The 70433-nt window shown below is 46.5% G+C and overlaps 2 protein-coding genes and 2 long non-coding RNA genes across 23 annotated transcripts in view; 2 read left to right on the top strand and 2 right to left on the bottom strand.

The window, feature by feature from the left end:
- The first annotated feature begins 437 nt into the window (after window positions 1–437).
- MECR (mitochondrial trans-2-enoyl-CoA reductase) lies at window positions 438–37570 on the top strand. Of its 19 annotated transcripts, XM_063783781.1 has the most exons (13): window positions 8143–8263; window positions 10494–10577; window positions 11928–11982; window positions 14724–14821; window positions 15273–15404; window positions 24507–24650; window positions 28163–28265; window positions 29333–29435; window positions 29863–30007; window positions 30793–30866; window positions 35130–35190; window positions 35346–35447; window positions 37208–37570. In XM_063783781.1, the coding sequence occupies exons 4-13, from the start codon at window positions 14776–14778 to the stop codon at window positions 37363–37365; spliced, it is 1068 nt and encodes a 355-aa protein (XP_063639851.1). In that variant the 5' UTR covers window positions 8143–8263; window positions 10494–10577; window positions 11928–11982; window positions 14724–14775; the 3' UTR covers window positions 37366–37570. The 19 variants fall into 19 exon arrangements, 16 of the variants coding, with proteins under 16 accessions (XP_001156115.3, XP_063639865.1, XP_063639863.1 ...); XR_001719355.4 differs by lacking the exons at window positions 8143–8263; window positions 11928–11982 and adding an exon at window positions 477–680 and having other exon boundaries at window positions 35375–35447; XM_063783760.1 differs by lacking the exons at window positions 8143–8263; window positions 11928–11982 and adding an exon at window positions 477–680.
- On the bottom strand, window positions 2570–8128 carry LOC107975865 (uncharacterized). Its single transcript, XR_001719368.3, has 2 exons — window positions 7141–8128; window positions 2570–2719 (listed from the first exon to the last, which is right to left on the bottom strand). It is a non-coding gene; the product is annotated as an uncharacterized LOC107975865 (long non-coding RNA).
- Window positions 5721–6940, bottom strand: LOC107975866 (uncharacterized). Its single transcript, XR_001719369.3, has 2 exons — window positions 6794–6940; window positions 5721–6682 (listed from the first exon to the last, which is right to left on the bottom strand). It is a non-coding gene; the product is annotated as an uncharacterized LOC107975866 (long non-coding RNA).
- Window positions 37571–49642: 12072 nt separating the features above from the next.
- The window catches only part of SRSF4 (serine and arginine rich splicing factor 4), a 34000-nt gene continuing 13209 nt past the window's right edge, over window positions 49643–70433 (top strand). Inside the window, exon 1 of one of the 2 annotated variants that reach the window (XM_001155042.6) lies at window positions 49643–50079. In XM_001155042.6, coding sequence (XP_001155042.1) covers window positions 49973–50079 — 107 coding nt within the window. In that variant the 5' untranslated portion in view covers window positions 49643–49972. The remainder of the gene's footprint in view (window positions 50080–70433) is intronic. The other variant, XM_054664887.2, reaches the window with a different exon arrangement.

Consider the following 70433-nt stretch of genomic DNA (forward strand, 5'->3'; position numbering starts at 1 on the left):
TGAACCTAAGTTTTCTAACTCCAAGCCCCATACTCCTGCCTCCACAGCAGCTTTCGTGTACTCTCCTCAGTGTAGGGAAGTAAGCTTTGCCTCCCTATGCCGTTACATGGTAGTGGAGATTAAATGAGATAATACCTTAAAGAGCCTGGCTCGGTGAGCACTCAATATATTATGTGAAGGGTAAACTGAGGCCAGGGAGAGTAAATATTTCCTCCAAATCAAACACCAAACTGCAGGCTGTAGACACGACTTTGGACTAGCCCCAGACTCTCCTTGTTGAGACAACAGCTTTGGCGGCCTCGCAAGCTCCGCATCCCCGGGTCCTCCCGGGGCCCACACGCAGTCTAGCCAGGCGCCACCACTTGGGCAGCGAAGGAAGGAAACGCCCTTCAAAGGGAGCAAGGGGGAGTGGTCACCCGGCGGGGCAGGGGCGGGGCGCAGGCGCGCGGTCGCTGGAAGATGACGTAGCCGGGGGCGTCAGGCTCTGTGTTGGTTGGAGCGAGCATGTGGGTCTGCAGTACCCTGTGGCGGGTGCGAACCCCCGCCCGGCAGTGGCGGGGGCTGCTCCCAGCTTCTGGCTGTCACGGACCTGCCGCCTCCTCCTACTCCGCATCCGCCGAGCCTGCCCGGGTCCGGGCGCTTGTCTATGGGCACCACGGGGATCCAGCCAAGGTCGTCGAGTAAGAGACGGCGCCGAAACCGGGGAAGGGGACTGGGGTTTCTGGAGGGCTTTAACACGAGCTGCGGACTGGGAAGAGAGGGACAGGGTCCGAGGAAGGGGGCAGAGAATAGCAAACCGAAGCCGAAGCCCAGGGCGCTTTGGGTAGCTCAGAAAGACCGTACTTGAAGGTAGCTGAAGACCCGAGAGGCAATTATCAGGGTATTAATGGCTGATGTTTATTGATCGAATATTGTGTCAGGCAATCCCTTGTTTAAATTGATGCTCTCATTTAATTGTCACAACAATGTTTTGGGGTAGTTATTGATTTATCCCCATTTTGCAGATGAAAACTGAGGCAGAAGAGGTAAAATCACTCGTCCAAGGTCACACAGCCAGTAAGTGACAGGGTCAGAATTCCAACCTATGTCTGACTGACCTGCGTGAGTTCTTACTATTATTATTATTTTTTGGAAGAAGTTTTCAGAATACTTTTACATCCATTTGGATCTTCATTTGTCAGTAAAGAGTAGGTCATAGATCATTGTTTCCAGAGGGCAAGGGACTTGCCCAGAGTGATACCGCTAATAAGTGATTGGAACGGGAGACTGGAATCCATGGCTTCTGATTCCAAACTCATGTTTCTCTCCACTGCACCGTATATGCATCTTGGCTTGGTTAAAAAGAGCTGCTTTGGTGCCATACAGACCCAAGTATCTATATTTGGTCGAATACAGGCTCAACCTCTTAGTAGCTGTTTGGTCTTAGAGAAGTCATTCAACTTCTCGTTACTTTTATGACTTTGTCCTCCTCCTAAAATTCTGTTGGATCTTAATTCATGCTTTTTGCATGTGGTTGATAAAAACAGTATGTCAGTTGCCAACCGCTGTAAATCTGCGCATAAATAGCCATTCAGAAGGGCTATCGGGGCCACTGAAGTGGAGCTAAAGCAAAAGCACAGCTCTGGGAATCAAAATACTTGGGGTCAAATCCTTGTCCTAGCTTTGCATTTGGCAAGTTACTGAGGTTCTCTGAGCCTCGGTTTCATCATCTTAAAAAATGGGGACAGTACAGACAAAGTTCATAGTGGTAATCACCTAAGATCTATGTAGTGCTCTCCACCAAAAAACACCTGCATACTCTTGTGCAGTACCTTCCTTTTAACTCTTTGATTCCCAGCAAATAGTTTGATTATTTTCCAAAGGATAGGCAAATGTGGTATTACTTTAATGGTTAAAATTCAGGCTAGAGCTGGGCACGGTGGCTCATGCCTGTAATCCCAGCACTTAGGGAGACTGAGGCGGGTGGATCACCTGAGGTCACGAGTTCTAGACCAGCCTGGCCAACGTGGCGAAACCCCATCTCTACTAAAAATACAAAAAAATTAGCCGGGCTTGGTGGTGGGCACCTGTAATCCCTGCTACTCAGGAGGCTGAGGCAGGAGAACTGCTTGAACCCAGGAGGCGGAGGTTGCAGTGAGCCGAGATTGCGCCACTGCACTCCAACCTGGGCAACAGAGCGAGACTCTGTCTCAAAAAAAAAAAAAAAAAATCAAGCTAGATGTTTTGACAGGTGGTGAGGATAAGCCTCAGATAAATTCAAGGTCATGCAATCAGCCTAGCCACATCCAGCATTACAGAAATGAAAAGAATGTCAAGAAGACACATCAGTCAGTAAACTCCAAATTGTATGTTGATCGTAGGTAATAAAGCATTGTGTCAGGGAAGACATCTCACTAAGGACTGCATTGTAAGGAACTGGTACAGCTCTGATGAACACTCCTCCATTTCCAGGAATGTACCCCAAATGAGAACCATGGAGTGTCTCTCCCACGGACTTGTAGTTTGTGTCTGCAGCAGGACCTGCCACAAAACAGGTGCTCCTAAAATGTTAGTTCAATCTAAATCTAAATTTCCGAAAAAAGTGAACCTTTTATTAAGTTCTGCTGTGGTGATGAGGAAGGCCTGGGAAAGTTCAGCTGAATGCAGTTGCCTCCTAATTGATTCCCTCCTCTTGGAGAGCCAGAGAAGCTGGAACAGATCGGTCTGTTTGCAGATGCCACTTAGGAAAAAAAAAAAGACAGCTTCTATTATGTCCTTCTGTGGAACTTCAGTAATTTCCCTCTAGTTCAAAACATGATACTTCCAACCGGGCGCGATGGCTCATGCCTGTAATCCCTGCACTTTGGGAGGCTAACATGGGCAGATCATGGCGAAACCCTGTCTCTACTAAAAATACAAAAATTAGCTGGGCATGGGGGTGCAAGCCTGTAGTCCCAGCTACTCGGGAGGCTGAGGCAGGAGAATTGCCTGAACTGGGAGGCAGAGGTTGCAGTGAGCCGAGATCGCGCCATTGAACTTTAGCCTGGGTAACAGCAAGACTTCCTCTCAAAAAAAAAAAAAAAAGATACTTCCACAAAGCATTATATTCAACTTTGGCTTCACAGCACAGTCACCATTTGTAGTGCTTTTATTTTTTGTATTTGCCCACATAAAATATCAGACAGCTTTTATTTTATATATATATATTTATTTATTTATTTTGAGATGAGATCATGCCATGTTGCCCAGGCTGGTCTTGAACTCCTGGGCTCAAGGGATCCTCCCACCTCAGCCTCCTGAATAGCAGGGATTGCAGGTGTGTACCACCACACCCAGCTTGACCTGTAGTACTTTTAGAAACTACCGTATGTATTCCTAGGCCCCACTCCTGAGGTACTTAGTAGGTCTAGGATGGCTTGGAGCATCTGTTTTTTTCAAAGCTCTCCAGGTGACTCTGCTGCCCAGGCCAGGCTTGAGAACCACTGCCCTGTGGATACAGATTGTCAGACAAGCAGTAATTCTCCCCGTGCTCCAGAAGGGCAACTTTACTTTCTGACCCAGATTCAGGCGGCTTTACTTGTTCTCGTATGGACTGAAGCCAGAGACTGGGATTCTCTCTGTAGACATGTCTTACAAGGTTTAGGGTAACCACACTGTCACAGAAAGAATCAGGTGTCCTTTACACATCCTGGTAACTGGGTGTCTGGGTCAGGTTACACCAGGTAGGGGTCATGGGACTACCTAGAGTCTGAACAGAGCATTCTCAGAACTAGTGTGGTTTGTGATGCTTGTGCTGTGGGCCACACCTCTGCAAGCAGGAGGGAAGGAATGAGGAACAGCCTTCTCAGGTCTGAATCCTCAAAAGGGGGCCTCCAGGTTTCTCCTGTTCTCACTTCCCTGTTTTCATTCCTGTTGGCCTCCAAACATTGCAGCTGTTCTCTCCTAAGCCATTTTCCCCTGTTGCTTAGTTTCTTTCCCTTTCTTCCAAAATGGGATTCCCTAAATAAGTATTTGGGCCTTTTTTATTTAAAAGATTAAACTGTAGATCTAAGTAAAGTAAGACTGTGCAGAAGAATGATAAACATTTGAGAAATTTCAGAGTTCTCCATAGCCACTGTCCCTTGTGCAGAGTTCTAGATTCCCTATCAGATAGTTCCCAGAAACCCAGGGGCCAGGCATGGTGGCTCATGCCTGTAATCCCAGCACTTTGGGAGGCCGAGGCGGGCAGATCACCGGAGGTCAGGTGCTCGAGACCAGCCTGGCCACATGTCGAAACCCTGTCTCTACTAAAAATACAAAAATTAGCCGGGCACAGTGGTGCATGCCTGTAATCCTAGCTACTCGGGAGACCGAGGCAGGAGAATCGCTTGAACCCAGGAGGCAGAGGTTGCAGTGAGCTGAGATTGCACCACACCACTGCACTCCAGCCTCAGCGACAGGGTGAGGCTGTGTCTCAAAAAAAAAAAAAAAAAAAAAAAAAAAGATAGTTCCCAGAAACCCTTAGTTCTTCTCTTGCCTTCTTTTTTTCCTGAAAGTCCCCTCAGAACTTTGCCATTCTCTGGATCTTCTGGTGAAAACAGCTTTCATTTATTGTATACCTGCTGTATAGCAAGCATTGGACTAAATGCTCCCTGTATATTACGGGGTTTTAAAATCACAACAATCCAGTTTGGTTATTATTACTTCTACTTTACAGATAAGGAAATTGAAGCTCAAGTAGATTGAAAGGCACTTATCCGAGATCATACAGCTAGGATGCCCCTTCTTTATTAAAAGTCCTTGATATAGACATAGGCCTGAGGAAACAACAGCAGTCACCTCAAATGATTTCTTCAAATAAACTTTTTTAAATATTTTAAATAAAAAATATAGATGGGGTTTCACCATGTTGCCCAAGATGATCTCAAACACCTCAGCTCAAGCGATCCTTCTGCCTCAACCTCCCAAAGTCTCAAATGATTTTTGAGAATGAGATGGACTATAAAATTGGGGAAAAGGTCAGAAGAGAAGGTGAAATTGTAGGTCATTCAGGTAACCCCAAATTTCTACGCTATAGAAAGGGCAGCCCCAATCCTGGGAAAGTTTAGAAATACCATTCTCTGTCTCCTCCCCTTTTCAGGATCCCGAGGCTTTTGTAAAACAGCATCCTGATCATCTTGGCTTTCTCACCTGCCTGCTGCTAGTACAACAATGAAACTAAGCTGGAAACCCGTGGACATATACCCGTTCTGTCTTTTTTTTTTTTTTTTTTTTTTTTGGAGATAGAGCTTGGCTCTGTCCCCCAGGCTGGAGTGCAGTGGTGCGATCTCGGCTCACTGCAACCTCCACCTCCCAGGTTCAAGTGATTCTCCTGCCTCAGCCTCCTGAGTAGCTGGGATTACAGGCGCGTGCCACCACACCCAGCTAATTTTTGTATTTTTAGTGGAGACGGGGTTTCGCCATGTTGGCCAGGCTGGTCTTGAACTCTTGACCTCAGGTGATCCACCTGCCTCAGCCTCCCAAATTGCTGGGATTACAGGCATGAGCCACGGCACCCAGCCTACCCATTCTGTCTTAAGCCAGATGGACTTTGGAGGAGCAGGTGGTGGGGCCCCAGCCTGTCCATTCTCACTATAGGGCACTGTTTACTCTCAGGAATTTCTTCTTTTTACAGTTAATATAAAGCAAAACTGCAGGTGACTTGATTTTTAAACCCACATTTTAGTACTTTGGGGAAAAAAATAGCATTTTGGGTTTGGTGCTCTGTTTAGAGCTCTTTATTGTGGTCATGAATGGAGTGGGAACAGAAGGCATTGATATAGTAAGTTGGCCAGCATGTATTCTTTGAGAGTTTACTGAGTGCAAGGCACTGAGGGTACAGAGTTGAATCTGTTGTGGTCGTTGCCCTCAGAGCCTCACAGCCTAATCCAGGAGAAAGGCCGCCATAGTCCAGTGGGGTAAATGCTGTGATGGGATATGTTCAGAGTGCTGTGGACACCCAGAAGGGGGGTACCTAACCCCCTCGGGTTAGTCAGAGTGTTCTCTGAAGACACGGTGTAAACTGAGTGCTCCAGAGATCCGGTGAGCAGTGTATGAGGAGAGAAAGTGGAGAAATGTCCCAAGCAGAGGAACCTGCATGTGCAAAGACCCCGAGGGAAGAGAAAACATGGTGTGTGTGATCAGTCCATATTTGTTGACTGCCTACTGTGCACTCATATGTAATCCTGTGAGAAAGGTGTCTGCTGAAACCAGCTCAGAGGGGACTACCCTTAGATCACAGGGCTCAAGCTTAAGCGGATTCCACATCCTATAACTCGTACATTACCTTCCATCTGGCCTTTAGACTACGCTGTGGAGTTTAGGGCCAAGCCCTGCTACCCTGGTTTTCTCATTGTTGCCTCTGAAGGTGAAAGCTGCAGGCACACCCCCCAGGAATCACACAAAAGACTGGGGTTTTCTCTCCGTCCAGAGAGTCCGGGAGGAAAGCTGCCCCTCGGAGCCACTCCAAGTTGTCTTGCCCTCTCCTAGCAGCTCTCTGGGATGAACTGGCCTTTCCCACCCTGGGTGAGGTGGGAGGGGTCCTCATTTTAGAGAAGGAAAAGCAAAGATGACACAAGGTGAACCTGTGACTTGGGACGTTTCTTGCCTGTGTTCCAGTCCCACCTCTGCCACTAATTATGGCAGTGAGGAAATCACGTTAGTCTCCAATTATCTTCAGTTACTCCTTGATAAAATGAAGAGAGTGACCAAGGTCAGCAGTGGTAAATATGGGTATGTGTGCTGTCCCCAGGCAGACCTTCACAGTCCCTTTCTATAGACCTCAAAACCTACACACCTCTTTATCACATTCTCCCCAGACAACGCTCTTCCTGCCAAGACAAGATGGGCCCTCAACATCCTTCTCAGCATAACACTGCAGCCATGGAAATTATCATGAGATGTGAATCCTCTTTGCTCCAACAGTTGTCTGGCTGTGACAATTCTATGAAAGTAACGCAGGCATTGACTGCCTGCTCACCAATGGTTGTTCCAGCAGCCTCCAGGGAGCAATGATTTGGTTTGAAATCTGGGATCCTGGGCACAAGATGTTACCAAGGACCCCCTCTTGGCCCTTGGTTCATTACACAATCAATAGCCCTCCCAGCCTCCAGCCAGACAGGAGCTGCGTGGTTGTGTTTTTACCTGTCAAAGAGATCCAAGCAGCTTGCAGGTAGGGACTGTGCCCCCGAGAGTTGGTCCTCAGCAAGTTGAGTGACAGACTGCAACTCCCTTGTAGTGGAGTTTCCCTGGTGTCAGCAGATGTAGAATATCATGGGGCCTGCAGACTTTCTGGTCCTCTTAGTTTAGGGAAAGTAGGGGATTGAGAAGATTTCTTTGCCAACTGGGTAGAAACTTCCAGAAGTTGCCCTAAGTCTCTGATTCCTTCAGTTCAAAACAATTGTGCTAGAGCCAAAAAATGAGTCCTGAATGGTGGGAGTCCTGGAAGCCATAAGAGGCGCAGGGAGGGTGTGGTTGTGCCCAGCACACCAAACCACCTGGAACAAAGGAGCTTTGCTCAGGGAAAGGAGCTCTCCCCGAGAGCCCAGGACTCCCTTAGTTCCCTGGGAGCCAGGCCCTTACAAGCTGCGAGCTGAGGAACTTCATTCCTTCACAATTGCCTAGTTGTGCCCTGCTTATTAATTATTAGTCAAATCCCAGAACAATGTACCTAGCACACCAGGCATTTCACTGAATCACAGAAGGCAGTTTGGTGACCAGGGGACCACAGACAGACTGGGGAGGACCACATGAGAGTCAGTTACATTCACCTGGTGCCCTGTGATGACACAAACATTCTTGGTTCTGTACTAAGTCGGTGCCCTGTGATGACACAAACATTCTTGGTTCTGTACTAAGTAGACGAGAAAGTCTCTGGCCAGTGACAATTTCTCCCTACCTCTTCTTCCTGCTCAAGATGATATTGACCGTTTGATGTGATTGAGTAAAAGATGAAAGATAAGTACAAATGATTGCTAATTAAATGTGGAACGCAGGAAAGATATCTCAGCAGAGCTAGCTAATGCCCACCTTACACAGCAAGTATAACTGTGCCAGTCCCCAGGGTACTGGCCTCTTTTCCCCCCTCTCAAAAGGCTCTTTCTTCTGCCTGCTTTTGTCTCCCTTGTACTTCATATGGCATCACAGGTGTACAGCCTTGGCCTCAAAGGAGCCATTGTGACCTTATCCAGGCTGGGATCTGTTGATTGAGGACAGTGGCATCCCCTCGAGTTGCATGGCGCCATTACACTCACGGAGGACGTGAACGGTATGGGGGAAGCAATTTGAGATCTAGCCAGGCTGGGTTGGGTGCCTCATTTGTACTCCAAAACATAGCCACTGTTTCCTTTGGTGAGTTTTTTTTGTTTTGTTTTGTTTTTTTAAAAGAACAGGGAAGAAATTGCTATCATTACACTAGAGGTTTAACTCTTGGAATTCAGACTTGGTCCCTGTTTTCCCTCCTGTCTCAGCAGAATGGTATCCTTGACGACGTGGTTAGCACTGTCTGCAGGAACAGCAGTGTCTGTGGTATTGATGGCATTCCCTGGGGCAGGCCAAGGCTGGCCTCCCTGGTGAGAGGCAGCTGGACCCCCCCCCACCCCCAGGCTTGCAGCAAATGTGGGGCCAGCCCCCGCCACCATCCACTTGTGTTTGCAGCTTCAACTTAACTTCCCATCTCCTAAACCCTCACCCCTGCTTGGCCCTCTTCACTCTCCTTCCCTCCCACTTCGGTGAATCTCAAATGGCAGAGCTGCTGGGCTTCCCAGAAGACAAAGAAGAGAACGAGGGGCCCAGAGCATCGTTTCTCAAACTGCTGTTTGGGGCAGGCTGTGCTGTGAAAATACTGTAATGTTCCCAGCCCGCATTAAATCTGGAAAGCTCCGGATGACACAGGCCACATGGGTTTCTTTATTCCGGGACTTCTCAGAGCCTTTATGACTAACGTGTAGTCAGAATCTTAGGAAAGGGGCTTAGTAGGCAGCATTTCCCAAACGAATTGGATCGCAGGAAATACCTAACAGCCAGGTGCAGTGGCTCACACCTGTAATCCCAGCATTTTGGGAGGCCCAGGCGGGTGGATCATGAGGTCAGGAGTTTGAGACCAGCCTGACCAACATGGTAAAACCCTGTCTCTACTAAAAATACAAAAAAAAAAAATTAGCCGGGCGTGGTGGCACGCACCTGTAATCCCAGCTACTCAGGAGGCTGAGGCAGGAGAATTCCTTGAACCCGGGAGGCGGAGCTTGCAGTGAGCCGAGATTGCGCCACAGCCCTCCAGCCTGGGCGACAAAGCGAGACTCTGTCTCAAAAAAAAGAAAGAAATACCTAACAGTATCTCCAAGAAAAATTCAGCACACACAGCGTAGTGAATACTGGTATAGGGTTCAACAGCCTGCATTTTGGAGTCTAGCTTAAGATCAAGACTCTTGAGCAAATTATTTCTCTGAGCCTCAGTTTCCTTTCCATTAAATTTGGGTGATACCACCCTCCACATAGGCATTTTGAGGACTGAACGGCAGTCAGTCCTCATGTATATAAAATGTTAAGCATACTTGGAGCTCAGTAAGCCATCGACATAAGTTGTCATTTCATTGTTCAGTGAAATCACCCAGAATAAGTTTTTCAACTCTCCTAGACTCCACCCACCCAGCCAACTCACAGTTCTGTATGTCTAGCCCTGAGCACTCTCTGCTCTGTATCCATACTGCAGGTCACCTGTGTCCCCTCTCCAAATCTACTCTTCCTTCCTCCCTAGCTCAGCATTCAGTTGTCCAAGCCAAAGGCCTGGGAGCCATCAAAGACTTCTCTTCCCTCCCGCCACATGGAACTGATCACCAAGTGACATTAGTGTCGCTTATTTAAGAGATTTTACATTATTGAATCCTCTCCATTCTCCTGGCTCTTATGCAGATTACACCTGTTGCCTGGTCTACTCCTGGGTCAGATTCTTTGTCATTCCCTCTGGCAGGAAAACCTTTTGTCTTTTCTCCATCTGCCCTGTAAATGCCTATTTATCCTTCAAACTATGGTATCCTTTCTTCCAAAGACCCTTTTCTAATCCTCTGTTTTCTTCCTCCCACCAGGCTAGACACTGTCAGCCAACCTCAGCACCACAAGCCTCCCTCTATTATAGCCCTTCTCCCAGTGTTTCCACGGATGGGTTCCCAGTCCATCAAGGCCCTGAGAAGGGGATTTTTTTTTTTTTTTTTTCCCTGAGACAGGGTCTCCTGTTGCCCAGGCTAGAGTGCAGTGGTCATTCACAGGTGTGATGATGGTACACAATAGCCTTGAACTGAGCACAAGCAACTCTCCTTCCTCAGCCTCCCAAGTAGCTGGGACTACACGTGCGTGCTACCATGCCCACCTTTATTCATCATGAAACCCCTTGGCACAGTATCTGGTTCTTCGACTGTCCATAAATATTTGTTGAATTACGTTTACTTGAATTTTCCAAAACGTTGCTGTCTTCCTTTCAGTGACTCAGTGATTCTTTTCAGAGGTATAACCAGGGAATTGTTTCAGAGGTTTCCTTGGATATTCCTACAACTGATAACAGCTGTCATTTCTTCAGCATCTACTGTGTAGGTACTACCATAAATGCTTTACATACATTAACTCATTTAATCCCGTGAACTGAGTTCTCGTGTTATCCCATTTTACGGAGGAATATTCTGAGGTTTATCTAGCTGATAAATGACCAAGGTAGGATTCAAACCCAGGGCTGCCTGCTTCACTCCAGATCTGCGCTCTACCCATCATCTATGAACTGAGATCTACCTGTATTCTCATCTTGACCACGGTCATCTAGATTTTTAAGAAGTGCAGTCTCACTGCACGTGAGATGTGTATGCCTAGAATGAATGCTCTTAAGGATAATCTCCATCTTTATTTGAGCCCATCTTGCAGGAGTATTTTCCTAAACAGCCTAAAACGAGGAAGAGCAAGTTCAAATAGCTAAGTCCCTTTGGTTTGGGCCCTGCGCCTGATTTCCTAAATGACTGGCACTTTTTTTTCTTTTGAGACGGAGTCCCACTTTGTCGCCCAGGTTGGAGTACAGTGGCATGATCTCCACTTGTTGCAACCTCCACCTCCCAGGTTCAAGCAGTTCTCCTGCCTCAGCCTCCCAAATAGCTGGAACTACAGGAGCACACCACCACACCTGGCTAATTTTTGTATTTTTTTTTTTTTTTTTAGTAGAGACGGGGTTTCGCCATGTTGATCAGGCTGGTCTCCAACTCCTGACCTCAATTGATCCACCCACCTTGGCCTCCCAAAGTGCCAGGATTACAGGCGTGAGCCACCGCGCCCGGCCATGACTGGCAGTTATGCCACATTTTCTCACTAGTGAGAAAAGTTCGATCCCAGACATTTGCTCAACAGTGAGTTAAGACTGAAAGTTCTCTGCCCTCTGGGAGCTCACAGTCTAACAAGGAGATAGCACATATACACACATTCCGACTACAAAACTAGGTGATAAGTAAAAAGAGCTCTGAACTCGGAGTCTGAAAGACCTGAATCCAAGTTTAAATTTGTATCTGCAGTTCCAAAATCCTGAAAGCGCTGGAAACTGACAGGTTTTTTCTATAACTCATTTGAAGGAAACCTGATCTAACATGAGGTTTTTATGTGGTCTTTATTCATCCCACTTAGCCTGAGTATTCCTACATTTTGCTGCAGAAACATTCATGTATCTGATCACAGGGTGCTACAACAGCCCCCACTGGGTATGTAGATAATACATGGCCCCAAGAGTTTTGGAAAAGGGACTGTGAACCTATGTCTTGTCCTGATCAATTGACAAAAAATGTATGAAATGGCTTCACAAACTAAACATTAGTAAACTCATATGAGATAGTCTTAAATAGCATGATGTATAATTCTGTACAATGGGAACACCGAGCAAGTGACTTTTTTTTTTTTTTTTGGACTAGGAAGAGGATCAAAAGATGTCTTAAGGGAAGTAAACTTTGAACTGGGCCTTGAAGGGTGAGTTGAATTCCTCACTTCATAGAGAAGCTGTGGAAGAAAACATTATGGGCTATAGGAAGAACGTATAGAAAATGTGCAGAAAAAATGTCTTTAAACAGCTTGAGCACATGAATTTTGTCAGCTTACAGAAAAACTCTGATGATCTGTGAAAATACAGGAGAGAAGCACTGTGGATAATATAAAGGGGCAGCTAGTCCGAAATCCATTTGCTCTGGGCAGGATTTTTCTTTTGAATGCAGACTTAATACACACATTGAGAGTGAAACATCACTATCTGGGCTGATGCCTCCTTGCTTAGTGCCCACCTGTTAGCGCTCCCTCCATCTCCCCATAAGGCAACGGCAGCCGGTCCAGCCTGTGCTCATTTCACTGCCCTCTGCTTGGTGTGGGGTCAGCCCCTTACCTCCTGGCTTCTCTAGATCACACTGCCAGGTTCAAATCAGGTCAGCCACTTGCTACTTTGTAGTGGCCATGAGCAAGTTGTTTACCTCTTAGAGCCTTTGTTCCTCAGCTGTAAAAGCAGAACAATAGTATGAGAGCTATTGTAATAGGAAGGCTGGCAGGTAAAGCACTTAGCAGTGTGCCTGACTGGTAGGCACTGAATAAACAGTAGTTATTACTATTACAAGGGCTCCCCGTCCTCCAGCTATGTGTAAATACATACATTCCTTAATTAAGTAGCTGGGACTACAGGCACACACCACCACACCTGGCTAATTTTTGTATTTTTAGAAGAGATGGGGTTTCACTAGGTTGACCAGGCTGGTCTCGACCTCCTGACCTCGTGATCCATCCACCTCAGCCTCCCAAAGTGCTGGGATTACAGGCGTGAGCCACCGTGCCCAGCTATTATAAAACATTTCTTGAAAATCACACTTTTACCACAAGATCAAGCCTCCAGTATAATTAAAAGGTCAGATTTCTGCAGGAAGTAGGTGGAATTACATCAGCTTAGTTGGGTGATACTGTTGCCTAATGCTAAAAACCTCTTGTTGGCAGTTATATGTGTCTTGAGTAAGTAAAAATGAATTACTACTTAATAAATGCATTTGGGCAGAGGGAAGCATTGCAAACATGAAATCTAAGGGGTGTGGAGAAAGAAAGAAAGCAGTCACTGGTGATTAAAAAGTCACAGGCCCCATGGGTCCAGTACACTGACCAGTAGTATCTGGTTGGCAGAGCTCCTTTTTTAAAAAGCTTTTTTGAAATAACAAAAGTAACACATGCACATTGCCACTTGGCCTCCCTCAAAAGCCTTCTTGCAGGTTTTGCCCATTAAGCAAAGTTTCACTGGGATAAAGATGTTGCCACCATGGTGTCCAAGACCCACCATGAGCAGAGGGACTTACCACTTAACATGGAAGAGGCTTCCAGAGGGGATCAGGTCCAAACCACCACTGCAACTCTGTTTTACAAATGGAGAAACAGAAGCCTAGAGCAGAGAAGAAACTTGCCCATGGTGACCCAGGCATCCTGCAGTGGAGCTTTATACCCAGGACCTTCAGCCCTCCACCCAGGGTCCTTTCTGCCAGACAAGAATCCTCCTCCAGAAGGGACATCACTCAGAGTGAATCACAGCCATCCAGGGAGTTCTTTGTGAACTACATAGGCCATCTCCCCATTACACCCACACTCTGCAACTAACAGAAATATCTCCTCTCCCCTGTATATGTTAGGACCAAGAATAAAATCAAACATGTGGAGGACATATCAGCTAGCCTGGGATTTCCCAGATACCCCGGTTGGTAAGAACTACTTGGGGTGCCCTCATCTGGAGATTCTGGCTTAGTAGATCAGAGGTGGGCCTGATAATTTATATCTATGAGCATACCAGGTAATTCTTATAACTAAGCGAGTTTTGGGAAACACAGGGCTCATCTAGGCCAGCAGAGGTTTCCTGTCCCAGAGTGGGCAGTGGGGTTGAAAGGCCGGGCACAGTGGCTCACACCTGTAATCCCAGCACTTTAGGAGGCCCAGGCAGGCAGATCACGAGGTCAGGAGTTCAAGACCAGCCTGGCCAACATAGTGAAACCCCATCTCTACTAAAAAAAAAAAAAAAAAAAAAATTAGCCAGGCGTGGTGGCAGGCACCTCTAGTCCCAGCTACTTGGGAGGCTGAGGCAGGAGAATCGCTTGAACCTGGGAGGCGGAGCTTGTAGTGAGCCAAGATTGTGCCACTGCACTCCAGCCTGGGCGACACAGTGAGACTCTGTCTAAAAAAAAAAAAAACACTGGGTTTTCCACTTGCAGTTAATGAGAGTCAACCTCTATCCTATGTTGATTTCTTTTTTTTTTTTGAGACAAAGTCTTGCTTTGTCACCCAGGCTGGATGGCACAATCTCAGCTCACTACAACCTCTGCCTCCCACGTTGAAGCAATTCTTCTGCCTCAGCCACCCAAGTAGCTGGGATTACAGGCGCCGACCACCACGCCCAGCTAATTTTTGTATTTTAGTAGAGACAGGTTTTCACCATGTTGGCCAGGCTGGTCTTGAACTCCTGACCTCAGGTGATCCACCTGTCTCGGCCTTCCAAAGTGCTGGGATTACAGGCGTGAGCCACCACGCCCAGCCTCCTGTGTTGATTTCTTATGGTACCTCTCTTTTATAACAGAACCGTAATTCCTGGGCACACATGGCAGCTCAGAAATGTTGCCTGACCTACTTTGAGGAGATGATTTGAGCGAAACACCCATTCTAGCCTGGATGACATGAACATCTCCGTTTGGCTTTGTGCTTAGACTCAAGAACCTGGAGCTAGCTGCTGTGGGAGGATCAGATGTCCGTGTGAAGATGCTGGCGGCCCCTATCAATCCATCTGACATAAATATGATCCAAGGTAACCTTGGTTTCTGTGGCTTATGTTAATTGGCTTTTTTGTTCAGCTGCCACCTCGTTTTCATTCCTCCTCAGGTGTGGGTGTGAAATGCCTGTGATTAGCAGCAGCTGTTCTCCAGATGAGCCGTCTGCAGGCTGTGTCAGCCCTGTCTGGCCTCCCTTTTCTGGAATGTGAGGCTTTTTGAGAAGATTGCAGTGGGGAGTAAACTAAGCATTGTGAAGTGCCTGCGACATGCTGGTTTCATTTCATATGTTACCTGATTTTCATGATAACCATGAACACTAAAGAATATTGTCCCCCTATACAGACAAGCAAGCTAAGGCTCAGAGGTTGGTTAGGCAGACAGTCCAAAGCAGAGCCCAGATCAGGCCTAGGATGGCGTGGACTCAAGTCCATGCTCTTTCACTGCCCAAACATCACTGGTTGACCCTTTAATGCTCTTCTCCCTCAGGAAACTACAGACTCCTTCCTGAACTGCCTGCTGTTGGAGGGAACGAAGGTGTTGCACAGGTGGTAGCGGTGGGCAGCAATGTGACCGGGCTGAAGCCAGGAGACTGGGTGATTCCAGCAAATGCTGGTTTAGGTGAGTTTCTCCAGGTGTCAGCTGCCTATTCGTTCTTCCAGATCCTATTTCACCCACTCTGTCGACATCCACTGATTGGCCCAGTGTACCTGGGTAATGCAGGGTTTATTTTATTTATTTATTTATTTATTTTGAGACGGAGTTTTGCTCTTATTGCCCAGGCTGGAGTGCAATGGCGCGATCTCAGCTCACCAAAACCTCCGCCTCCCCAGTTCAAGTGATTCTCCTGCCTCAGCCTCCCAAGTAGCTGGGATTACAGGCGCCTACCACCACACCCGGCTAATTTTTGTATTGTTAGTAGAGATGGGGTTTCACCATGTTGGCCAGGCTGGGTCTCAAACTCCTGACCTCAGGGATCCGCCTGCCTCAGCCTCCCAAAATGCTGGGACTACAGGCGTGAGCCACCACGCTTGGCCTTGTTTTGTTTTTTTTTTGAGACAGAGTCTCACTTTGTCACCTGTGCTGGAGTGCAGTGACGCGATCTCGGCTTACTGCAGCCTCCCAGGTTCAAGCGATTCTCCTGCCTCAGCCTCCCGAGTAGCTGGGATTACAGGTGTACACCATCACGCCCGACAGATTTTTGTATTTTTAGTAAAGAGGGGGTTTTATCATGTTGATCAGGCTGGTCTCAAACTCCTAACCTCAGGTGACCCACCACTCAGCCTCCCAAAGTGCTGGGATTACAGGCATGAGCCACTGTGCCGAGTCTGAATTTTGTTTATACATGGAGATGAGCCAAAATTCACTTCATGTAGAGGATGTAAAATGAGGAAAGACACAAAGGTGAGATTGGGAAATGGTGGAAAATCCATTGTAGCCTCAGCAGAGGGTTTGCATATGGGAGAGGATTGCACGAGTGAGAAAGAAGGCCAGAAAGGCAGGTTCAATCACGTGAGCCCAGGAGTTCTAGGCTACAGTGAGCTATGATCGCACCATTGCACTCCAGCCTGGGCAACAGAGTGAGACCCTGTCTCTATTTTTTTTTAAAAAGGTAGCTTGTGTCCACATGGGGTAAGGCCCTGCCCAAGCCAAGCTAATGAGTAGATTTTGTTTGATATATTATAAGGAGTCATAGGTGAGTTTTGTTTTTAGCACTTAACAGTTTTCAAGGCACATCTGTTATAGATCCTCACAGCAGCTACAAGAGGGAAGCAGGGCAGGTATTATCCATCCATTGGACATAAATTGAAGCTTGAGAAGTAAAGCCCTGGCCCAAAGTCAAACAGCAAAATGAGAGTGCCCACTGAATTCTTTCTCCTGGGTTCCCATTACACACCAGTGTTATGATCTTCTGGGTTGTAACTTACAGCGACCCAGCTCAAACTTGCTTTAAAAAAAGAAGTTGGGGCCGGGCGTGGTGGCTCACGCCTGTAATCCCAGCACTTTGGGAGGCCGAGGTGGGTGGATCACCTGAGATCAGGAGTTCGAGATTAGCCTGGCCAACATGGTGAAACCCTGTCTGTAATAAAAATAAAAAAATTAGCCGGGTGTGGTGGCATGCGTCTGTAGTCACAGCTACCCGGGAGACTAAGGCAGGAGAATCTCTTGAACTCAGTAGGTGGAGGCTACAGTGAGCCGAGATCATGCCACTGCACTCCAGCCTGGGCAACAGAGCGAGACTCCATCTCCAAAAAAAAAAAAAATAAGGCCAGGCGCAGTGGCTCATGCCTGTAATCCCAGAACTTCGGGAGGCCATGGCAGGCAGATCACCTGAGGTCAGGAGTTTGAGACCAGCCTGGCCAACATGGTAAAACCCCGTCTCTTCTAAAAATAAAAAATTAGCCAGGCATGGTGGCGTGCACCTGTAGTCCCAGCTACTCGGGAAGTTGAGGCAGGAGAATCACTTGATCCCAGGAGGCGGAGGTTACAGTGAGCCGAGATTGTGCCACTGCACTCCAACCTGGGCGACAGAGTAAGACGCCATCTCAAAAAAAAAAAAAAGAAAGAAAGTTAGTTGATTTGTGGAACTGGGAAGTGTAACAGAGTGAAAGCTTCGGGTTCAGCTAGATCCAGGAACCCCAGTACTATCAGAGTTGTGTCTCTCACTTGTCCTTAGATGAGATCTCCCCACATATTGATATAATCAAACCAACAAATATTTATTGGCCACTCTCTTTGTGCCAGGCACTGCTCTAAGCACTTCATGTATATTAACTCAATTGTTCCCACAACATGAGATGGATACCTCATCATTCCCACTTTGCAGGTGATATAACAGTAAATGCAGCAGCAAACTGTAAACTGTTAAGCAGTTTGTCCAAGGTCACCCAGCCAAAAGTGATGGAGTTAGAATTCAGATCCACTCTGATACATACCTCTCATAGATGGCCACCAGCAGCCTGAGGTTCATATCACCCTAAAAACAAACAAATGAGCATATCCTCCACAATCATGTCCAGCACAACCATATCCATCCCCCAGAAGGGCCCTGAATGGGCCTTGCCCATCCCTGAACCAGTCCCCTGGGGCGGGGTAGGGCCACTCCGGTTGCTCTGATTGAGTCTCTCACCCTCCTCTGTGATACAGGTGGGGCCTTGTGGTTGACAGCCCCAGAGATTAGGAAGGAGCACTTGTAGAGAGAAAAAGATACTAGGCAGGAAAAAAAAAACAGTAATAGGAGTCTACTACAAGCTCTTTGCTTCTCTGAGATCAGGAAGGCTGCCAAGAATGGCTCCACCGTCTCCTACACCCACCTGGCGGTGAAGGAGCTCAGCCATTTGAGCAAATTGAGAGCTGCAAGGATTCACTGGATCCTGATGCCAGTGCTTTGGGCCAGCCCCCGTGCTGAGTGAAGGTCCTATCAAGGTGAGCAGACAGTTCCTGCCCTCAGAGTGCTCTTGGCTGGCAGTGGGAGGCCCAGGAATGGAAAAACAACACTTAATACAATACAGTATTACAAGTGCCATAATCACAGGATTGACACCAAGACAAGAGTCCTCTATCTTGGAAAGCGTTGAGAAAGGCTTCCCAGAGAAGTGATGCTTGAACTCAGTCTGGAAGAGCTGCTGGAAGTGCAGCCAGGGGGCTAGGTGAGGAGGGGCTTCCCAGGCACAGAGTGCAGCGTGTGTGAACGTAAGTGATGAGAGAAGGCACAGCACTGGTGGGGAACTGCAGGTAGCTCAGGGTGGCTGGCTCATGGGTGCGAGTGGGAGAGAAGTGAGATGGAGCTGGAAAGGTGGGGTGGGGCTGGGTCCCAGCGGGCCTGCATCCACAGTGCAAGGGGTACCAACAGAGAGTTAAGTAGAGGAATGATTTGATAGGATTTGTGCAATGCAGAGAATGGTCTGGAAACCATTGGTCTGGAAAGGCAGAGGGTGGAGGCAGAAAGCCAGTGAGGAGGTGGGCAAACAAGTCAGGCTTCAGATGATGAAGTGTGAGGGTCTGAATAAGACAGTGCCGTAGGGCTGGAGAAGAGGGCATGGAGTCAAGGGCTAAAGTAACAGGACTTGGCAATACTTTCAGTTTGGAGAAGAGAACAATAAAGGATGTCTGCCAGGTGTATGGGTAATTGTACATGTGGTGGTGGGGGTACCCAGAACAGGGATTCTTCCCTGGAGAAAAGGTGATTCTTTTGTTTTGTTTTGTTTATCTTTTGAGACAGAGTCTCGCTCTGTTGCCCAGGCTGGTGCAATCTTGGCTCACTGCAACCTGCAACCTCCACCTCATGGGTTCAAGCAATTCTCCTGCCTCAGCCTCCCGAGTAGCTGGGACTACAGGCACCCACCACCACACCTGGCTAATTTTTGTACTTTTAGTAGAGATGGGGTTTCGTCTTGTTGGCCAGGCTGGTCTTGAACTCCTGACCTCAGGTGATCTGCCCGCCTCGGCCTCCCAAAATGTTGGGATTACAGGCATTGAGCCACTGCGCCTGGCCAACAGGTGAGTCTTTTAAGCAAGGTGCCAGCCAGAGAGGATGAGGATTTTATAATTGTGAGGACTGCAATTAACTCAGTGTATTCAGTAAACATTTTGTGAGCATCTGCAGCATGCTGGGCTTGAGGACACAGCAGTGAACAGACATGGTCTTTCTTCTCGTGAAGACTGCCATTTAGTAAGAGTGGCAACTATTAAACACGTAAGTTCTTAGCTGGCCACAGCTTGGTCATTTTTCATGGTTCTGAGCTGCCCAGCTGTTGCTAAGCCCATAGCCAGCCTTTTCCCACGTGCAGCCAATCCCAGGGGAGACCAGACCAGATGGTATGGATAGATCTTTGCCAACTGACTTTCTCCTTGGGAAATATGCAAAACCTTCCTGAGGAAGCACAGAACCGTAGAAAGTGCACTGGCTTTGGAATCAGGGGGCAAGTTCTCTTTCCAGCTCCGCTGTATGACCTAATTTAAGTCACAGCTACTTTGAGCCTCAGTTTTTTCATCTCGAAAATGGGACTAATTGTCACTGCCTAGCATGTCTCAGCAGTACTCAACTGAGAATATATGCAATGATCTTTGCAAATGCCAAATTTCTGTATGCATTAGATCAGGAGTTGGCAAATTTTTATCTTAAAGGGCCAAATAGTAAATATTTTAGGCTTCGTAGGCTATATCATCTTTGTGACTACCCAACTCTACTATCGTAAACAGCCACAGGCAATATATAAACAATTGAGTGAACATGGCTGTGTTCCAATAAAACTTTATTTACAGGACCAGGCATGGTGGCTCATGCCTGTAATCCCAGCATGGGAGGCCGAGGCGGGCAGATCGCTTGAGTCCAAGAGTTCAAGAATGGCCTGGGCAACTTGGTGAAAGTCCATCTCTACAAAAAATTAGCCAAGTGTGGCAGTGTACACCTGTAGTCCCAGCCACTGGGGAGGCTGACATGGAAGGATAGCTCGAGACCAGGAAGCAGAAGTTGCAGTAAGCCACACTCCAACCTGGGCAACAGGGTAAGACTCTTGTCTCAAAAAAAAAAAAAAAAAAAAAAAAAAAAACACTTTATTTACAAAAACAAGTGGTGAGGCAGATTTAGCCCACAGGCCACAGTTTGCTGACCCCCAAGTTCAACAATGGAGATGGTTAAGGGTCAGTTGCATATGACTGAGGAATTGGGAATCCTCAGAGCTAAAGTCTGGGAATTAGCATCATTAAAGGAAAACAATGTGTGTTATACACCCACTGTGTACTAGGCATAGTGATAGTCTCTGTACAAATGTCTTTAGTTTAATCTTCACACTATGACATAAATGTTACTCTCTGCATTTCACAGATAAGGGAAATGGAAACTCAAAAAAGGTGAAGTGATCATTCAGAGTCACACACTAGTGAGTGGTAGAGCCAGGGTTTTTAAGCAGGTCTCTCCAACTTCAAGCCTAAGAGTTCTACTTGAAACCCTGAAAGCCCTTGTCTCTGACCACGGGTGCTGCCTCCCTCCCACCCAGAGTCTCTTGAGAAGAGGATTAGGGACTGCTAAGCCCCAGAAATCCATATCAAGGGTTGGATTTCCATTGTCGTGCCATAAGGGGAATTAGAAAATGCCCTGGATTTCATACATAGAAAGCCCTGCACTAAGCATTTGGTGCACGGTAAAGTACAGTAAGTGTTAGCTGAGATGAATGGGAACGATGATTTGAAGGCCAGTCTGGGGGAAGCCCACAGGATGCTGGGGCACTTCCTGGATTACAGAGGAATCCTCGCCTTTTCAGTCTCTTATTTTCTCAGCCATAGACCTACTCTAGGATTGACACAGCCTTCTATAAAAGTGTTCCTGGGCCGGGTACAGTGACTCATGCCTATAATCCCAGCACTTTGGGAGGCCAAGATGGGCGGATCACGAGGTCAGGAGATCGAGACCATCCTGGCTAACACAGTGAAACCCCATCTCTACTAAAAAATACAAAAAAATTAGCCGGGTGTGGTGGCGGACACGTGTAGTCCCAGCTACTTGGGAGGCTGAGGCAGGAGAATGGCGTGAGCCTTGGAGGCAGAGCTTGCAGTGAGCTGAGATCGCGCCACTGCACTCCAGCCTGAGCGACAAAGCAAGACTCCATCTCAAAGAAAAAAAAAAGTGTTCCTGCCTCCTGTCCCCAGTTCTTGGTCCCTAAAGCCCACATTGACATCCCCGTTTCCTATAGCACAGTTAGTGATTACCCAGGCTGCCCCCTGCTTCCCACAGCTGACCCACATAGGACCAGGACACCATTAGAATCCCAGCAACTGGATAGTGAGCAGGCACGCCCAAGAGCTTTGGAAGCATAGGCCAAGGGCCCCGAGCTGCCACAGTGACCAGATGCTGAGCCAACAAGGCTCCAAGCAATTTCCCTAAGGTGACACAGTGAGGACACTGTGGAACCAAGGCTGGAGTCTCTCTGACTCCAAAGCCTACCCTCTTCACCCCTTCTTCATACAAGATCCTGCCTGTGTGAGTGCAGACCCCTCACGCAGTCCTCACCAAATCCTATTGATTCTGTCTTTAAAATAGAACTCGAATCCATCTTCTGTTCCTCATCCCCACTGCCAAAGTCCCAGTCTAGGCAGCCATCATCTCATACCTCGACCCCCGCAAAGACCTCTGGCTTCCACGCTGCCCCTCCCCACTCCACAGTCTTCACCCAGCAATAAAGTGATCTTAAAGCATACATCGGATCATCTCAGTCTCCTCTTAAAGCTTGTTACAGGCTTCCCACTCACTCATTCACTAAAACAAGATCAGCTCTCCATACCACAGTGCTGAGGTCATGTTCTCATACCACAGGTTGTGACCCATTCGAGAAATCAAGCTAGTGAGTTGCAAATAGCACTTTTTAAAATTAAAGTTGAGCAGAAAAGAATGAAAAATAGCAGAGTATCTCACACATAGTAAGGGTAAGTATTCTGTGAAACACAGGCTTGTGTTACATGTATATTCATGTATGTATATGTACGAATTCACAGTGGAACTCATGGTTACTGTGGGTCAGAATTCTGAAAGTCTAATATCACCTGCCCGGCCCCTGCTGCATCAGCCAGGCCAGCCATGTCTCAAGCCACTCTTCCCATCACTCTCCACCCTGCGGTGCAGCATCATCCCATCCCAGTCCTTTGTCCTGCTACAGCATCTCTGCATCTGCTGCATGCCCTACCTAAGATGTTCTTTGTGTGCTCTGAGACGGTAGCACCTCTATCCTTTCACTCTTAGCTTGTCACCTCCTCAGAGAAGTATCCTTGACTCCCATCTAAAGTAATTCTCTTGATGTTCCTGTCTCTATAATTTATCATTATCATATCTGCTTTTTTTCACCTGTTCGACTCCACTAGAATGAAACTAAGGAAACTGTCTGTATTGTTCAAGTGCCTGGGTGCAAGATACATATCTGTAGATGGAAGGAAGGCAGCCCAGATACCCAGGTTCCAGCTCCAACTCTGCCTAGATAAGCCAGGGGGCTCTGGGCAAGTCACTTCCTCATTTCCTCCCCTGTTGCATGAGGGGTTCAAAGTCGATGCTCGATAAGGGCCTTCTCAGTACTGACATTCTAGAATTCTTTTGTCTGGAACTGGAATGTGGGCTGGGAGTTGATGCTCATTTCTTTCAAGCTTATAGAATTTTACATTTCCTTATCTCATTTGATTTCTACAGTAGCTCCTGGAGGAGGCGAGTCAGGCTGTTCTTGCCTGTGCTATTTACACATTAGAGTAACTAAAACTCAGTGACAGGAATTTTCTCAAACTAGCAGAATAGCAAAACCAGGTTTGGCATCTGTGCTCTTGACTTCTACTTTTATGCTTTGTTGCCTAAAACTACCTGAGTCAGGCCGGGCGCAGTGGCTCACGCCTGTAATCCCAGCACTCTGGGAGGCCGAGGCGGGCGGATCAGCTGTGGTCAGGAGTTCGAGACCAGCCTGGCCAACATGGTGAAACCCATCTCTACTAAAAATACAAAAATTAGCCGGGCGTGGTGGCAGGTGCCTGTAATCCCAGCTATTCGGGAGGCTGAGGCAGGTGAATCGCTTGAACCCCGGAGGCAGAGGTTGCAGCGAGCCGAGATCATGCCATTGCACTCCAGCCTGGGAGACAAGAGCAAGACTTCGTCTTAAAAAAAAAAAAAAAAACACGTGAGTCAACCTGCTCTGGATGAGAATGAGGACTGTGTAGGAAAAAGGGGGCTTTCTCAGCTTCTCCTGCCCTGGTGGTAATGTTACTACTGTCTTACCCTTAGATTGCAGCAGTTTGAGGTCATTAACTACCTGCACGGTGACATTAACTAAATCTAATGGTAACTCAGAGAAGCAGCCTCTCTGAATCGCCCTTACAATGGTATTTGGCATATTTTGTTTTGGTTTGTTTTTTGTTTTTTGGGTTTTTTTGAGACAGGTTCTTGCTGTGTCACCGAGGCTGGAGTGCAGTCACACAATCATAGCTCACTGTGTCCTTAAATTACTGGGCTCAAGCAATCTTCCCACTTCAGCCTCATGAGAAGCTGGGACTGCAGGGCATTATGCCCAGCTAATTTTTTTTTTTTTTTTTTTTCTGTAGAGACAAGGTCTCACTATGTTGCCCAGGCTGGTCTTGAGCTCCTGGCCTCAAGCAGTCCTCCCACCTTGCCTCCCAAAGTGCTGAGATTATAGGCATGAGCCACCACACCCCATTTTTACTACATGTTTAAGATAAGAATGACTATCTATTTTGGGCCAGGCACAGTGGCTCATGTGTGTAATCCCAGCACTTTGGGAAGCCGATGCAGGCGAATCACCTGAGACCGGGAGTTCAAGACCAGCCTGACCAACAAGGCAAAACCCTGTCTCTACTAAAAATAAATAAATTAGCCATGTATGGTAGTGCATGCCTGTAATCCCAGCTACTCAGGGGGCGCAGCATGAGAATCACGAACCCAGGAGGCGGAAGTTGCAGTGAGCCAAGATCGCGCCATTGCACTCCAGCCTGGGCTACAGAGCAAGACTCTGTCTCCAAAAAAAAAATTAAAAAGAATAACAATCTATTGTGCATAATTATCATGAGGACTCAGACATTCAGAGGAACGTCCAGATTTTCTTCTTTTTCCAAACATCCTGGATGCTTCCAGTGGATGCTACCCACTATCCTGGATGCTTCTTGGCCAAGGAGGGTGAGCTGGGGTTGAATGTGCACAGGGCTCCTTCCTTATGATCCTGGCTTCATCCTCTGACTCAGGAACCTGGCGGACCGAGGCTGTGTTCAGCGAGGAAGCACTGATCCAAGTTCCGAGTGACATCCCTCTTCAGAGCGCTGCCACCCTGGGTGTCAATCCCTGCACAGCCTACAGGATGTTGATGGACTTCGAGCAACTGCAGCCAGGTAGGAACCCACAGGTTGGGGGAGCAGGCCAGGGTCTCGCAACTAGGGTGACACTCACATCCTGGCCCCAAGGCCAGGAGAACTTGCAAGGTGGAGGTTTTGAGGGGGTGATGGACCTCTCACCTGGGTGAATGTTGTTGCTTTCACTTAGAAAGATGTTAGCTTAGTTCCTAGGAAACATGCTGAAACCTCATGAGGAGTATACTCTCGAAAACTGCTGCAGGGTCACATTCTCTAGAGCTTGGGATTGAATTCTGTCATTCAGCAAAAATGTGTTGAGCTGGGCTAAGCTCTGGGATACAAAGGCAGACAAGATAGACACAGTCCCTATGTTTTCAATAAAATGCTGAACTTAGTGTTAATAATTCCACTCAGCGTTTACATAGCACTTTCCAGTTCACAGAAGTGCGTTGACAGGCATTATCCCCGTTGAGTGCATGAAATCTCCAAAGCATTGCAGTAAGGTTGGTACCATCATTGGTTAAGAGCTCAAGCTCTGGGCAGATAACCTGGGTCTGACCCCAGGCTTCACCTTTCCCTGACTGTGAATTTGCCTCTCAAATCATCTGGTTTTTCTTCTGTAAAATGGAGAATAAAGAACGTGGAGGGTGAAACACTACAGCATAATACTTCACACAGTGCTGGGCATACAGTGCAGAGACTGTCCGCTGCTTTTATTCTTCTTCCCTTTCATAAATGGGAAAACTGAGGTCCAGAAAGGTAAACTATTTGCATGAGATCAGCCAGGGAGTAAATGACAGAGCCTAGTGTTTTTATTTGGGTTTCTCTGAAAGCAGAGCCTAAGACTAGCACTGGGTGCAGAGAGTTTGTTTGGGAAGAAGAAATGAAGGGGAGTGGGGAGAGTGAGACAGAGATGGAGGCAAAGCCAATGAAGCCCGGTTACTGCTGCGGGCAACTACTGCTCCGGCTGTTTTTTTGAGACAGTCGTGCTCTGTCGCCCCGGTTTGAGTGCAGTGGCGCGGGCTCACTGCAACCTCCACCTCTCGGGTTCAAGGGATTCTCCTGCCTCAGCCTCCCAGGTAGCTGGGACTACAGGTGCCTGCCACCATGCCTGGCTAATTTTTGTATTTTTAGTAGAAATGGGGTTTCACCATATTGGCCAGGCTGGTCTCTAACTCCTGACCTTGTGATCCGCCCACCTCAGCCTCCCAAAGTGCTGGGATTACAGGCGCGAGCCACCCACCCCCAACCGGCCTGCTCAGTCTTGCTGGGGCCCTCTGAAGACTCTCAGAACCCACTGCAGAATTAACCCTTAAGGCCAGGCATGGTGTCTCATGCCTGTAATCCCAGCACTTTGGGAGGCTGAAGCTGGCAGATCACTTGAGGTCAGGGGTTTGAGACCAGCCTGGCCAACATGGTGAAAACCCGTCTCTACTAAAAATACAAAAATTAGCCGGGCGTGGTGGCAGCGCCTGTGACCCCAGCTACTCAGGAGGCTGAGGCAGGAGAATCGCTTGAACCCGGGAGGCGGAAGTTGCAGTGAGCCAAGATTGCACCACTGCACTCCAGCCTGGGCAACAGAGCAAGACACCATCTCAAAAACAAAACAAAAACTAACCCTTGAATGATGAGAGGCTGGGCCAGTTTTCCACTAATTCTCACACCCCATTGTTTAAGGGTCGCCCTAAGGGCATTAACCTCCTGGGCTGCCTCTGCACACCATGCACATCCATGCACATCCGTGAGCCGCAGTGGCTGTAGAACTCACCCAAGCCACCTCTCATGCCAGCGAAGAAACTGAGGCCCACAGTTGTTGGAGTGTGATGAAACATGGTGCCCAGCCACTGTCCAAGGCCTGGCTGAAAGCCGATGCCAGTTCCCACAAGAGAAATATAGGTTTCTCGCAAGTATGGCAGATGGTTCCTGGGAGCCTTTGGTGGAGAAAGCCAGTGGCTGTGACCAGGGACCTTTGCTGGAGTCCTAGTGCAGCAGACACTTTGTTTGCTTGCGTCCCATGCCCTAAAGCCACCTCCCATTTAGGCTGCAGCTGTGGTAACAGATCTAGGCATTTCGACGCTGCCCACCCTAAGTACCCACTGCACACCTCTCCACTTTCCTTCCTCAAGGCTGATATGGCCTGAACTAGATCACTGTTGAATAAACTTAGGATCTTGACACATGGTAAGCATTACATTTTACATTGTGATCAGTTTATACAAATAGGAATATATATATAATGGAAACCAAAGTTTCGTGAAATACCCTTACTATGTGTGACATACTCTGTTATTTTTTATTCTCTTCTCAATTTTAACTTTAAAAAAAAAGGTGCTTGCAACCAACTAGATTGATTCATAATCCACTGGTGGGTGACAACCTGTACGTTGACCCCTGGTGAAGACGAGTGGGCATTCTTCTTCCAGGAAGTCCTCTATCTCTAGTTTCAGCCCGTTGTGTGACAGATCCCTGCTGCCTCTCAAAAACCAGATAGCATTTCAAATTCAACAAAGCACTTTCCCGGACACGATGCATTTGACTCTAATCGGGGGCACTTTTTTTTTTTTTTAATAGAGGGAGTCTCGCTCTGTCACCCAGGCTGGAGTACAGTGGCGCGATCTCAGCTCACTGCAACCTCCACCTCCCGGGTTCAAGCGATTCTCCTGCCTCAGCCTCCCTAGTAGCTGGGATTATATTTTAAGGGAAGGAAACTGAAGTTCACAGAGGTCATGACTTGCCCTGTCTGTTTAGTTACAATCATTGGTGAAACTGAGACTCATGCCCAGATCCGTCTCATTCCAGAGCCCACATTTTTCCCAGCATGCCACACTGCCTTCCCCAATGGCCAGGTCCAAAGCTAAACCTGGGCTTTGCCACAGAACTGTAGGACCCCGTTTCAGGGGCTGCCAGTTTCTCCAGCACAGCTGTAATCCCATTTCAAGGCAGTGCACCTTTATTAAACACTGCAGAGAGGAATAGGGCATGACCCTTCCCTCTCAAGAAGCTGCAAGCTGTTGATAGAAATGGACCTATATACAATGAAGTGTAAGACGGGGCAGACCGTGGTATGTGCATTAATACAGAGGCCCACAGAGCACTGTGGGAGCACATAGAGGGAACAATCCAGGAAGGCTTCATGAAGGCTGCACTTGAGCTGCGCTTCAAAGGATCTACAGGATTTCAATAGGAAGGAAGAGAGAAGGAGGGAAACATTGCAAACCACGGAAATAACCTAAGCAGACTTGAGGACATAAAAGTTGGGAGGATGATGAAGGCTATAAAATCTTTTACATAGCAGGGCAGGATCTAAATTATATCCAGTGTAGATGCTCAGTTGCCAAGTCCTGGGAGGCATCGTGAGTGTTGTGGAAGTTTAGGAGGCATTAGGAGAACAGTGAGAAACAGTGAAAGGTCTGAGAAGACTCAGCAGCCAGGTCCTGGGTCCCTGTTGAGCCTGAGGACTCCCTTGCCTACAGAAGGATCCCCGGCTGGGAGCCTTTGACCTATTGCAGATCTATACAGGGCTTGATTTGGTTCTCTTCCTGGCTCCACAGGGGATTCTGTCATCCAGAATGCATCCAACAGCGGAGTGGGGCAAGCGGTCATCCAGATCGCCGCAGCCCTGGGCCTAAGAACCATCAATGTGGTCCGAGACAGGTGCGTGGGGGAGGAGGCTTCATCCCAGACCATGACTTGGGTCTTTCCCACCTCCCATCCCTGCGGTGCCCAGTTGTCCACCAGAGGGCGCCCTTGCATAAGCATAAACTGGCTTTAGGCATCGCTAACAGTTGGCGGCTGAAACAGATGAGTCAGCCCTAAGAAATGAAGTCCAGCTGGCTTTTGGCGATAGGATGAGTGAATCTGACATGTAAAGAGAGGGCAGGAAGGAGGTGGAGACTGCCCTTACTGAACAGCTAAGACTTTCTGAGACTCTTGGCTTGTGATAACCTCATGTTTTCAAAACCCCAGTTGATATTTGGGAATGATTTGAGCTGTATTATTCTTTCTGTGAACTGTCTAACCCAAGGCCCCTTTACCCTTGCTTTTGTGTGGTACTTGGAAGTGCGCTAAATACAGACGTGAAGGAGACAGGGGCAGGTTTGTCATCTGTCTTTTACAGATGAGGAAACTGAAGTTTCAGGGAGCAGCTTGCCCTGGAAGACACAGCAAGTCAGTAATAGACTCGATTTCCTCACTTACTCTCTTTCCATCATATCGTCCAGTTTCTCTAGGCCTCGCTGTCCATGAATGTGGCTGTGGCTGTCATGGATTGACACCAGCTTCAGTTCCTCAGTTGTACTCGCAAAAATAATTCCATTTGCCTTAACCAAAGAGACCCAGAGCCACTCCTGGTCTAGACTGTGTATGTCCAACACTCTGAAGAACCACTTGAAAAGAGGGGGGAAATGGAGTTTGTCCTTTCAGTAGAAGAAATCAGGAAGTTAAGTGACTTCTCCCTGGGCACAGATGGCTTCTAACACTATTGAGCTGTCAGGGCCTGTGAAAACCACCCAGTCTCACTCTGTTGCCAGTGAGGAGACAGCCAAGAGCTATTGAAGCTGGATGAAATTAGGTGGCTGGTCCCTGCTCAAGCCTGGCTTAAACCTAATCCCAGCTTCCTGCAAAAAGAAGCACGGGTTCTCCCAGCTGTGGCAGAGAGGTCCTGGGGGGCTTTGGTGGAAAAAGCTGGCAGATGTGACCAGGGACCTATGTTTGGTTTCCAGACCTGATATCCAGAAGCTGAGTGACAGACTGAAGAGTCTGGGGGCTGAGCATGTCATCACAGAAGAGGAGCTAAGAAGGCCCAAAATGAAAAACTTCTTTAAGGTACCTAGGAAGAGGGACATTGCCCCTCCAGTCCACGCACATCTCCCTGAAGAAAGTTGACATGCATTAGAGAAACTGGGGACTGGCCCCATTGTTCCTCTCTGGAAACCTCCCTTTGCCTCTTCTTGGTTGGTTAAAGCCCATTCCCCCTAGCCAGGCGGCAGGCAGCACGCATTAAGTGCCCAGATGCTGGGAGGGAGGCATGAGAAACAGAGTTTAGGAAACCCAGTATGACTTGCAGTTTAAACGTTTGTGGTGGGCCGCATCAGCCCACATGTGTGACTCTTAGAACTGGCAGGAGAGGACCTGAGGAAACAGAGACACAGAAAGAGAAAGAAAAGAAGTAACCTTTCCCAACCACCTGCCTTACATTTTATCTGATGATTTCCACAAAAGCTTTTCAAAGGAACTGTTATTTGTTTTACAGATTAGGAAACTAAGACTCAGAAAAGAGGAAATGCTTAACCAAAATCATATAGTTTATAAGGGCTCCAGAGAGTCAGAGCTGGCCTCAGTCTCTCCGAACTCAAAGCCTCTTAACCTTCCAGAACCTCCACCCCACAACATGCCTAGTAAGTGACCAGACCCTCAGCCCCTTTTCACTGAACCATCTGGAGGAACCAAAGACACACACTCAAGAGCATGCGCTTCTTGCGAACATTTCTGAAGCAGTAGATCAGCATATATAATATCAGCTGAGTCAAAGAACTGAAAAGGGGGGCACACAGGGAGCTGAAACCCACCAAACTGCATGCAGATGCCCTTTGCCTATTCTTTCCCAGAGAAGATGAGTTCTGCCAGGTCCTAAAATGGACAACAGGATTAAGTTGCTACAGAAAAGGCCCTTCTTGGCTGGATGAGGTGACTCATGCCTATAATCCCAGCACTTCAGGAGGCCAAGGCAGGCGGATTGCTTGAGTCTGAGAGTTTGAGACTAGCCTGAGCAACATAGTGAGACCTCTATCTCTACAAAAAAACATTTTTTTTTTAATTATCTGGGCATCATGATACTCATCTGCAGTCCCAGCTACTTGGGAGGCTGAGGTGGGAGGATTGCTTGAGCCCAGGAGGGTAAGGTAGCAGTGAGCCATGATTGCACCACTGCACTCCAGCCTGGGTAACAGAGTGAGACCCTGTCTTAGAAAGAAAAAGAAAAAAGAAAGAAAAGACACTTCCTAAGCAGAGAAAAAGGTGAGTTCAAAGGCATAAACACACACACATATACATACGTACGTGCATGCAAACAAAGGCATAAACATCTCATTTACTCCCTCCTTTTAACACAGCACTTGGGCAAGCTTCAGACCCCATATGTAGAGCGGGGATGCTCCCTCACTGCACTTTTGTTGTTTTCCAGGACATGCCCCAGCCACGGCTTGCTCTCAACTGTGTTGGTGGGAAAAGCTCCACAGAGCTGCTGCGGCAGTTAGCGTAAGTCCCTTGGGCCTGCAGGTCCAGCTCGCCAGAGCTCTCCAGGTCTTTAGCTGGGAGGACCATCAAGTGACTGAGTCCCATGGCCAGTTCGAGCCAAGTCCAGGTCAGCACAATGTTGAGTGGAAACTAGGACCAAAGTCATCCAGCTATTTGGGCACTGGTTTCTCAGCCTTCCCCTTTGCAGATGATCAAAATTTTGGCCTATCCAGCTTTATTTTTCCAAGGGACCCCAGAAGTAGACTGCTAAGCTGCCTGCCATAGAGGAATAGTCAAGGATTTATAACCTAGGGATGTCTGAAAAAGTCACTTAGTCCTAGCTTATTTAACCTTTCAAAATTTGTATTAGCTTTTAAAATAGATTCTAATTTTAAAGGTAACATTATGCTTATTACAAAACATTTTGAAAACATGTAAAAGTGCAAAGGAAAACTTAAGCATAAAGGTTTCCTGTTGGCTGGGCACTGTGGCTCATGCCTATAATCCCAGTAATTTGGGAGGCCAAGGAGGAAGCATCACTTGAGGCCAGGAGTTCGAGACCAGCCTGGGTAACATAGTGAGACCCCATCACTACAAAAAAAAAAAATTAATTTTTTTTTTAAGTTACCTGGCCAGGCATAGTGGTTCATGCTTGTAATCCCAACAAGACAGGCAGATCACTTGAGGCCAGGAGTTTAAGACCAGCCTGGCCAACATGGCGAAACTCCATCTCTACTAAAAATACAAAAAGACTAGCCAGGTGTGGTGGCAGGCACCTGTAATCCCAGCTACTTGGGAGGCCGAGTCACGAGAATCATTTGAATCCAGGAGGTGGAGGTTGCAGTGAGCCGAGATCACACCACTCTACTCCAGCCTGGGTGACAAAGGGAGATTCCATCTCAAAAAAGAAAAAAAAAAGTTACCTATCACCCCACTACCAAGGGGGATAAGCCCTGTTGACAATATTAATGCATGTCCTTCCATTCTTCTTTCCCTTAATATAAGCTTCTAGGCCGGGCGCAGTGGCTCAAGCCTATAATCCCAGCACTTTGGGAGGCTGAGGCGGGCAGATCACGAGATCAGGAGATCGAGACCATCCTGGCTAACACGGTGAAACCCCGTGTCTACTAAAAATACAAAAAATTAGCCAGGTGTGGTGGCGGGCACCTGTAGTCCCAGCTGCTCAGGAGTCTGAGGCAGGAGAATGGCGTGAACCCCGGAGGCGGAGCTTGCGGTGGGCCGAGATTACGCCACTGCACTCCAGCCTGGGCGACAGAGGGAGACTCCGTCTCAAAAAATAAAAATAAAAGCTTCTTGGGCTAGAGTGTGCGTAAAAAGACACTTCCTAACTAAAGCAGGAACCCCCTCAATAGTATGGATTCAGCTAGCACATACTTGCTGAGCACTTACTAGCTACAGGTACAGAGAGGGCTGCGACACTGATGTGCCCTCTGAGAATTCACAGGCTTGATGAGCAGGTGAGTCACGTGGCCAGAGCACTGTGGTGAGTATTCACCGTGCACCAGACTGTGTGCAGCGCTTGACTTACCCCTCCCACAACCACCTAGACAGGGGGTGCAGTTCTAACCTCTGTTTTATACTTTTAAACAATGAGGCCCAGGCCGGGCGCAGTGGCTCATGCCTGTAAACCTAGCACTTTGGGAGGCCGAGGCAAGTGGATCACCTGAGGTCAAGAATTTGAGACCATCCTGGCCAACATGGTGAAACCTCGTCTCTACTAAAAATACAAAAATTAGCCAGGCATGGTGGTGGGTACCTGTAATCCCAGCTACTTGGGAGGCTAAGGCAGGAGAATTGCTTGAACCCAGGAGGTGGAGGTTGCAGTGAGCCAAGATCGTGCCATTGCACTCCAGCCTGGGCTTCAGAGAAACAGTGTATCTCAAAAAACAAAAAACAAAACCAAAAAAAAAGGCCCAAAGAGGTCAAGTACCTGCCCAAAGTCTAGTCAGCAGGAGAGCCAGGCTTGACCCCACATTTGAGCACGCCGCTTCAGCCCTATACCTGACAGACAGCCCCTGCGGCAGACCTCAATCCCAACATCATTGCAGGGGGAAGCGTTGTTACGGGTGTAGGCACTGGAGCCAGAATGGCTGGGTTCAAGCCCCAGCTCTGTGACTTACTAGCTGTGGGCCTGTGGAAAGTTAGGCAATACGTGAAAAACAATCCATGCCTCCGTCTCTTCATCTGTAAAATGGGGGTTATATAAACCCTCTGCCTCTGAAGGGTGGTCTAACACGGGTCCCCAGCCCCCAGGCCGCAGACCAGTACCAGTTCGTGGCCTGTTAGGAACCAGGTCACGCAGCAGGAGGTGAGCGGTGGGTGAGCGAGCATGGCCACCTGAGCTCCGCCTCCTGACAGATCAGTGGCAGCATTCGATTCTCATGGGCATGTGAACCCTATTGTGAAGCACGCAGGGAAGGGATCTAGGTCCCATGCTCCTTATGAGAATCTAATGCCTGAGAATCTGAGGTGGAACAGTTTCATCCCAAAACCATCTCCCCCACTCCAGTCCATGGAAAAATTGTCTTCCATGAAACCGGTCCTGGTGCCAACAAGGTTAGGGACTGCTGGTCTAAAGGACACTGGGCGATATACAAATTGCTGTACAAATGATGGATGGACTTCGGCTTTCTCATCTCTAAAAGAAGGTTGTTACGAGGATTCCCTGAGGCAGTGCATGCAAAATGCTTAGAACTGTGCCTGGCACATAGTAGAAGCCTGGTAAGTGTCAGCTAGTCTGATTAGATGAAGTGCAGCAGGGATACAGAAGAGAGAGGGCTTGGCTCCCAGGAGCTACTTTCTACAGCAGGTGGCAGTCAAGGGGCACTTAAGACCAAACTACCCAGCAGCCTCAGGGACAGAAGTACCTGCCCTAGGACAGCAGCTCCTTCCATTTGGTAGTTTTGAAAGTCTACCTTGTGTTGTCCCCAAATGTGCCTGAGGTCATCCTTAATCAACAGACTCCTAGAAGAGCCAGGGAGTGGGGAGGGGAACATAGGTTAAGTCAAGCATGTGAACTCCAGGCTTATTCACTTAAAAATTATGTTAGCCTCAATCCTGTATGTCAGCTGACGTGGGGGTGTGGGTGTCAGACAGCAGGTACTGAGAAGGCACCTCCTGCAGTGAGAAGATGCTTGTCATTGTTCCCTGCACCGTCCACATCATTCCTTATCTGTAGAGCTGTTTCCTCACGTTGATTCTTAGAATGAGCATTGGCAGATGAAGAGATGAGGTCTGGGCCATTTTCACTGCATCACCCTAGGTCGGACACCTGTAAGTGAGAGCAGAGCCAAGGCTGAACTCAGGCCTCGAGCTCATCTGGGGAGAGCATGTTTCTTTTCAGCACTTAATCAAAGCCTGACTGGGTGGGTTAGATCAGTGGATTCCCAATCCTGGCTAAACATACAAGTCATCCAGAGCAGGGGTGTGTGTGTGTTTAATATACATTCTCGTCTCCTGATTCATTGGGTGTGGGATTGGACCTAGGAATCTGGTTTCTTGGTTGTTTTGTTTTGTGTTGAGATGGTCTCACTGTGTTGCCTAGGCTGGAATGCAGCAGTGCAATCTCAGCTCACTGCAGCCTCAACCTCCCAGGCTCAAGTGATCCTCCCACCTCAGCCTCCTGAGTGGGGCCACAGGCATGTATCACCGTGCCCAGCTAATTTTTTATTATTATTATTTGTAGACACAGGGTCTCACTATGTTGCCCAGGCTGGTCTCAAACTCCTGGGCTCAGGCAATCCTCTCACCTTGGCCTCCCAAAGTGCTGGTATTACAGGTGTGAGCTGCCATCCCCAGCATGCATTTATTTATTCATTCATTCATTTATTTTCTGAGACAGGGTCTCACTCTGTTGCCCAGACTGGAGTGCAGTAGTGCGATCAGGGCTCACTGCAGCCTCAATTTCATGGCCTCAGGTGATTCTCCCACCTCAGCCTCCCGAGAAGCTGGGACTACAGGCATGCCACCTTGCCCAGCTAATTTTCTGTACTTTTTTTGTAGAGATGGGGTCTCCTTTTGTTGCCCAAGCTGGTCTTGAACTCCTGGGCTCAAGTGATCCACCTGCCTCAGCCTCCCAAAGTGCTGGGATTATAGGCATGAGCCACTGCGCCCAGCTGGAATCTGTATTTTTCAACCTTTCCCAGAGATTCTGAGAGCAGGGTTTATAAAGGAACCAGGGTTGGAGTAGAAGCGCCATGGCAGGTTCAGGAAGGGCTCTGTCTCTGCCTTGCATCCACTCTTTGTTCTCTTTGGACTCTTCAGGCGTGGAGGAACCATGGTAACCTATGGGGGGATGGCCAAGCAGCCCGTCGTAGCCTCTGTGGTAAGCCGGGTGCGGAGGGAGGCATGCCTGGAGCCGGGCCGGACACCTCGGCCAGGCCACATTCCCTGGCACGACAGCTGTCTAAGCTTAGGCAATGCCCCGTTCCTGGAGGGGAGTCTGTACCCTTAAGCGGTACCTGAAGTTCTTGCCCTCAGAGCCCAGCATGTCCTTCCTGTGTCTGCAGAGCCTGCTCATTTTTAAGGATCTCAAACTTCGAGGCTTTTGGTTGTCCCAGTGGAAGAAGGATCACAGTCCAGGTGAGTGCATGGCCCAGTGCCAAGAGTCACAGATGAGGGCAGTGCCTAAAAATGGCAGCAGAAATGACCAGCTATTCTGAGCCCTGGAGGGGTGATTGGGTCCCCAGCCCCACAGAAGGATCAAAGAGAATAGCCTTAGTCCAGCTACAGTCAGCAAACAGTTATTGGACTAAACTGGGTTAGTCTTAGGGGCACAGAACAAGACAGACACTGCCCCCGTCCTGAAGAGCTGACAGTGGGGAAAGATGGATAGCCAAGCAGAGAGAATAGACTCTGGAGCCAGCCTGCCTGGGTTCAAATTCTGCTTCCACACTACTGGATAGAGGTTCTGCCTAGCCAGCAGTGGGACCTTGAGCAAGTTACTTAATCTCTGCCTCAGTTTAAATGTCATAAGTTTAAACTCTTGTTAGCCGTGTTTGACAGAGGAGGAAATTGAGGTTCAGAGTGGTTAAGTAGCATGCCCAAAGTCACCTCCCCGCAGGGAGGTATGAGGCACGATGTAAACAGATCATCTCCCTGTTCATCTCCTGGAGGACTGGCTCCCCAGAGCGGGATCTCCAAACTCAGGACAAAGAATAACATGGAGTTATCCAAGTGAAGGGGAGGAAGGTGGTGGCATGAAGGCAGTGTTTCAGGCAGAAAAAATCAAAAATCACATGTGCAACTAGGCACTGAAGTGGTTCCAAGCGACCTGGAGCACTAGATCTGAGCTGGGGCTGGAAAATTGGGTGAGTGGGTTGTGACCAGGTTACAAAGGCCTTATAAACCTGATTAAGGCATTCAGACTCACGAGTTTTTTTGCTGTTTTGGGGGGTTATTTTTTTGAAACAAGGTATCGCTCTGTTGCCCTGGCTGGAGTGCAGTGGTGTGGTCACAGATCACTACAGACTCAACCTCCTCGGTTCAGGTGATCCTCCCACCTCAGCCTCCCAAGTAGCTAGGACCACAGGCACACGCCACCACATCCAGCTAGTTTTTGTATTTTTAGTAGAAATGGGGTTTCATCATGTTGCCCAGGCTGGTCTCAAACTCCTGGGCTCAAGTGATCCACCCACCTCAGCCTCCAAGAGTGCTGGGATTATAGGCGTGAGTCACCACACCCAGACAAGACTCACGCTTAAAAGCAACTGAGGAGCCAGTATATATGACTAGATTTGAAGGCTGAATGAATTTATGTCTATGGAAAAACACTTCTCAGCCGAGGCCTTCACTTCTCAACTTCCTGTACTATATAGGGTCCTTCGCAGGAGGCAGGCCCAGGAAGGGGATGTTGGTGGCGTCAGGTCGTGGGGTTCTAAGGGAGTCCTGGGCTCTCAGGGAGAGCTCCATTTCCTGAGCAGAGCTCGACTGTTCCACATCACTTGGCGTGCCAGGCACACTCACTCCCTCCCTGGGCCTCCTCTGGCCTCCCTGCCTCCGCCATCCTTTTCCTCCCACCATTCAGTGCTCCTGTCTCCACTGCGGCCAGGTTCTGTGAGTCTGTGCCATCTTAGCCACCACTCTGAAGGGTGGTCTCTGCCTGCCTGCCCCTCAGCCCCTAGAGCCACTCCTATGTTCCCCTCTCCCCACCTGGACCTCACTGTCCTAAAGACAGGCAGGGACCAGGCTGCCTCCACAGCCACCCTATCCTTGGCACAGCCAGGACTCTCAAGGCTTTATTGGAGCTCGGTGCCAGCTCCTGCCCATAGGGCAGCCCCGTGCCACATCTCACCAAGCCCCAGCTGCTGTTCTCCTGTCTGATTTCCTCCAACCTCCCGCAGACCAGTTCAAGGAGCTGATCCTCACACTGTGCGATCTCATCCGCCGAGGCCAGCTCACAGCCCCTGCCTGCTCCCAGGTCCCGCTGCAGGACTACCAGTCTGCCTTGGAAGCCTCCATGAAGCCCTTCATATCTTCAAAGCAGATTCTCACCATGTGATCATCCCAAAAGAGCTGGAGTGACATGGGAGGGGAGGCGGATCTGAGGGGCTGGGTGCAGGCCCCTCAGTTGGGGTTCCCACCTTCCCCAGACTACTGTTCTCCTCACTGCCTCTTCCTATTAGGAGGATGGTGAAGCCAGCCACGATTTTCCCCAGGGCCAGCCTTAAGGTATCTAATAAAGTCTGAACTCTCCCTTCCAAAAAGTAGAAGTCATCCCTGTCGAGAAGGACCATCACTGTGCACTGGTCAGCTCACAGCACCAAGAGGCCCCCTTCCTGCTTTTCTGTCATGTGTTCCCCCAGTAATCATTTTCTGACCACCCTGAAAGCAAAGCCTGGGTGGGTACTGGCAGTGCAAAGGCCAGTAGGCCACCATCCCTGGCCCCAAGCTGCACAAGCCCACAGAGGAGGGTCCTGTAGAACGAACGCTTTGATGTGCTTCTCAGGTAGCCTGTGGCCCAGTCCAGGGCTTGGGGAGGATCAGCTGCATGGAAGAGTGAATGCCAGGCTGAGGTCATCAGGGCCCTGAGGAACTTGGACGTGGGGTCTCCACTCTCATGGAACTGCCCTTCTAACTGGAGACATAGACAATATACCAGTGGTTCTCAACCAGAGGCAATTTTACCCCCAGGAGACATTTGACAATGTCTGGGGATATTTCTGGCTGTCACAGCTTGTGAAGGAGGTTGCTACTGGCATCTAGCAGGCAGAGTGAGTGCTGCTGTCAAACCCACCACAGGACACAGAACAGTCTCCTGCAACAAAGAATTACCCAAGGCCTGGCACGGTGGCTCACACCTGTAATCCCAGCACTTTGGGAAGCCAAGGCAAGTGGATCACTTGAGCCCAGGAGTTCAAGGTCAACCTAGGTAACGTGGTGAAACACCATCTCTACAAAAAATACAAACATTAGCCAGGCATGGTGCTGTGCACCTGTAGTCCCAGCTACTCGGGAGGTTGAGGTGGGAGGATCACCTGAGCCTGGGAGGTCTAGACTGCAGTGAGCCATGATCATGCCACTGCATTCTAGCCTAGGCAACAGAGCAAGACCCTATCTCAAAAAAAAAAAAAAAAAATCTAGCCCCAAATGTTCAATGTTCATGAGGTCGTTGATCAACCATACATTAAACAATCTCACAGTAATTACCATAGTGACTAATGCTGTAAAGAAGATATGTGGGGTGCTGTAAGAGCAGAATAAAGATCTTGCCCTAGGCCCCAGGGACAGGGGTATGCTTCCTCGAGGTGAAGTTTGAAGGTGGGCTCTGACAAATGAGTGAGCTTTATTCAGGCCGAGAGAAGAGCTTGACGTGACTTTTTGGTATTTGCTTCACGATTCATTTGCTCAAAGCAAAGAACAGAGGCTTCCGGGTGTCTCCCTTATCACCTGGCCCTCTGTACCCTGCACTCAGGAGCCTCATTCAGGACGTATTTATTGAGTGCCTAGTGTGTGCCCAAAGCTAAGGATACCAATGAAAGAAGTGCCGCTGGCCCTCAGGTTGCTTAGCCTAGTGCAAGATTGACCAGTGCAGTATAATGATGAGGTCACTGACATGGAGGTGTTCAGAGGGCCTTGAGAGGACACACAGGGGCCCCAGTTCTGCCCGAGGGCATCAAGGAAGGATTCCTAGAGGAAGTGTCTCCCACAGCCAGTCTTGAAAACCGAGCAGGAAACTGCATACCAAGCAAAGCCAACAGCACGTGAGAGTTTAGAGGCCTGAGAGCCTGGCACTCAGGGAACTGCAGTCAAGTGTAGCTGCTGCCTTAGACGTGGGGGAAATGTGGGAACTGAGGTGCGAGACATGGGCGAGGTACAGATCATAAAGGACCATGATGTCAGGACTTACCCTGAAGCCCTAGGGAGGCACCAAGGGATTTTAGGCAGTGGAGCAATATGGAAAAAACTGGCTTGGAATTTTTTTTTTTTTTTGAGACGAAGTCTCACACTGTTGCCCTTGCTGGTGTGCAGTGGGCGATCTTGGCTCACTGCAGCCTCCACCTCCTGGGTTCAAGCGATTCTCCTGCCTCAGCCTCCCGAGTGGCTGGGACTACAGGTGTATGCCACCACACCTGGCTAATTTTTGTATTTTTAGTAGAGATGGGGTTTCACTATGTTGGCCAGGCTTGTCTTGAATTCCTGACCTCGTGATCCACCCACCTCGGCCTCCCAAAGTGCTGGGTTTACAGGCGTAAGCCACCACACCCAGCCAGAAGGTTTAATTGCATGCCAGTTTGAACACGGACTCCCAGCATAATCATCTTTTCTTTGGAAGCATCTTCTGTGTCCGCTGGAAAAAAGGACTCAGCTTCAGCCTGGGGCTGGGAAAGGTCTGCATTGCCCTCTGGGGAATATTTGCCACCTTCTGGGCTCAAGATCAGCCCCAACTCTTTCCTGGTCCCTGTCCTCTAGGTTAGTGGAACAAGTGATTGTACAGATGATCAGTGCAGGCAAGTGAAAAAAGCCTAAGAAGGAGGGAAGGCTGCCAGAGGCCACAGGAGTAAAATTAAGATTAGGTTCTTTAGGCCAGGTGAGGTGCCTCACACCTATAATTAGACAGGTGTGCTGGTACATGCCTGTAGTCCCAGCTACTCAGGAGTCTGAGGCAGGACAGTCACTTGAACCTGGGAGGCAGAGGTTGCAGTGAGCTGAGATCACGCCACTGCACTTCAGCCTGGGCAAGAGAGAGAGACTCTGTCTCAAAAAAAAAAAAAAATAGGATTCTTCAAGGGGAATCCATAAGGTTGGGGTTTAGGGAGAGTGGTGAGCCTGAGTCCTGGTGAAGGAGCGGGCCCCTGGTGCCCACTCTAAGAGCAGGCATACAGGAATGTTTGTAACACCACGCTTCAAGATCTGGAGGAACGTGCAGAATGCCTGAGAACAGTGAAGGCAATGATTCCTTGTACCTTTAGGGGTCTGGAGGTGACATTTGGGCTGGTCTTCAAAGGATGATTATAATTTACTCAGGGAAGGGTAACAAGCATTACAGACTATAAGAGAGCAGATCAGGCAGTTACAGAGACAGGGCATTTATGTTAGAACTGTCTCATTTTCTCCATTCTCTTCCTGAGAATTAAAACTTACAACTTTTAGGTGGGTACATGGCAGGCCGGAATAAACACTGTTTCTCTGCATCCCTTGCAGCTAACAAGATCTGCCCCCCAAGTGATGTAAGCAGAGGTGTTAGGTGTCAGTTTCTTAGGAACCTCTTTTTTTTTTTTTTTTTTTTTTGGGAGAGATGATGGAGTCTTGCTCTGTCACCTAGGTTGGAGTGCAGTGGTACAATCTCGGCTCACTGCAATTTCCACCTCCCAGGTCCAAGTGATTCTCCTGCCTCAGCCTCCCGAGTAGCTGGGATTACCTGCCACCACGCCCAGCTAGTTTTTGTATTTTTAATAGAAACAGCGTTTCACCATGTTGGACAGGCTGGTCTCGAACTCCTGACCTCAGGTGATCTGCTGGCCTCTGCCTCCCAAAGTGCTGGGATTACAGGTGTAAGCCACTGCGCCCTGCCCAGGAACCTCTTTAAAATATAGCAGGCCTGCATCCTGTACCTTTTTCTTCCCCTTCCCCTTCCACCCTCCTTATAGCTGTGGTACACAGACATGATTCCTGGAGTTTACCCAGCCATCTTTGACTACGTTTTTTTTTGTTTTTTGTTTTTTTTGAGACGGAGTCTGGGTGGCGCGATGTCGGCTCACTGCAAGCTCCGCCTCCCGGGTTCACGCCATTTTCCCGCCTCAGCCTCCCGAATAGCTGGGACTACAGGCGCCTGCCACCGCGCCTGGCTAATTTTTTTGTATTTTTAGTAGAGACAGGGTTTCACTGTTAGCCAGGATGGTCTCGATCTCCTGACCTCGTGATCCGCCCGCCTCGGCCTCCCAAAGTGCTGGGATTACAGGCGTGAGCCACCGTGCCCGGCCTTGACTATGTTAAGAATGGGACAGCAGCAAGATCAAAGGAGCCTGGCTCCCTGACACCCAGAATCCCCAACTGCCCACCTCAGGACTTGTTTTACATGAGAAATAAGCATCTGTTTTATTCAAGCCCCTAGTATTTGGGGTTTCACTGAACCTAATCCTAAATAATACAAATTCAATGATTTAACTTAGATTGAAATCAAGTCAATCTGAAGCCAAAAAAGGGAATTGTGGCAGTTTATGATTCCCAGCTGAGGAATTTGGACTTTATTGTGTTGGCAGTAAGGAACAAAAGATTTCTGAGACAGAAGATCAGAACTGTGCTTTGAAAAAAAATCCCTCCAGCAGTAGCCCGGAGGACAGTTTGGAGGAGGGAAGCACTAAAGAAAGATAAAATCAGAGACTCCCAGGTTCTGAATTTCAGGTAGGTAAGCCCACCCCACCCCCTTCCACTAAATGTCAAAGACCAACCAGGGGTTGCCGACATTTCAGAGGCCAACATTGGAAAGGAAACAGTGCCAAAAGAGAATCGGACTTAAAATGGATCCTCTCTTCTCTACTTTACAAGTGCAGGAGATTGTTTTTAATTTCAGACGGTCCAGGCACCGCGGCTCATGCCTGTAATCCCAGCACTTTGGGAGGCTGAGGCGGGCAGATCACTTGAGCCCAGGAGTTCGAGACCAGCCTGGGCAACATGAGGAGACCCCCCCACCCATCTCTGCAAAAATACGAAAATTGCCCAAGTGTGGTGGCTCACACCTGTAACCCCAGCACTTTGGGAAACTGAGGCAGGCAGATCACCTGAGGTCAGTTCCAGACCACCCTGGCCAACATGGTGAAACCCTGTCTATACTAAAAATATAAAAATTAGCCAGACACAGTGGCTCACACCTGTAATCCCAGCACTTTGGGAGGCCGAGGCAGGCGGATCACCTGAGGTCAGTTCGAGACCACCCTGGCCAACATGGTGAAACCCCGTCTCTACTAAAAATACAAAAATTAGCCGGGAGTGGTGGTGCACGCCTGTAATTCCAGTTTTTCGGGAGGCTAAGACAGGAGAATTGCTTGAACTCAGGAGGTGGAGGTTGCAGTGAGTCGAGGTCGCACCATTGCACTCCAGCCTGGGCAACAAGAGTGAATCTCTGTCTCATACAAAAAAGTTAACATAGGCTGGGCGTGGTGGCTCACGCCTGTAATCCCAGCACTCTGGGAGGCTGAGGCAGGCAGATCATGAGGTCAGGAGTTCAAGATCAGCCTGGCCAACATGGTGAAACCCCGTCTCTATTAAAAATGCAAAAATTAGCCGGGTGTGGTAGCAGGCACCTGTAATCCCAGCTACTCAGGAGGCTGAGGCAGGAGAATTGCTTGAATCCGGGAGGTGGAGGTTGTAGTGAGCCGAGATCGCGCCATAGCACTCCATCCTGGGCAACAAGAGTGAAACTGTCTCAAAAAAAAAAAAAAAGACAAATAGGCATTACCTGCTAAAAAAAAAGCTTGAGCGCACCTGAAGCCCTGCAGATTCATGACTCTGCCATCTCTCCCTGTCCTCTTCTGGGATCATCCACCCAGTGACTACCTATAGTTGCTGCCATAATATTGGTAAATGGAGGCCAGGCGCAGTGGTTCATGCCTTTAATCCTAACACTTTGGGAGGCCAAGGCAGGCAGATAGCCTCAGGTCGGGAGTTCAAGACCAGCCTGAGCAACATGGAGAAATCCCGTCTCTACTAAATTAATTTGTACTAAAAATACAAAATTAGCCGGGCGTGGTGGCACACGCCTGTAATCCCAGCTACTCAGGAGGCTGAAGCAGGAGAATCGCTTGAACCCGGGAGGTGGAGGTTGCAGTGAGCCAAGATCACGCCATTGCACTCCAGCCTGGGCAACAAGAACAAAACTCCGTCTCAAAAAGAAAAGAAAAAATATATATATTGGTAAATGGAGGCCGGGTGTAGTGGTTCACGCCTGTAATCCCAACACTTTGGGAGGCCAAGGCAGGCAGATCACTTGAAGTCAGGAGTTTGAGACCAGCCTGGCTAAAATAGTTAAACCCCGTCTCTACTAAAAATACAAAAATTAGCCGGGCATGGTGGCAGGCACCTGTAATCCCAGCTCGTTGGGATGCTGAGGTAGGAGAATTGCTTGAACCCAGGAGGTGGAGGTTGCAGTGAGCCAAAATTGCACCACTGCATTCCAGCCTGGGCAACAGAGTGAGACTCCATTTCAAAAAAAAAAAAGTAAACTCCAAATCCTTCCCATGATCCTTGAGGCCCCTCAAGATCTGGTCTCTCCAGGAGTTCGAGGCTAGCCTGGCCAACATGGTGAAACCCCATCTCTACTAAAAATACAAAAATTAGCCGGGCATGGTGGTGTGCATCTTTTTTGTTTGTTTGTTTTTTTGAGACAGAGTCTTGCTGTGTTGCCCAGGCTGGAGAGCAATGGCACAATCTCAGCTCACTGCAAGCTCCGCCTCCTGGGTTCACGCCATTCTCCTGCCTCAACCTCCCGAGTAGCTGGGACTACAGGCGCCCACCACCACGCCCGGCTAATTTTTTTGTATTTTTAGTAGAGACGGGGTTTCACCATGTTAGCCAGGATGGTCTCGATCTCCTGACCTCATGATCCACCCACCTGGGCCTCCCAAAGTGCTGGGATTACAGGCGTGAGCCACCTCGCCTGGCCTGTGGTGTGCGTCTTTAGTCCCAGCTACTTGGGAGGCTGAGGCAGGAGAATCGCTTGAACCCAGGAAGCAGAGGTTGCAGTGAGCTGAGATCGCACCACTGCACTCCAGCCTGGGTGACAGAGTGAGACTGTCTCAACAAAAAAAGAAAAAAATTTTTGATAAATGTGTTCTTTCTTGGGATATGAGATAATTACGCCCACTTTCCTCAGGGGAAGACTGAGGCCGAGAAGAATAAAGCTCTTGCAGCCAGGCGTGGTGGCTCACGCCTGTAACCCAGCACTTTGGGAGGCTGAGGTGCGCAGATCACCTGAGGTCAGGAGTTCGAGACCAGCCAACATAGTGAAACACAGTCTCTACTAAAAATACAAAAAAAATTACCCAGGCATGGTGGCTCATGCCTGTAGTCCCAGCTACTAGGGAGGCTGAGGCACGAGAATCGCTTGAACCCGGAGGCTGAGGTTGCAGTAAGCCGAGATCTCACCACTGCACTCTAGCCTGGGCAACAGAGTGAGACTCGGTCTCAAAAAAGAAAAGAGAAAAGCTCTTGCGTTAACCTGTGTGTGCCAGGCTGTACTTGTGCATGGAAACTCTCAGAACACCCACCAGCCCCATGCTTATTGTCATGCACCATGCCCTGAGTAAAGCACTAGGCCAAGCCAGAGCAGCTGGAAATGGTGGAGAAGAGAAGGCTCAGTCCTGGTACAACATCTGCTTGCATCTGAAGGCAGGAACATTCCTGGGAAGACAGCAGGGCTAGCTGAAAGGTAAGTGGAAAGGAGACATTGGCACCTTATGAAAGAGAAAAAAGAGATTCTTAGAACTTTCCTATGTCATTGAGATGTTAATGTCACCACTTTACAGAAGCAGCAGCCTCCCAGAGATGTGAAGTGAGTTTTTCCAGATCACACAGCAGGCAGCAGAGCTGGCACTAGAAGCCAGATCCCCTGACCATATCTGGTCACTACAGCAGACAGTCCCAATTCTTTTGGCTCCACAGGTGGCCTTGGAGGTCCCACTCTTCTCACGACTCCTTGATTTTGTTCTTGACATGTTAAATGGAAGAGCGTTCAAATTTCCCTGAGTCTGTGTCTCATGGGGAGGCATGAGAAAAAGGCAGAATCAGGAGGCCATTGAAGTAGTCCAGGTAAGAGATTATTTATGTATTCATTCAATAAGTATTTTAAACGCTCTTTATGTGAAAGGCACTGTTGTTAGGTGCTAGGGATAGAGCAGGAAACAAAAAACATGGCCCCTGAGACCAGCGAGCTTACATTCCAGTGGTGGAGAAAGACCATGCACAAGTAAATAAATAAACCAGGTAATTACAGACTGTGTAGTAAGTGTTGTGAAATATGACAACACTTGAAATAAGGTAGACATGGAAGGCCTGGGGCCTGAATAAGAAGGAGCCAGCTGTATTCCAGGCAGAGGAAGTAGCGCATATCAAAGCCCTGACTGTGAACAGTCTGATGAGGCCTGAACTAGTTTAGGAAGTAGGAATGGAAAGAAGGGATGAATTTGTGAATATTTAGAAGGAATAATCAGAGGGACGGACTGAATGCAGTGGTTGAAGGTTGAACTTTGGCACCTCGCTGATGGTGGGTGCCACTTGCATTGGGGAAGGAGGAGCAGGTTTTAGGGACAAGCATTTCCCCTCTGGAGGGCTCTCTTTCCCATCTGTACAATAGGTTAATATAACAACCAAGCTTAGTGCTAGGATTTTTGTTTTCGTGGTTTTTTGTTGTTTTTGTGTGTGTGTGTGCATGTGATGGGGTCTCACTCTGACATCCAGGCTTGAGGACAGTGGCATGATCACAGATCACTGCAGCCTCAACCTCCCTGGGCTCAGGAGATCCCCCCCATCTCAGCCTCCCAAGTAGCTGGGACTACAGGCATGCACCGCCATGCCTGGCTAATTTTTTTTGTTGTTTTTTCTGCAGAGACAGGTTTTTGCCATGTTGCCCAGGCCAGATTGCTAGTTCTTAAGAATGTTATGTTCCTCACACTTACTGAATTCCAAATGAATTAAAGATTATGGCTGGGCAAGGTGGCTCACACCTGTAATCCCAGCCCTTTGGGAGGCCCAGGCGGGTGAATCACCTGGAGTTGGAAGTTCAAGACCAGCCTGACCAACGTGGAGAAACCCCGTCTCTACTAAAAATACAAAATTAGCTGGGCGTGGTGGCACATGCCTGTAATCCCAACTACTCAGGAGGCTGAGGCAGGAGAATCACTTGAAACCGGGAGGCGGAGGTTGCAGTGAGCGGGGATCGTGCCATTGCACTCCAGCCTGGGCAACAAGAGTTAAACTCCGTCTCTAAAATATATATACATAAATTAGCTTGGCATGGTGGCACAGGCCTGTAGTCCCAGCTACTCAGGAGGCTGAGGCAGGAGAACTGTGTGAACCCAGGAGGCACAGGTTGCAGTGAGCCAAGATCATGCCACTGCATTCCAGCCTGGGTGACAGAGCAAAACTCTGTCTCAAAAAATAAAATTGAATTAAATTTAAAAAATAAAATAATAAATAGGAGGTCGGGTGCAGTGGCTCATGCCTGTAATCTCAACACTGGGAGGTCCAGAAGGGAGGATTGCTTGAGCCCAGTTGTTTGTTTGTTTCTTTTTTGAGACAAAGTTTCGCTCTGGTTGCCCAGGCTGGAGTGCAATGGCACGATCTTGGCTCACTGCAGCCTCCGCCTCCTGGGTTCAAGCTATTCTCCTGCCTCAGCCTCCCGAGTAGCTGGGATTATAGGCGCCTGCCACCATGTCTGGCTAATTTTTTGTATTTTTAATAGAGACAGGGTTTCACTATGTTGGCCAGACTGGTCTCGAACTCCTGGCCTCAGGTGATCCACCCACCTCGGCCTCCCAAAGTGCTGGGATTACAGGTGTGAGCCACTGTGCCTGGCCTGAGCCCAGTAGTTTAAGACCAGGCAGGAAAACAACGAGACTCCATCTCTAAAAAAAGTAGAATAGGCCGGGCGCTGTGGCCTGTTTTTGAGATGGAGTTTCGCTCTTGTCACCCAGGCTGGAGTGTGATGGCACGATCTTGGCTCACTGCAACCTCTGCCACCTGGGTTCAAGCAATTCTCCTGCCTCAGCCTTTTGAATAGCTGAACTACAGGCCCACACAATCACACCTGGCTAATTTTTTGTATTTTTAGTAGAGGTGGGGTTTCCCCATGTTGACCAGGCTGGTCTTGAACTCCTAACCTCAGATGATCCTCCTGCCTCAACCTCCCAAAGCGCTGGGATTACAGGCGTGAGCCACCGCACCCAGCCACTAATTATTACTTTCAAAATAGATTTCTTGCTGGGCGCGGTGGCTCACGCCACCTCACCTGAGGTCAGGAGTTTGAGACCAGCCTGGCCAACATGGTGAAACCTAGTCTCTACTAAAGATACAAAAAAATTAGCCAGGCGTGGTGGCACATGCCTGTAATCCCAGCTACTTGGGAGGCTAAGGCAGGAGAATTGCTTGAACCTGGAGGCAGAGACTGCAGTGAGCCAAGATAGTGCCACTACACTCCATCCTGGGCAACAGACCAAGACTCCATCTCAAAAAAAAAAAAAAGCCGGGTACAGTGGCTCACGCCTATAGTCCCAGCACTCTGGGAGGCCAAGGCAGGCAGATCACGAGGTCAGGAGATCAAGACCAGCCTGGCCAACATAGTGAAACCCCTTCTCTACTAAAATACAAAAAAATTAGCCTGGCGTGGTGGCAGGTGCCTGTGATCCCAGCTACTCTAGAGGCTGAGGAAGGAGAACGCTTGAACCCAGAAGGCGTAGGTTGCAGTGAGCTGAGATTGCACCACTGCACTGCAGCCTGGGCGACAGTGCGAGACTCAGTCTCAAAAAAAAAAAAAAAAGTAGAATAAATAAAAATTTAAAAATAAAATCCAGAATCAAAGAAAAATAAAGGATGGATAAATTGATCCCATAAATATCTAATGTTTTTGCATGGCTAAAAAACACTCTTGGCAAAGTCAAAAGTCAACAAATGGAAAAAATATTTGCAACTCATTTGACAAAGAGCTGATTTTCCTAATATATAGTGAGCACCTATGAATAAGAAAAATGGGTAAAGGATATACACAGACAGAAATAGGAAAATATATCTCAAACATATGAAGAGAGACTCATATCTCTGCAAAATATGGTATTTGCAAATTAAACCACTTGGAGATAACATTTTTCACCTCTCAGATTGGCAAAGATCAAAAAGTTTGATAACATGGTGTTGATGAGGATATGAGGAAACAGCCACTTAAGGGGAATTGAGCAATAACTTATCAAAACACTGACCCAAATATCCTATTTCTAGGAATAGATGATATATAGAGAGAGAGAGAGAAAGAGAGAGAGAGAAATGCAAAGTTACTGCAGCAGTGTAATAACAAAAGGTTGGAATTATTTCAATGTCCTTCACTAGGGCACTGGCTAAATAAATTACTGTGTATAAAATGGTATGAACCATAAAACTAGTCCTTTTATACTCTTAGGGAATGATTTTCAAAATATATTTTGTGTAGAACCATATGTATAGTATCCTACTATTTGTTTTATAAGGGTAAATTAACCTCCTAAAGGACATTTCAGAAACTGCCTCTGGGAAGAGAAACTAAGTGGCTGGTGGACAGCGAAGACTTTTCACTGTATATCATTTGAACCTTGAGTTATCCTTTCAAAATATTCAAAAAACAAAAACAAGCAAAGAAACAAAACCCTTTGTGGTTCTAGGTACATGGAGTTAGTGAGAAGGGAACCAATATTTATTGAGCTCTTACCATGTTTCAGACACTGTTCCAAGTACTTTCACATACACTACCCCATTTAGTGACCTGTGTAATCCTTGAGATGGGTATACATTATTCTAATTTTACAGGTTAGAAAATAGATTGGATAGGCCAGGCGCAGTGGCTCACGCCTGTAATCCCAGCACTTTGGGAGGCCAAGGCGGGCGGATCACCTGAGGTCAGGAGTTCGAGACCTGCCTGGCCAATATGGTGAAACCTCCTCTCTACTAAAAATACAAAAATTAGCCGGGCGTGGGGGCGGGCGCCTGTAGTCCCAGCTACTCTGGAGGCTGAGGCAGGAGAATCGCTTGAACCCGGGAGGCGGAGGTTGCAGTGAGCTGAGGTCGCGCCACTGCACTCCAGCCTGGGCGACAGAGCGAAACTCGTCTCAAAAAAAAAAAAGAAAGAAAGAAATAGGTTGGATTGTGGTCAAGTAATTTACTCGGCGTCATGCCTAGTCTAGCTCCAAAGCTCCAGCCTTCTCCGCTTCTCACACTGCTTCTATTTAAGCAGTGTCCTCTTAAAAATAATACTGGTCTCATTTATTGGGCACTTGATATGACAAAACTACTAAGTGCTTTATGTACGTATTCTCATATAATTCTCAAGACAACTCTGGAAGGTAGGAACTACTCTCCCCCTTTTACAGAAAAGATAAAGGAGGGTCCGAGACATCGCGCGTAACAAGCCCAAGGTCACGGGTACACAATCGTTTGGAAGCTAGGTTTGATTCCAAAGCTCCAGCTCCAAAATCCAAACCACACCCGGTTCAAAGGACAAAAGCAGGAACGCTCGCTCGCTGGGCTCTAGGAGGTGCGGACACTTCCGGGGAGGGGCGAAGCCAGCTGGCTGCTGAAGGCGGTGCAGGAACCCCTTTGGCGAGCTCGCGCGAGGACGTGCCGCAGCGCCGCCTGTCGATCACCTTGCCCCGCCCCACGTCGGCGCGCCCCCGGGCAAGCTCCTCCCCCAGTCCTGGCCGAGCGGGAAGCGAACGCGCGCTCTCTCCGGTTACCTTCCGCCTCGGGGAAGGGCGGGGGAAGTGGAAGCGCGCGCTCGCGAGCTGCGTGCTCGCGTACGTCGCCGGGGTTCGGCTGCGTCCGTCCCGCCGCCCGCCCGTTGCCGCCGCCGCCGCTGCCGCCGTGCTCTCGCTTTGCCCGCCGCCGCCTGAGGGGGGCTGGGGCCGGGGCCAGCCATCACTGCCGTTGCCGGGATGCCGCGGGTGTACATCGGCCGCCTGAGCTACCAGGCCCGGGAGCGCGATGTGGAGCGCTTCTTTAAGGGCTACGGGAAGATCCTGGAGGTGGATCTGAAGAACGGGTGAGGAGGGCGAAAGAGGGTCCGGCCGGGCGGGGACAGACCCCATAGGTGGTGGGGAGGCCGCGGGGACGGGAGAGGGACGCCTGGTCCGCGCGGAGCGGCTACCGGCCTAGCCAGGCTCCGCCATAGTGGCGGCGCTTCGGGGGCGCGGGTAGGCCCCGGTTCCCACTGCGCCTGCGCGGGTGGGGGTGGTGGAGGCATAATGGGAGCTGTGCTGAGGCCCTGAGTGGGACGGGGAGAAGGAAAGCCCGAGTGGGGCTGGTGCTCCGGGCAGGGGGGCACAGCTCCAGGGCGCCCGGGAGACCTGGGTTTTCCCTTCCTAGGCCCGGAACTGGGGCCCTATTCGTTTCTGGGTAGACACCAACCTTTCCCGCCCTGAGGACTACTGGAAATAAACAGGATTTCCTGCTCCCTTTCACCTCTTGCCCGGTCTCATGGATCAGACGGTCACAGCGCGTCTTCCCCGAGGACTGGAGCCTTGGAGGGAGGCCCTTTATAGCCGTGTGCCACGCTTTTTTGGGCGGGAGACTCCAGTTTGAGTAGTCTAGTGACAGTTTCGAAAGTATCGTCTTGCCGTGCTGAAAGCCTTCACCGTTCCCTCTGCAAGAGTAAATTAAAGTCTTAACTCCTTAAGACTCCGTGCAGAGTTTCCACGCTGTGGTTTCCGTTTTCCAACTTACCGAAAAATTGCTTTCCCGTTGTAGAATTTGTTAGGAGAATAGTGGCCACTCTGGCTAGTATCTGCGTCTGGTTAACACAGACGGAGACGAAATTGTTAACTTACTGCCTCCCCCAGAGTATGATCTATTACTTGTATTCTTAATCTACTTAGGCAAAAATAGTGCCAGCATGAGCTACAGGTTTTAGGGAAAACTGTTGAGGAATCAGGCCTGGAGAAAATACTCAACGGGGAAAACTGGGAACCAGGAGATGTTAGGTAGGGCTTGGAAGGCATGGATATAAAATTAAAAGGACTGGGGTGACATTTTAGGACACTAAACCTTGGGTGTTAGAGAACTCTTGGCTTAAAAAAGAAACTCTACTTTGCAACAGGTGTAATATAGCTACCGTTTACTCCCCAGGGTTATGCTAGTAACTGACACCTGAAACATTTTGAAAGTTACCTAAGTATGTTTCACGTATGAGAAAACTGGTAGCTACCGTATTCTCAAATGATTATCTGGGTTTAAAAAGCCATTTCAAATTAATTGTTAGAATAGTTTTCTTTCTGAGGACGTCTTTAGTAAAGTACTGATTTCTTTTACAGTAAAAGGCTTAAAAAACTACTTTTCTACAGTAAAACGTTCAGTTCTTAAGGATATATTGAAGTGGCGGGTAGACGTTATTGTAAACATATCATATATGTGAAAGTTGAAACTCCAGTTTTTTTCAGAGCCCAGCTAAATTGACAGCATAACTAACTTTTGTGGACAAAGTGTGGATTTTGAAGCCAGCCAGGCCTAAGTCAAATCCTGGTTCCACCACTTACTACGTATGGGCAAGTTACTTCTCTGAACCTGGTTGCTCATTCATGTGGAAAAGGAAGATTAGAGATAATAAATGTAAAGCATTTGGCTTAGGCAGTAAGTGGCAGCTATAATCAGAGGGATGAGGAAACATCTTTGCTTGTTGGTGTTTGATAACATAAAGCGTGTTTGGTGAGGTCTATTTTCTAATGTTACTCAGGTGATAGTGTGCAGGAAATGACAGGACTGTTAATGGGAAACTGATTCATCAACCAAATGTATTGATAACCCATCAACAAAATGTCCACCACTGTGCTAAATGAATTGGGGGAGGAGGCAGAAAACAGTTCTGCTCTTGAATAAATTAAGCATTATGACATGTGCACTTTGAATTAAGAAATGTTTGCTTTCGCTTTAAACTCTAACTAGTAAAACTTGGAATGATTTGCTTGAAAAGATGTGTTGAAATGGCTTTGAAGAATAGATTAGAGCTTGAAGTGAAGAAATTTAGGTTTCTGGGAATAGTATATGTCGTAGTTGGGGCTCAGGCATGGTGACTTGTGCCTGCAATCCCAGCTGAAGTGTGAAGATTACTTCAGGCCAGGAGTTTGAGACCAGCCTGACCCCATCTCTACGAAAAAAAATTTTTTAATTAGCCACGCGTGGTGGCACTCGCCTATAGTCCTAGCTACTTCAGAGGATGAGGCAGGAGGATCACTTCAGCCTAGGATTTCAAGGCTACAGTGAGCTATGATTGTGACACTGCACTCCAGTCTGGGTAACAGCAAGACCCCCATCTCTAATAAAATAAGTACAATGATGACTTTTTTTTGCTTTTTGATGAATAGGGAAAAAATATTTTTTTAATGTCATAATTGGTGTTGAAGACATGGTCCAGTAAGAAGCAATTATGAAAAATAATAATCTAGCATGGATCAAGCCTTATGAAGAATCTAGAAATTTAACAACATAAACCAGAAACAACGACTATTAAGATTTTACACTAAAAATTCAAAATCAATGAGTAGGAATTCAAAGGCTCTGGAAGGAAGAAGTGAGCAACCCAAAAGGAAGATGGAGCGATAAGAGGAAAGAGCCTTTCAGGACCCTAAATACCTGGGTGGTTTTTTTAAGGAACTGTTCATTCTTACAGTTATGCTGCCAAACCATGATATGCATGAAATGTCATTGAAAGTCAAGGTTGAAATGAAGTCATTTTAGAGTTTCAAAGACAGGTATGACAGTCACCAAACAGCACACAATATGACCTCCTGGCATCATTGAGGAATCATTACAGAGGAAAACGACTTCTGGGAAGAAGACCAATGGTAAAGATGTATTTCAAGCAAAAATTGCCTGTATGGCAAAAACGCTGGAGAGTCTGAAAGGAAGGAGTGAGTACAAAAGAAAAAGCATAACTTAGCTACGTATGTAAGCTTATAGTCCCCTAGCAGAAGGGCAGTGGATCTCCCTACTGAGAAGCATGTTTGAACATATCTAGATTGTGATTAGTAATTGAAACTCAGAGGCCGGGCACGGTGGCCTGTAATCCCAGCACTTTGGGAGGCCGAGGCGGGCAGATGACGAGGTCAGGAGATCGAGACCATCCTGGTTAACACGGTGAAACCCCGTCTCTACTAAAAATGAAAATAAAAATTAAAAAAAAGTAGCCGGGCATGGTGGCAGGCACCTGTAGTCCCAGCTACTCTAGAGGCTGAGGCAGGAGAATGGCGTGAACCTGGGAGGTGGAGCTTGCAGTGAGCCGAGATCGTGCCACTGCACTCCAGCCTGGGCGACAGCGAGACTCTGTCTCAAAAAAAAAAAAGTAATTGAAACTGAGAAACAGATTTTGGATGCTTTAGATAGGTCTTTGAAGAATTGCTGGAGTTCAGATTTGTAGAAGTGAGATGTATCAGTAGATATGTTAGGCTGAAGGGTTGTAAGTTAAGTTTAGAATTAAGGCATAAAATGCTTGTCTAGACCAGTCACGGTGGCTCACACCTGTAATCCCATCACCTTGGGAGGCCGAGGTAGGTGGATCACTTGAAGTCAGGGGTTTGAGACCAGCCTGGCCAACATGGTGAAACCCCATCTCTACTAAAAATACAAAGATTAGCTGGGTGTGGTGGTGGGCACCTGTAATCCCAGCTCCTCTAGAGGCTAAGGCAGGAGAATTGCTTGAACCTGGGAGGTGGAGGTTGCAGTGAGCGGAGATTGCATCACTGCACTCCAACCTAGGCAACAGAGCAAGACTCTGTCTCAAACAAACAAAAAAAAAACTTGTGTAATAGGAAGATGACCAAATAAGGAAACAAATGAGTTCTTCAAAGGAGATTTAGTGTTCAGGAAAGGATTCTATGGACCCTGAGAGGATTTGGAGAAGAGATATGTAAGCAAGAGTTCATTGCCTGCCATTTTATTACACCAGCCAACGCTAATGTAGATTGCCACTGTTTTAGAGAACTTTTTGAAAGATGGTTTGGGACCACAAATACAATGAAGATCTCCCAGGATCATATAGACCATTGCAGTTCCCATTAAGGTCTCCTACTTTTCTAACCCGCCCCATAAACTTCAAGAGTCACTGCAAGGGCCTGGCACGGTGGCTCACGCCTGTAATCCCAGCACTTTGAGAGGCCAAGGCAGGCAGATCACCCAAGGTCAGAAGTTCAAGACCAGCCTGACCAACATGGAGAAACCCCGTCTCTACTAAAAATACAAAGTTAGCCGGGCGTCGTGGCACATGCCTGTAATCCTGGCTACTCGGGAGGCTGAGGCAAGAGAATCACTTGAACCTCAGAGGCATAGGTTGCGGTGAGCCGAGATCGTGCCATTGCACTCCAGCCTGGGCAACAAGAGCAAAACTTCGTCTCAAAAAAAACAAAAAACAAAAAGAGTTACTGTAGGGAAGGGAGGGGCAGGAATCCTAGATACACGTCAAGGAAGCAACAATATTAGCAGCACTTGTTTATACCCTTTCAGCTCTGTGGTAACTTTTGCTGGCTTTGATTGTATATAGATTTTATTTTTTATAATAAGCCATTTCATGTAAAGTGTGAAAGAATTTTGAGTACAGTAGTTGCCCTTTTGTCACAAAATCTTGTGGTTTTAGTCAGATCTTTATATCTTAGCTTTTCCATATTTTAGTTAATGAGTAAAACTTACCACATATTAAGATTATTTTGCCTGTCTAGTAGCTAGAAGGATAAACCCCCAGATCATTGAAATTTATAGTTTTATTTTTTAGTTCAAGTCATGAATTAAAACTCTCAAGGGAAACTTGGATTTAAACTTCAGAACCTGTGTTTCATGGAACAGTGAAATCATGAATAGCCTGAATTTTCAGGGGATGTTGTGGTCTGTTTAGTCATGCTATCTAATTATTACCAGAAAATTTTTGTTTTCGCCCTTGTTTAATGCACCATAATTTTTTTAATGTGGAGTTCAAGACTCTTCGAGTGAGGCAGGTCGTTGTGTGTGTCACTGCTCACTGGAGGGCATTATTAAGCCTTAGATACTGAGAAGAATTACTGCCAACCCCAGCACCTACACAGGGATTTTTCTCTTTTGACTCCTGAATTCTTGACAGATTAGGAAGTATATAGTTAGTTTAATGTTCCAGGTTGCTGGTTTCTGGTTAGATGAGCTGTTACAGTATTTTTTTCTTTTTTTTTTTTAAGTTTTTAGTTTTTAATTCTCCCAAGGCTTCTCCCAAGGCTCCTCCCAAGGCTCTGTCATTCATCGTTACCGTATTCTTAATCATGAGAGGGATTATCTTCACCCACCACCAAGTGGCAGAGAAGTGCTTTATCATTTTTATGATAATGCTGTAACTAATGAGTGACAAAAGAAAAAGCAAACACTTTGCCTTTAGGAACCCTACCACTTATTTGTTGTTTTTTTGTTTTTTTGTTGTTGTTGTTGTTGTTTTTTGAGATGGAGTCTTGCTCTGTCGCCCAGGCTGGAGTGCAGTGGTACAATCTCAGCTCACTGCAACTTCCGCCTTTTGGGTTCAAGCAATTCTCCTGCCTCAGCCTCCCAAGTAGCTGGGACTACAGGCGCGTGCCACCACGCCCGGCTAATTTTTTGTATTTTTAGTAGAGACAGGGTTTCACCGTGTTAGGCAGGATGGTCTCGATCTCCTGACCTCATGATCCGCCTGCCTCGGCCTCCCAAAGTGCTGGGATTACAGGTGTGAGCCACCATGCCCAGCCACCTTTTTGTTTTTAAGCCCTTCTGCCAGCCTCAGAAATAGCATCCCATTTGCACTGGCATGTACAAAGCATTAGAGTCTATGTTAAGAAAAGGAAGACATTTGGTTCTGGATTAATTTTAGGATTATCTAAGAAGAGGTTAAAACAAGTTTTGTTTAAAAGCGTGTTTGAACAACTCTATGTATAGTTAAAATTAAAGACCCACTCTTAATTTTCAAAGTAGCACATATTTATGATTGGAAATTTTTTTTGAGATGGAGTCTCTGTCTGTTGCCCAGGCTGGAATGCAGTGGCACGATCGTGGCTCACCTCCCAGGTACAAGCGATTCTGCTGCCTCAGCCTCCCAAGTAGCTGGGATTACAGGTGTGCACCACCACCCCCGGCTAATTTTTGTATTTTTCGTAGAAACGGGGTTTCACCATGTTGGCCAGCCTGGTTTTGAACTCCTGACCTCAAGTGATCTACCTCACAAAGTGCTGGGATTACAGGCGTGAGCCACCACACCTGGCCTATTATAATTTTTTTATATGGAGAAGGACCAAAATAATCCAAAGATGTAACTCTTTGCATTTTGGGTTTTTTAGTTTTGCTTTTTTTCACATACAGGTATGGGCATGTGCACGCACGCACCCTGTCTCTCTTCTTTTCTTTTTTTTTTTTTTAATTAAAAAGCCCACCGGCCAGTTGTGGTGGCTCACGCCTATAATCCCAACACTTTGGGAGGCCAAGGCTGGCAGATCACAAGGTCAAGAGATCGAGACCATCCTGGTCAACATGGTGAAACCCTGTCTCTACTAAAAATACAAAAATTAGCTGGGCATGGTGGCGCACGCCTGTAGTCCCAGCTACTCAGGAGGCTGAGGCAGGAGAATTCCTTGAACCCAGGAAGTGGAGGTTGCAATGAGCCTAGATCGGGCCACTGCACTCCAGCCTGGTGATGGAGCAAGACTCCATCAAAAAAAAAAAAACAAAACCTATCTCCTGCACAGTCTCTCCCTTTTCTTATGCCTCTCCTGACTCCTTTTTTTTCCAAACTTGGAATCATACTATAAGTTATTTTATAATTTGCTTGTTTCACCCTAACAGCCTGATCCTTTTCCTTTGTCATTAAGTATTCTACAACCTGGTTTCTAATGGCTACATAGTACTCCTACATACATATGTTATTTAATGGACATAATCAGAACCATGTTGCAAGGCATTTAGGTTATCTTTATTTTTGTACTATTTTATGCATGTATAATATTGTTGAATATCCTTTATATGAATTTTTGTATACATTTCTTTTTGCCTTAGGGCAGATTCCTGCAAGTAGACTTTGGGAGTCAAAGCATATACACGTTTTAATGCTTTTGCTAGCTATTCCATCACTCGGTAAATTAATATTTACGTTTCCACCTGCCGTGTTTAAGAGCTCCTATTTTTTTTTTCTTTTTTTTGGGGGGGGGGATGGGGTCTCGATCTGTCTCCCAGGCTGCAGTGCAGTGCAGTGGCATGATCTCAGCTCACTGCAACCTCTGCTTCCCGGGTTCAAGCAGTTCTCCTGCCTCAGCCTCCCAAGTAGCTGGGATTACAGGCGCCTGCCACCACACCCCGCTAATTTTTGTATTTTTAGTAGAGACACGGTTTCACCTTGTTGGCCAGGATGGTCTCAAACTCCTGACCTCAGGTGATCCGCCCACCTCATCCTCCCAAAGTGCTGGGATTACAGGCGTGAGCCACCACACCTGCCAAGAGTTCCTACTTTTCTGAACAGTGCCCTTTATTATAATTTTTTAAACTAATTTTTTCTAATTAAAATGTTTAGAATTATATATGAGGAAATCATTTGGCAGCCATTAAGGCTTGTCTGTTTAGCCTATCAGGCATAACAAATTCAAGAACTTTTTGGACCAGGTGCGGTGGCTCACACCTGTAATCCCAGCACTTTTGGGAAGCTGAGGTGGGCGGATCACTTGAGGTCAGGAGTTTGAGACCAGCCTGGCCAGCATGGTGAAACCCCGTCTGTACTAAAAAGACAAAAATTAGCTGGGTGTGGTGGCACTTGCTGTAATCCCAGCTATTTAGGAGGCTGAGGCAGGAGAATCGCTAGAACCCGGGAGCCGAGATTGCACCATTGCACTCCAGCCTGGGTAACAGAGTGAGACTCCATCTCAAAAAAAAAAAAAAAAGAACTAAAAAAAAAAAAAACTTTTTGGGCCAGGCGTGGTGGCTCACACCTGTAATCCCAGCACTTTGGGAGGCCGAGGCGGGCGGATCACGAGGTCAGGAGATCGAGACCATCCTGGCTAACATGGTGAAACCCTATCTCTACTAAAAAAAAAAATACAAAAAAAATTAGCTGGGCCTGTTGGCCGGCGCCTGTAGTCCCAGCTACTTGGGAGGTTGAAGTAGGAGAATGGCGTGAACCCGGGAGGCTGAGCTTGCAGTGAGCCGAGATCGCACCACTGCACTCCAGCCTGGATGACAGAGCAAGACTCTGTCTCAAAAAAAAGGCTTTTTGACTCATTAGACAATAAATGTAGGTTAATTGTAGATCATTTAGATATTATGAAAGCATAAAGTGAAAAGTATCATTAAGCATCCTTTTCAGATGGGTGAGGTTTTACGTGCAATTTTGTGTCATGCTTTTTTTACTTAATTTATCTCATGTATTTTCTATTACATTAAAATCTTCCTTATTAATGGCTTCATAAAATCCGTTGTATGGCCATATTATGACTTACCCAACCATTCCTCTTATATTGTCTACCTTTTTTTTGGTCTCCTAATTCTTGCTGTTATAAGTAACCCTGTGATGGGTATTATGTGCATAAAACTTTGTTTGCATTTTTATTATCCCTGAGTACATATGGATTCCATGAAATAAAATTCATGTGTCACAGCAGGAGTGAACATATTCAATTATCTCAGTGCATATAACCAAATAACTTTCCAGAAAAGCTACACCAGTTACACTTAACACCCGCAGTGTATGAGCATGCCCGTGTGATGGGCACTTCAACAGCATGGAGTACCCCTGTTGTGTTTGCTGGCCAGGCGTGGTGGCTCACGTCTGTAATTCCAGCACTTTAGGAGGCCAAGGCGGGCGGATCACCTGAGGTCAGAAGTTCGAGACCAGCCTGACCAACATGATGAGACCCTGTCTCTACTGAAATTACAAAAATTAGCTGGGCATGGTGGTAGGCTCCTGCAATCCCAGCTACTTGGGAGGCTGAGGCAGGAGAACCGCTTGAACCCGGGAGGCGGAAGTTGCAGTGTGAGATCACACCATTCCACTCCAGCTTGGGTGACAGAGTGAGACTCTGTCTCAAAAATAAAAAATAAAAATAAAAGATGCTAATTTACCAAGTGAAAAATAATCAGCAAGTTTTTCTTGAATGAATAATAGAGATAGGACTATGAATTAAGTAGCATTCTATCATTGTTTTATTAGTAATATAACTATTACAAATGTGATCAAATCTTTTTTTATTAAAAGTCACTTTTTAAAGTCAACTTACCCCCCAAAAAAGTGTATTATTTTTTCCGCCAATATATGGGAATTTAATTTTTTTCTGTCATTTTGAAAAATCAATGCCGCATATTGAGATTTTTGACCAAATGTTAACAGCGTAAATTGCCCTGGTTCAAGACCTCCACTCCTTGGTTCTTGGTCCCTTCAGTTTGTGGTATGAATAAACATCATTTGTAATTATTTGACTAAGTCATTTAAAATCCCTGTTCTTCAGTTTAATATACTGTTTTGCTCCTCCTTTCTCATTGAGGTATTGTATGAATTTAAGGGCCATACGAAGTATTTGTCCCTTCTTAAAAGATAGGCACAGGATATAGACTCGGTAATAAAATGTGGTTTGGGTTTCTAGTATTTTTTTATGCTTCCAGGTACCCAGAACCGCAAATTGTACTTTGAGCTCCTCAGAAGAAAGGTGCTCCAGGCATCTGAGAGAATACCGTTGGGGTGATACTTACAAATTTGTAAGCTAACACTGAAATCTTAAAACTTTCGAAAATATTAATGCATTTGTATGACTTATTTTTCAACTGAGTATGTCAAAGTACTTTATGAACAAGTGTTGTCCCTAGTTTGTACTGATGGGGAAACTGAGGCATGGGGTGATAAGGTGACTGGCCCAAGGTTACAAAATGAGTTATTGACAACTCCGGAAATAGAAGATTTTTTAAATTCCCATACTAGATACATGTGGGCATTGACATTCAAAGCTTCCCTCATGCTATTTCCTTTAGTCCTGTGCTTTGGGGACTTGCCTCTGAGGGTGAGAGGGTAGTTCAGGTTTCCGGGCTTGTTCAGCCTTTAGTCTCTGTAGAGGCTTCCAGCTAGCTGACAAGTTACTGCCAAAAGTGAGACAGATGGTATTTTTTATGATGTTGTCCTTAGTTGGAGACTGCTAGTGATTCTCCTCCTCAGGCTACTCTTTGAAAAGCTGTAAGGTGGTATCAGCTTTATCGTGGTTGGCTGAGGAAGGATTTGTACAAGTAAATGTTCTCTGCCGTATTGTCATTCCTAGGGCCGTCTGGTCTTGTAGTACCCTGAAGGTGAGGGATTAGATTATGCTCTGAATTTGTATGCCCATAGTTTGAGGAAATGTTTTACTTGACTTCTCTGTGTGTTGAGATGAAAGTCTCCCAGGCTAAAGATTTCTGAACTGCACACAATGCCTGAAGAAGCGCTTGAAAGGCACTTTATTTCTCCCAGGTCCCCAACCATGGGTTTAGGTTTTTATGCCAGAAAGGGGACCTTCATGAACAAAGACCCCCAAGACCTAGAGAGAAGAGGAAGTCTGAAAGAGGGAGGTTTGAATTTAGCCTTCAGGAATGAAGAGGGCAGACAGAGCAGGAGGCTCAGGCAAGGGAGTCAGGAACCACAGACCAGAAACATGGACTTGGAAAGGTTTTCATGTAATTGAAATGAAGCTATTGATTCATCCATTTTAAAAGAATTTGAAAAATTCATTAAAATACTTAATTAGTGGCATCCACTAATTAATAAAAGCATAGGGAGTGGCATCTTTAACCAAAAATGAAAATGAAGAAACAGACTCCAGCCCAGGGACCAGGGGCGATTATGAGGGACATGGTGCCTCATACAGCCAAGATGATCCAAGAGGCATCATCTTTATGAAGCTTTAACACCTGGCAGCCTGCTCATTGTGTTGTTTAAGAGGTAAGTATGAACTGGTTTTGTTTGTAGCTTTTGTGTGGAATCAGGTAGTGCTGTCTGCAGAGTGTAAACCTTTATTTCATTAAGTAGGAATAACAGATAAAGTAATTCTATATTAAATCCCAGGAGTTTTATTCTAAATTGGTAATGTGACTTTCATCTCTCGAGTTTTTTCAAATCGTTTTTAATTTGTGGTTGAGTCTTCATGAACTTCTAGTGTGTCATCAGGGAATAGTTGATTCCCCTTTTTTGAAAGCTTTCAATTTCATTTATCCTTAGTGTTGAAAAGTGTCAGAAAATTGAAATGGACACAGATGATTGTATCTGCCCTCCCTTTCAGGAAAGCCATGTTGACTCTAAAATATCAAAAAAGAAAGTTCAGTTATGATTGCAGGGGCTAATGATAGTTTGATCCACAAACTATTTGCAGTGTAAAAGTGAAATACCTTAGCTGACTTAGTTCATTTTTGAAAGTTTTGAATAGCTAAAACAAAGTTGGCAAATAGGCTCATAGAGCAGTTACAGAGTAAGACTAAATTCATATTTGATGCAGATTCCTCTCTACCTCCCATTCTGGGAGGATTTAGTTTTACTGTTTGGTGTTTAGGATAATGATTGTTCTATTTTTCTCACCCTACTATGTGAATATATATTCTGTTAGAGATGGGCTGTTATCTGCAATGTGGACTCAATACCATGGGCTTGAGTTTGGTTAGTTCATCATTAGAGATTTTTTTTCAGCAGTTGGTTTACTTTATGAGAAAGGATCATGAGTTTAATTTTCCCACTGATATATTTGTGTTCTCATTGCTGAGATAGAAGTTTCTTAATGATTTGTTACCTTTTTCTATTTTCCTAGACTAGTATTAAAATTTTGATGGCATATGGGTTTGGTTCCACTTGTAGAGAATAAATGTTCACAACTTACTGGTATTAGCACACATCACATGCAGAAATGGTGTTTTCTTGCCACTTACTCTTTCTCATAAGATGCTTATATTCCTGTGGGCATTTGTCTTCCACACTACAGCACATAATTTGATGAAACTGATTTTCTGTGCAAGAGCTTGTGTTTCTCCAACTCTGGTTTTATGGACCACTTTTCATTGGTATATAGGAGGCGGTTAAAACGTGGTGGTAGAATGCAGGTTTTAGGTTAGCTGGGTGTGAAGAATCCCAGGTCTTTGGGATAGTCTTGGCAAGTTACTCAACTCCTCTAAGTTAGTTTCTTGATCTGTCAGATGGCAGTAAACCTCAGAGTTGTGAAAATTAAATGGATCTAATGTGTGTAAAGCACTTAGCATAATGCTTTATACATCGTAAAACTTTCAAAAATAGGAGTAGTTATTATTACAAAGAAATGTGAAGAAGAGTCCTAGTGGGCTGCATGTTAAAAATAGTTTTTAGTTAATGAAAATTAAATCACATCTTAGATGTTTATCATCTGCATGGTACTTTTCTGGTTGCTGCTTTAACCTTTGTATAGTTGAAAGTCTGTAAACTTTCTAGTATTCTTTGATTTCTGGCCCATTTCCCTCCTACCATTCACGCTTATATTTTTTGGTTCGAGTCACCATTCCTTGCAAAACTAATTAAATACATTCCTAAATACATAATATTGCCAATATTCATTCACATCCACCACGTCTAGATCCAAGTCTTCATCTTCTTTATGCTGGTCTAATTTTTGCTGAGCCTTAGAACCAAAGACAGACTCCGGGGGTTGATATGGGACCTCCAGAATGGGGATTGCACAGAATAATCTTATTTTTCCTCTATTCTTCTAGTCTGTTATGTTCTGAACCCACACATGTTTTCGGAAGGACCAGATGGCTGACACTGGCTAATGGGAACCAAAAGACGAGTGAAAGTAACCTGGTTGTCACATACCCCCAGCTTAGAGGTGCTTCACCCTGCCCCAAGGTCAATTTCTTTTTTCTCTAGAGACTTTACCCCATTATATCAAAAACCTTTACTACAGCCTGACTTTATCTGATGTTAGAGTATCATTAAGTCAAGCAGCAGCATTTATTGAATGAAAAAAGATTGTACACAGGACTGGAAGAGAAGCATCTGCCTTTAAAATACAGTAGAAGGCCGGGCATGGTGGCTCATGCCTGTAATTCTAGCACTTTGGGAGGCCGAGGCAGGTGGATTGCCTGAGCTCAGGAGTTCGAGACCACCCTGGGCAACATGGTGAAACCCTGTCTCTCCTAAAAAAAAAAAAAAAAAAATACAAAAAATTTGCCAGGCATGGTTGTGCACACCTGTAGTCCCAGCCACTCTAAAGGCTGAGGTACAAGAATTGCTTGAGCCCAGGGTCAGAGGTTGCAGTGAGTGGAGATCGCGCCGCTGCCCTGCAGCCTGGGCGACAGAGCGAGACTATGTTTTTTTTTTTTTTTTTTTTTAAAAAAAAGGAATTAGAACCTTGTGGTTTAGAGCTGGGGTTTTTAGAGTCATGGGTCTGGGTTCAAATCTAGCTCCTTCACTCATGAGCTCCTTGAAAATGAGCTAGTTGCTTAGCCTCTCCAAGCCTCAGTTTCTCATTGTAAAATGAGAAGAATAATAATACATTCTTCACATTTGATATACGAATGAATGAAATATTATGGATAAATTATTTACTGTGCCAGGCACTGTGCTAAATAGCCAACAGATATTAGCCTTCGTTTTTCTTAGTGAAGAGCTCATAATCAAAAGAGAAGGTAAGCACAAAGACAAAAACAAGACTTAAAAAGCTACAGAAACATGACTGGGCACAGTGGCTCACGCCTGTAATCCCAGCACTTTGAGAGGCTGAGGCAGCCGGATCACAAGGTCAGGAGTTCGAGACAAGCCTGACCAATATGGTGAAACCCCGTCTCCACTAAAAATATAAAAATTAGCTGGGCGTGGTGGCGTGTGCCTGTAATCCCAGCTATTCAAGAGGCTGAGGCAGGAGAACTGCTTGAACCTGGGAGGTGGAGGTTGCAGTGAGCCAAGATTGTGCCTTTGCACTCCAGCCTGGGCAACAGAGCGAGACTCCATCTCAAAAAAACAAAAACAAAAAGCGTAAAATTGAATAGAAGTGCTAAAGCTAAAGAAAGTCCTAAAATAATTGGAATAGGCAAGTTTCTGAGGCTTCATGAAAGAGGTAATTCTCAAGCATATGGAAGAAGATTGATATAATTCAACTTGTGTAGTCAAGGTGTTCCAGGTTTAGAGAGTGACATAAAGATACTTAGGAGTCGTTATAGACTTCTAAACAAAAAAACGATTTAGTAGCTGACTTTTCCTGACACAATGCAAAAGACAAGTTGACTAAGTAAAAATAGCTCTAGCCTAGAATTACATAAATTAATCCAAATGGTAAAGGCAGCCCTGAAGGCCCAGCAGATGAGAAAACTGCAGAACTTGGCAGTAGACCCAGTGGGTAACCAATAAGATATAGTCAGAAGTGATTACAAAGGTGTTGGGAGCAAATTAGATGGTCAAGGGATCCGGAAGAGAGAAATCATGAGGTAGGTTTTCTTCTTTGAAGGTGGGGAAAGATCAAGTGCAGACTGAGCTGTGGCCAACGTTTGCAGACCAGGAATCCACACTAGCTCTAATCAGAGAGCCCTTGGTGTGCGGGAACTGCCAGTTTGCCGACGTGAAAAGAGTCCCAGACTGGGTAATGGTGAGCCCTGAAGTCGCACCCCAGCTCTGCCACTCAGTGAGCACGGGTAAGTCATCCACCTCCTCCAGGTGGCCTTGATGGCCCTCCCTCCTCTGAGACTAAAGAGAGGCCACAATGCCCAGAGCAGCCTCCTTCCTGTCTCAAGAAAGGAAAGGATCTCAGGAACCCATTTCATGTGGTAGCAGCTTTTAATTGTGGGTTGTAAACAACCCTCTGTTGCCAGGAAAGTCAAATTGCAACCATAATCACTGATCCTGAGCAGTAAATGTGACATTGGTTAATTCTTCTGTGAGGGCCTGAACGCTGGTTCCCTGGAATGTTGCAGACCTTTGGAATCGGGGCAGTTACACTGTTCTCATTCACAGGCTTTTCTCTGAGTTGGCCTCTTCTGAGCACTAGAGTTGGTTGCAGAAGTGTCTTTCTACAGTTTGCCAAGCACTTTATGCAGACAGCAAGAATTACCGTTTTTTTAGTACTGTCCTATCAGTGTGTCCTGACTTTTTACCTCATAAGACCAAGTTGGCTGAAGCATAGGACATCACTGAGTGCTTTGAAACAAAGCTGTTTGATTCCTGTTCACTGAATGCCATTTCTTTCAGGGTAGATTGAAGGGCTTTCCCCTTAAAGTACAGTGCTACTGACTCTAGATTGAGGGTTCCAGCCACCCCGTGGGTTAACTTCAACAGATGAAAATTTTTCCTTGGCTACAGCAACATCCCTAATCCTGACCAGCCATGGAGAGGTTCGGTTCTTACAAGGAAAATGAGTGAATGTGGGAATGGCTCACCACATTGTGAAAACAAAACTCACATCCTGCTGATGGTTGGCTGAGGACTGTCATGTCCACATACAAAGAAAAGCATGTGGCACAGTTTTAGGACAAAGGTGAGCAGAGATCCACCGTGGAAAGGGGCATATTTTCTTATAGAGAGACCATCCAAGGCATGCCCCTCGGTAAGCAGTGTTGGTGGGTGACCACGGTCACACGCATGGAGGCTTGCTTTCCCCTGCTCCTCATACCCACTCCCTAGCAGTTTCTGGTATTGAGCACCCCCTTAGTCGTGCCTTGCCCAGTTAGCCATTGATCAGCCTGTTTCCAGAGCAAGCCATGGGCATTAGATTGCAGACAGGACTTAGTCTCCCTGTTCAGTGAAGATGTTTGGAAGACAGAAGTGACCCTAAGCTGTTCTGAAAAGGGTTGAGGTAAATCCTATTCAGTAGAACATAACAGAGCAAAGGGCAGACTTGGTGTTTGGGACCATTGGTATAGGCTAGTAGGATCAGAGAAAGCATATTTAGCAAGGATACAAACTCAGATAATAATTCTTGCCTGAAGAAGTGTGGTTAACATTTCAAAAGTTGAAGTCTTAGAGTACCTTAGTTTTAAAAATACGTCATTCCAGTTCTACCTTTTCAGAATTATGACTGATAACCTGAGCAGTACATCAGCTATTGAATGACGAAGATGAGCGCATTGGCAATGGGATAAGAATGGACTAAAGTTTAGAGCAGCCCATGTAATTCAGTGTGGCTTTTGTTTGTGGTATCCAGATACCTGTCTATACTTGGTAAGAATCATGGTGCCTGCCTTTTTTTACAGGGAAAATGACAGCAACTTCCCCTCATTCTTTTGACTAGGTTTGTGAGGATAGAATGTGACCAGAGGAAAATAGTTTTGGTAAAGACAACACAGTGCTTGGGATCAGACGAATTTTGGATTTCAGGGGTTTTTTGGGGATTTGGGAATGTTTGTATTGTACTTAATGGTTGAGCATTCCTAAACTGAAAATCCAAAATGTTCTGATGAGCAAATTTGAGCATCTTGTTGCTGCTCAGAAAGTTTCGGATTTTCGAGCATTTCAGATTTTGGATTTTCGGATTCAGAATACTCAACCTATTGCAGAGAAACATTAAAGAAAGGAGTTTCTTCTCTTACTTGAAGGGTGTTGTGTTTTGAATAGTGAGGTCATGCTTTTTATTCTTTCATGTGCATAGGGGAGGAAGATTGAAAGTGTATCGCAGGGCTCTTTGTGTTTCTGTCAATCCCTGCTGTGGAGGGGTTTTTACATTTGTCTTAGATTCTTTCTCCTGAATTCCTGCATCCTATGAATTATTGAAAGGTGTTCTTTGTTTTTAATAGAGCAGAAGAGGAAGGATTTCTGCTGTTAGAATTAGAGAAATTTATCTCTTGGGTTGTTTTGTGAGGCTTATTCACAAGTCACACCAGAGATGTATATACATATATGTACACACGTGCATACATATAATAGTATGTATACATGCATGTGTGTATTTTATATTCCTTTTTACTCTGACAGAGGATTCGAAAGGAGATTGCTTTCTGAGAAAAGAGATTTGTTTCACGTTACTTGCTGCAAAGCACAAAGGGAGTGTTAAGCTTGGCTTTAAAAGGCTCTAGTGTTAGTTACCAGGAAGAGCTTTACTTTGTTGAAGGCACTAATTAATTCAGGAACAGTTAAAAGTGTTTAAATGAACTAAAATTGGGACCTATACATAAAAGGTATTTTAGATGATAAAAATGTATCCCTTTTCATCTGTTGGTGTCTGGTGGTACCATCCTAGTGCAGGCATGTCAAATTTTATAGTTTAAATTTTCCATTTTTGAAGCCCAGCACAGTGGCGTGTGCCTGTAACCCCAGCTACTTGGGAGGCTGAAGCCGCAGGATCCCTTGATCCCAGGAGTTCAAGTCCAGCCTGGATAACATATTGAGACCCCATCTCCATTGTTAAACCAAAGGAGCACTAATTTTAACACTTAACCTGTCATGCTTTTGATGTTAGTCGAAGCCTTGGAGATATGCAGTATACCTCCCTCATTTCATGAATAAACTAAGACCCAGAGAAATAAAATGATTTAAATTTGCTCTTCAAAGTTTGTAGCAGAACCAAGACTAGAACCCAGATCGGTTCTTGCTGCTTCAGTCTTAATAGTTAGGGAGTTTCAGCCCTGTGTCAAACCACAGGTTTGAATGCCAGCTCGGCGGGGTTTTTTTATGCAAGTTATTTAATATTCTGTGCCTTGATTTCTTCATTTGTAAAACAGAAATAATAGTACCTAGCTGACGGGTGCTATGAATATAAACTACGATACCATTGCTTAATAGATTGTTTAGTCAGAGGTAACATTTTATTTTTATTATCTAGTCTTCTATCTTAATTTATTTCTATCTTATTCACTATTTATTGAATGAAATTAAGTCATTCTTCAAGTAAAGCAGACTTGGTAGAAACAACCACACTGATCTGCTCTTTGCTTTATTCTCAGAACAAGAGTCCCTATCAGATATGGTTTGTTGTATGCGAAGATGTTTGTTTTAATCTTCCAAACCCACTCAGCATGTCAGTGGCAGAGAGAAGTGACAGTCAGGTGCCTGATTTGATCCTTGAACTGAACTTTGATATGTTTCAAATAGATTTTTTCACAGAATAGTAGCCAAAATTTTTCTGTAAAATAAATTTAATCTCAAGTCAGCTAATTTAATAAATGTTTTGGATACCCCCAAAACAGGCTTGCCAAGTGACCCACTTGTTGGAACTTTTTAGAAGTAAATACCGGGGAAGGTTTGTAGGGATTTTTCTGTAACATTACCAGTTGTCCCTGTAACTCAAGGAAGTTTTATTGGCAAGATATGCCTTGCTTCATTCTCAGCTTGCAAAGAAAGATTCATCTGTCGTAACATTAATTTTTATTTTTAAATTAACCTGCCTCCACTGAACAGATTGTCACTGCTTTCTCTGAAAGGTCAGGATAAGTTCTGCATATGAGCCTTGGAACAGGGTGATCTTTGAGTCTGGGAGAATGTATTACCATGTAGGTCTGACAGAAGCATCACTTGCCATCAGTGGCCACTGGGCTTTCTATTTCAGTTGACCTGCAGAGCTTAGGATGTTGCATTCTGTGACCACCCCCTCTGCCCAGTAGTTGTAACCCTTCACTATTTTGAGGAAAACAGTTGGTATTTTCCTGTGGTTTGTTTAATCCTCAGGATTCGGTGATGTCCTTCTAAGATCACGTTAGATCAGTCCTGGTCATTTGGTCATTGAACAGTGCCGAGCCAGAGTATGACTCGAAGGGAGTGGAGGCCATTCCATCACACCCAGGCCAAATGTCCCTCCTCCCTCCGCATGGCGTCAGGCTCTCACATGCTGCCAAAAGCAGTGATGCTGTGGACAGAGGAGACTTGGGACTGGTCTTGACAATTAAATTCAGGAGGGCACTTTTGTTGTTGTTATTGTTTTGAATCCATCTAGAGATAAACCAAAGTAGAAAATAGTTGAGTTGGTTTTTTATTTGCCTTAAAAGAAAAATTGTCTCTGAAAATAATAGTATAGTTTTCCTAATGACCCATTCTATCTAAGAAAGGAAAAAGCAGCTACATTATATTATCTATTATAGATTTTTAGTCACTGTAAAGCACTTTTGAACATAGTGATTTCGAAAGGCTTTACTTGCCTTGTCTAAGATAACAACGTGTTCAAAATCCTTCTTATTAAGCTGCTCAGCAATTCTAGCCTATGGAAGCGTGAAACTATGTTTTAAAGACTTCACAGCCCATAAATTGAGCCAGGTGGCTTCTGAATTGTGTTACTGCAAGGCACTTCCTGTTAAATAACCTGGTGTGTCTGTGTTAATTTTTTTTAATGGAGTTGACATTCAGTGCCACTCAGACATTTCAACATAAAAAACCCTCCAACGTTGTTACCTACACATTGTAACCTAGCACATTGTCACCTTGAGAGACTGTTGTATGAAAGGAACTCTTTAGTAAAGGAAAAATTCCACAATTCTGAGTTCTCACTTATTTAACATGTTACTGAGTATAGCATCACATTCTAAAGAAACTGGAGGCCGGGCGCAGTGGCTCACGCCTATCATCCTAGCACTTTGGGAGGCCCAGGAGGGCGAATCACCTGAGGTTTTGAGACCAGCTTGGCCAACATGGCAAAACCCTGTCTCTACTAAAAATACAAAAAGTAGCCAGGCATGGGGGCGTGCACCTGTAATCCCAGCTACTCGGGAGGCTGAGGCAGGAGAATCACTTGAACCCAGGAGGTGGAGGTTGCAGTGAGCTGAGATCGCACCACTGCGCTCCAGTCTGGGCGACAGCGAGACTCTGTCTCAAAAAATAAAATAAATAAATAAATAAGTAAACTGGAATCATTTTTTGTCAGCAGGCTGAGTGACCCTCTGACAAGTCTTGTAACTTGTTCGTAGTGTCAGTGTGTTTAAATGCAGAGGAACACTAGTCAGTGTGTGCCCGTGTACACACAGCCTTACTAGAGTTTAAAGAAATTGCTTGTAACTTTCCTTTCTGATTAGTTATGATCAATAAGATGGTTTTGGTTTTTAAATATAGGCAATGGTCACAAAGCTGGACTTTTCACAGCTGTGTCAGACCAAACTAAATATTTCTTGAAAACATAATTTACAGGGCATTTGTATAACCTTGCTTATAAGTATCTTACAAATTTTGCACTTTAGCTATATAAATTGTACTCTTTAATAGGCATTAGTAGGATGGTGGGGGTTCTTTTGGTTATATGTTAAGCCACCAAACCTCTTGGCTGGAAAAGATGTAGCAATACCATTTAAAGAAGTTTGCACGAGTTGTATACAGATTTCAGAGAATTCCATCCTATTCTAAAACTTCATGGAAATGAATTTGGAATCTCACAGGGAAGTAAACAGCTCCAGTCTTTTTTTCACTGATAATCACATGTGACAGATGTGTTTACGTAGAGGAACAGGAACCTTAAAAAAAAGTTTTTTTCTTTCACATGATTTAACAGTTATTACACAGTGCCTGAATGT

Source organism: Pan troglodytes, chromosome 1 (genome assembly GCF_028858775.2).
Source record: "Pan troglodytes isolate AG18354 chromosome 1, NHGRI_mPanTro3-v2.0_pri, whole genome shotgun sequence".
NCBI lineage: Eukaryota > Metazoa > Chordata > Mammalia > Primates > Hominidae > Pan > Pan troglodytes.

Coding starts and splice junctions, on each gene's coding strand:
- MECR (XM_063783760.1), top strand. CDS start 505: ATGTGGGTCTGCAGTACCCTGTGGCGGGTGCGAACCCCCGCCCGGCAG. Junction 10,578..14,723: donor ATTTCTTCAGCATCTACTGT/GTAGGTACTACC, acceptor CTTTGTGCTTAG/ACTCAAGAACCTGGAGCTAG. Junction 14,822..15,272: donor TGACATAAATATGATCCAAG/GTAACCTTGGTT, acceptor CTTCTCCCTCAG/GAAACTACAGACTCCTTCCT.